At 39.2% G+C, this 72,089-nt stretch overlaps 1 protein-coding gene across 1 annotated transcript; it reads left to right on the plus strand.

Moving 5' to 3' along the window:
* Window positions 1-10,082: 10,082 nt before the first annotated feature.
* On the plus strand, window positions 10,083-48,097 carry LRFN2 (leucine rich repeat and fibronectin type III domain containing 2; the record flags this gene model as incomplete). Its single annotated transcript, XM_079550087.1, has 2 exons — window positions 10,083-11,455; window positions 47,179-48,097. 2 exons carry the CDS (start codon window positions 10,083-10,085, stop codon window positions 48,095-48,097), a joined length of 2,292 nt encoding a protein of 763 aa, XP_079406213.1.
* Between the last annotated feature and the right edge of the window lie 23,992 nt (window positions 48,098-72,089).

Raw genomic sequence — 72,089 nt, forward strand, 5'->3', positions numbered from 1 at the left:
TTTCAAGCTAGATTGTGTCTCCTCTCAGTCATCTGTAAAAACAAGGTAGGAAAGGTATCTTCTGTTAAATGCACGGAAGTATTGATATGAAAGAACAGGCACTGCTGTCAGAAGTTCAATTCTCCTTTCTCTTTCCTGTCCTGTGACATAACAATTTGGAAATATAACTATACAAGCAGATGTGACATCATTAAAGCCTATCAGTTTAAGTGCCCACCTTTCATGTGCTAGAAATAATGGGTGTAAAGACCTCCAAAGGAACAATTAATTATCCTCTTGCATAGGAATCAGTGACTAGACTAGAAAGTTTCACTGACAAATCTTGTTCCAGCCAAACCAAGTGAAAAGCAGGAAAATACAGTTAACTTTGTCAGGCTGAAGAAAGAGCCTGGAGGCCGTGCAGGATGTGTGTTGAGTCATGCAATGGGACAACAGGGATCCTGTTTTCTTCTCAGTTCTCTGCTGTTATTTTTCACCAAACCATAAGCCAACCACAGCTACAAACCAGTGGGGTGTACCTCCTGAAGCACAGGGCCTCTTACTGAATGTTCTTGCTAGCTTGTTTAGGAATCCTAACCTGGGTATTCAACAAAGAGACAAATGCAGCATCTTATGAGTGTGAACTTTTCCTGATGTGCTTCAATTGGGCTTGTCCATGCTTCATAGCATCTCTAAATCTAAAAGTAACTTTATGTACTCAATTAAATTTATGAGAAACAACAAAAAAAGGTTTTTATATGTATGTTTTGTTTTGTTTTCCCTAAGACTGACTCTGTATGTATAGTTTATACATGAAAGGAAAAATGCAACAGATATTGCAAATAGAGAATACTGTACAGAGCTTGTTTCCAGGGCTATATGTATGGTCAGGAAAAAAAAAAAGGCAACAAGCTCAGATTAAGAAGAGGATACCACTTTTAATTATCTCCCTTTTCCTTTGATGTGGAAGGAAATAAGATTATATGAAGGTTTTTATAAGAATTAGAATAAGCTAGGGATAAAGAGCCACCTGTAGAGTTGGTGTTATGAGGAGCTTGGATTCAGATGATGAGAATAAACTTTGAATATTACATCTCACATCATAGGCAATATCTCTGAGAAGGTTGCTCCTTAGTACATACATTTGCAGTTCAAAATGAATAAGAGACAGAATAAGTGATAACTTCTCTGCTGTGCTGATGAAGCAAAATGCAGGATTGCTCTAAAGAACCAGATAAATAAATGAACTAGATGGTTAAAAATAGAAAAGGGGCTCATCTTAGCTGACTCATGAGTTTGTAGATTGAATCTGATGGAGACTGACGTAAAGCACTAAAAATAGGAGGTAAAGATAAACGCCAGGGTGCATTAAATGAAAAGGAGAAAATAAATGGACCTGCAAATAGTCTGAGATAAAAATTAAATAGAAATTTCTAGTTAGTGCATTTGAAAATGGTGCTACATATTCTCTGCCCCTGTCACTGAGAAGTCACCACCCTCCACAGATGTGGATGCACTAGAAAACTAGGTAAGACCAACAGTCTGAACTGCTGTTGGTGCAATGTATCCCTATGCCCTGGGAAATGTATTATTTTATCATCTGATCTGGAGCCACCAAGTAGCTGCTGTGCTGCTTCAGGCTTCTCTTACTGCCCACCCACTGCTCCTCATCAGCTGGCTTAGGCGTTTAAGGGACAGTGTTTTGCCCTTGAAGAAAAGGGGCACTGCATATAACTGATGTACAAATAGATGCACAAGCATGTATCAAGTGGTACTAACTAAATCTCTCAAACACCTACACCCAGATTTTCTAAATAACTTCTTTCTTTGCAGTTTGTTTCTTGTATTCTTGCGTGTAACTGACTGCATATTTAAATTTTGTATGTATTAAAAAAACACTCTGGTTGCTAAGTGGTTTTTTTTGTCTCAACAAATGAGGCAGTAAAAGGCTATGATTTCCAGTCACTAAAGGCAGAATATGGCAAGTATGGTTAATTTCTCAGATAAAAACACCCTTGTCAACAAAGTCTAGCTATGATTTTTAAGGTTATAATGGGCCTTATAATGAGTTCTGCCTCAGTTGGGTAACTATTGTTTGACCAGAAGTTTTACCCATTGATATGTGTTAATCTATATTGACCAAAAGTATTTGTGTGATTGTTATGGTTTTGTGAGACTACTTTAGGAATGCTATGAAATGAATCATTTTGAATATTTGTTTCCAGTGTTTCTGAAATGTGACATTTTCATTTTGAAATCATGTGTTTTATGTGGGCATTTTATCTGCAAGTAGCATAATTTTTAATGAATGAGTAAATCAATCCTGCCTATTGGATTTACAGTATAGGACTGAGTTAATTCAGTTACTGCAATCAGCATTCAGAGACTGAACCACAAGCTTCAAGACAGATACAAATGAAACTGACCTTAGCATTGAAGGTAAACATCTTTTCAGAGTAAAAAATTCCATCTTCTGTAGCACAAAAGATTTAGGCTAATTGCTAAGTAGCATTTTGAGCCTGTACTTCTTTTATCCTGTTCTCTGTGTGCTCCCAGAATGAAATATTTTCAGACCGAGTTTCAAGTGCTGTGATACCAGATCAGTCAAGGTCTAGGGGTTAGGCATAATGGAGTGATGGTATCATTTATGTAGAAACTCTCTTATTTTGTAAATTAGATCACAAAAAATGCTGAAATATGTGCAGCGTGGCTACAGAAGCAGTAGCCACCACTATAGCAGCAGTGTAGTAATTCTTAAGAGAGTGAGGTTAAGATTGTTTAAAAAAAAATCTCAGGACTTAAGACCCACTGAAACGAATTGGAGTGGGGCATCAAGGTTCTCTGGGTGTTTTTCCATATCTGGATTGCCATCAGCAATGTCTCCCCAGGCTGCCTGGAACATACTTTTTTTGTGGAAACTAGTGGTAAATCTATCTTCCCAAGGATGTGTGTGCCTGAATAGTCTACTGTTCAACTAAGTTGTATTAGAACCATAGAATGAGATTGCTGCGTAATAGATACCGGAGAACCTATACAGTTCAGACCACCTTAAAAGCAAAAAGGCCTCTTGTCTAAAAATGATTAAATTCAGTTAAAGCCTTTTCAGTAATCAGGATTTTAAAAGCATCTCTCTTCTATGTGGCTCATGATACATTATTTCCTTTGTAAAACTCCAGTAAAGCCAGTAACGTCTCTACTCCCTTCCTGAAACTTAGCCTATATTCTTGAAATTCATGAGTAGTAAATATTTCTGAGGTTCTATACTGCAAATTTTATCAGAAGTGATGAAAATGTCCCAAATGTATTGTGGGGAAGTGCCAGACAGGTTCAGAAGTACATGGAATATATTCACTAAATTTTATTTTCTCAGGAAATGAATCTCAAAAGCTTGACTAATTTTCCACATTTTTCGAAACTAAATGTATTATAAGGATGTCTGCATTTCAGCAAGGTGCTAGTAAAAGTTAGGTAGGATCTAGCAGTCTTGCACCTGGTTTTCTCTTGGCTTATGAACCCTAGGAATTTCCTAGGAATAGGAGATGTAAGTGCTGTAGGGTCACTAAGGCTGTTTAACATACAGACTATTCAGCAACCTGTGGTCTACATATTTGGCACATAAGCTACATATTTCTCCTTGATCTGAACCACCTCAAAAGAAAAACAAAATCCTTATGTAGACACACTTTTCCAGATGCCCTTTCCAGAGTGCTGCCTGTATACTACAAGAAGGTGACTCTAGGAAGAAAATTTTTAGCATGTATTTCAAGAGCTCAGCTAAGCAGTAAAAATGGATACAAAAAGCACTGATATTTTTAACTGATTCTGAATTTTGTTTGATAACAATTGGGATTCCTGTTGTCCTTACAAATTTACAATCTGTACACCTTCATGGTCAGGCTCACAATTGTTTTTTTGGCCTAAGTAACAAAAAATGTGAAGAAATGACTTGATTGAGGAGGTTAACCATGATGAAACAAGAGCAAATGGATTTACTCTGCTCAAGTTTATGCAAAGCACTGCTTTCAGTGAAAGAAGTGCTATGCCTCAGTAAACTGGGAGTCCTGAAAAGATGAAGACTTATCTGCATTAAAGCACTGAGGCTTCTGTTCCAAATACTATCAGTGTTACTGTCTTGTACTTCAGCAGAAAAGCTGCTATGAGATTTGACCTTCCTCTACCAAATTCCTGCAGTGAATAGGGGTTTGTGGGTTAAAAAGTGCATTCCACCAAGATCATAGCCTAGTGCTGCATGGATGCTCATGTTGTAACTGAATTACATCTGGCCTGTCCCTGAACAGCCACACTGATTTTTTTGAGCTTTTGATAAATGGATAGTTGTAGTCTTGGGAAAAGTAAAGGAATGGGTAAAAATAGTGTTTAAAAGAAAGAAAAGACTGGAGGCAGGAATAGATAAGTAATTATGAAAATTGAGAACATTTTTCCAAGAAATGCAAACAAACAGACATAAGTTTTTTTCAGTGCAAGATTGAAAGAGACCAATAAATTTCTCTGTGAGACAGCTCTGCAGAAGAAAATAGTGGGTTATTTCCTTAGGAATTTTTTGAGTGGATTAAATCAGACTTCATAAAGTGAACCCTCTTGAAAATTGCTTTTTTATGGATTATCCTTATCTCTGCTCCAGTCCAGTTTTTTGATATCCAGCCATAAAAGAAATGTTCTCACATTTAAGGCCATCCTATGAGTTGATTTCATTTGGAGGCATATGGCTCTTTAGAAGAACTCTTCCTGAACATGACCAAGCCTGGCAAGGACAGAGGAGATAGGATGGACCCTGAGCAGTTTGTAAAGGACAGAAATCCAATGAAATAAAATGCATAAATGAACCTTATTGTGATAGTCTTGAAGAATATGTTGTACAAAGGGCAGTAAGTCCACTAAAATTGACCAGGGGTGTGTTACTGTGTGTTGTGGTTTGACCTGCCAGGTGGCTGAGTACCATACAGTTGTTCACTCACTCCCCCCCTTCCCAGTGGAATGGGGAAGAGAAGAAAACAAAAACAAACAAACAAACAAAAAAAATGTAATAGAACTTCTTGTTGGTTGGGATAAAACTATTTACTAAGAGAAAAGGAAAATGATAATAGTTATTACCACCCTTTGATTGATGCCCCACTAGCCTCCTGAACAGCAGGAGAGAGAGCAATTAACTCCTACCCGTACTTCAGAACTCCTTCTGCATGATGTTGTGTGGTATGGAAAATCCCTTTGCCCAGTTTAAATCAGTTGTCCTAATTCCATTCCCTCCCAGCTTCTTGGGTCCTTCACTGAGAAGCTCTTTGGCTCTGTACCACACTGCTCAGCAGCAAATAGAAACATCGGTGTGTTATCAACATTGTTTTTTCCCCTAGAATCAAAACATGACATCACACCAGGCACTGCAAAGAAAACAATTCCATCCCAGCTGAAACTAAGACACTATGGAAGCAATGTTGATCAAATTAATGCAGGTTGACCTTACTAAGGATAGCCACGAATACCTGAAATAGTGTGTGTTTGTAAATGTTTCCTCTCTGTAAAAGGTAGGATAGCTGGAGAAAGCAAGAATTTCACATGTTAATGCTACTAATTATTATAAATTATAATTATAAAGCCAGCTCCCAAAAAGGCATAGCTAAAATCTAAATGGCACTGTACATCTGTACAGCTGATGATATGCAGCTTTACCCCCAGAGGAATGCTAAAACCTAGGTGAACACAAAAGACAAAAGATAAATAAAATTAGTGTTAGTGTCCTGATTGTGAAACTGTGAGCACCTACGTACGACCAAGTTTCAACACCTAAACAGCTTCAGAGATGCTCATGAAACTAGCAGTGGCTGAACAACAAAACTGTTTCAATCTGTACAGTCCCGAGGACAGATTCTGATGCAGAGGTGTTATTCATCACTAGGTGAATCAGACATAAACAAACTGTATGTATCAGGGCATACTGAGACCTCTACCACATAGTTAATGGAAATGTAAAGGATTAAGGAATAATTTTCTCCCTGACATGACTCAATCCCCTCTTACAGGCTGTCAATTGCTTCAGAGAATACCCAGAAAACTTCATCCATCACTGCAGTCCATCAAGATCTGCAGCTACAGGGTAGACAGAGTGACAAGACATACAATGAATACAGAGATAAGAGATGAGAAGGTTAAGAGGAAAAGAGTAGCTCCTAGGAAAAAAAATAAATGCAGTTCTTCCAAGAGCACCTACAAAACTGAAAAAAGTGTAACTCATCCATACATTCCTGGGAAGCTGTATCCCTGTGTAACAGGAGATAGACTAATGAGAACCACCACCCATCCACCCTTCTTCGTATTTATTTTTTCTCCTAGCCCGCATACTGCAGTGGTACCTTTCTTGTCTGACAGCTGCCTTGTACTTGGTGCTATGGTATGCAAAGGTTATTGGAATTTATATGCAAAGCTCAATGAATACAGAATTAAAAAATGCCTCAGAGGCATTCTTGAAATGAGATGCCAAATCTCAGAAGTTGTATCTTTATGAGGAAAATTTGAATACAAAACACCAAGGTTTATGACTCTTGCACATATTAATTCATACCAATATATGTTATAAGAGGACTAAAGAGACTATTTTTCATCTTGGGCTGAGAGAGAAACCCTGCCAGATTTACTGACTTGCTGTGAGAAATCTACTTTAGCTGGCTGATGGATACCTTTTAAATGTAAATCAGAATGGTGAGTTTATCACAGGGCTATCACTAACAGCCTGTAAAATGCTTGGTGTTGCAGGTCACAGGAGATTTGGGAATAAGGTGAACAAACCTCTTGGCAAAAACAGACCCTAAACTTAACAATTCATATTCTGCTTTGTATGAATGTTACCAGAACTGAAATCAAAACAATTTTTATTATACATCCATCTTCTTGGCAGCTACCAATTACTTTGACTCTGTTGTAGAGACTAGATTTTAGAAGACAGTCATATAATAGACTCCCATATTCTTTCCATGTCTGCTGAGTTGGTGTTTTGCCTTTCTGGAGGGGAAAGAGAAAAGCAGTTGTCCTGCAAAAGCCCCAGATGTTCTCTTTAAAGAGTCCTGCCCACAACAGTTCTTTCCAATCTGCTGTTTGTAAGCACTTGGGTGTGTATCCTATTTGCTGTGTCATGATTTTGTCATGTCAGGACAGGCTCAGAAGCTTGAAGTACAGATGCTGGCAACAGATGATAAAGGCTAGAAATGTCCTCTTTGAACAAACAGTATTTACGTTAATATTTCCAAATGCATTCAACAACCAGAGAGACAATAGCAATGATATTTGCATCCTGGTACAGATGTTACTGATCTGTTCTGCTGGTAAAAGAAAATAATGTGCTTTCTGCCTCTTTTTCTTGTGCACATGCAAGCACACACAGACAGATGACGAGCTTTCAATCCATCCACAGATGGTTTCCCCATCAGGGCTTACTTTGCCGTTTAGATCTCCTGTTTCATAGTCTCCTCTCGGTGTTGCAGTCCCTATTTTCTGTAATTAAATTCTGTTCCTCCCCCCAGTTTTTCTTTTATAAATGCTTTTCATTCTGATACTTAGAGTCAACTGTCTCCCCAAAGCTCTGTGATATTTAACAGCATCCGGAAAAAATGTGGTTAGAGAATTGGGACACTTAAAGGAGATACTGCTCTCCTAAGTGTGCATTCACATTTATGAATAGATATTTAGAGGGTGGGAATGTAGATAAAGGAGAAGCTATGAAAGGGCTTATTACTAATTAACTGTATCTATTTCTCCCCCTTTTAAACTGCTTTTTTTGTTTATAATTTCAGCTGGTAGGGTAATGTGCTGAATTAAAGTTGCAGAACACAATTATAATTAAGATTCAAAAAGCCAATTGCCTGTTAGTAAACTACTAATTGATAATATAAAGGATATTTACAGCATTTTGCTAAGTATGCTGCAGATTTGCATCAGTAACTTAGTTGCTAAGCTCCAAACATTTTATTCAGAAGCCTTTTATTTACTACTGGAGGTAAAAAATTAGTCTTCCCAAGCCATCCTTTCTAAAAGTATTTTGCTGTTATCTTGTTTGCGGAGTTCAGCAAAGAGATGCTTTCTCTGCTCTGATCCTTTCCTCTCCTAAAGAACAGCGTTAGTGTTATGTAACTACTAGCACTCGCCATGTAGAAAACCTTGGCATAACTGAACTAACATGCATAGTTCAGCAAACACAGCGTCTTGCATTTCTACAGCTCTGTGTTACTCCATGTTCTAGACTGGAGAAACCAAACCATCTTACCTATGAGAGGAAGCAGCTGCTTTTGTGTGCAGGCCCAAACATAGTGCTCATGTTATCGTTTCTTTCACAGGCAGGGGGAAAAAGTGGTTTTAAGAGTTAAAAAATACTGACTGAGGTGATAGATTTTCTTCTCTGTTTGGTGTGTGCTACTACTGGATTAAAAACTGACCTTCATAACTTATTTTAATTTTACAGAACATCTGCATAACTGTCATTTCTGCAGTGGGATGAAGTATAAATAATGTCGCTGTGACTTTTTTGTGAGATGCATTTCTAGTGTCATATGTTTGTTAACATTTGAGTGGCCTCATATTAGTTAATTATTAAAGCTATTATGAGACTTTGCATGTTATCCTGTCACGTGTACAGCAGTTAACAGAACCAGCTTAGGCACAGGTGACTATCCACCACCTACGGAATGCAAAGAACAGCATGACTTTACACTTCACGTGCCCACTCACAGACCATCACGAGCTGCTCTGCAGCAGGAGGCACAGAAGGTGGATAGTTGCTATTCAGCAGAAATGGCAGTGAGTTGTGAGGCATGGAGATCAGCTCTACATGTGTACTGAGTGCAGCCCTCTGTGTCATGCCTCCATGCATCCAGCAGTGGCATCTTGGAAGGTCAACACTGGAGAGGCAACTGATAAAGCATGAGGATGCCTCACATCTTATTGTGTTGAGGGCTCCTCCCAGCCTCAGTCAGCCCTCACAGACAGGCTGTAAATCACAGAATTGCAGGGGTTGGAAGAGATCTATGGAGATCATCTAGTCTAACCTCTCTGCCGAAGGTTCTCTATAATAGGTCACACAGGAAAGTGTCCAGACAGGTCCTGAGTAACTCCAGAGAAGGAAACTCCAATACTTTTTTGTTTATTTTTCAAAGAAACATACTTTACAGTTCAAGCCAGAAAAGTGTATAAGAGCTGGGGGGGGGTGGGGAGGGAAGGGAAGGGATAATGGCACAAATGAAAAATGGGTGGGAAACAAGGCACGGCTGTAGGCATCATGAGGAGCTCTGCTGTGATTACATTAGGAAGGGCTGTAGTGTGAGAGCATGCAGGAATCAAAAAGCTTGCAAGAAGCCCAAGGTAACATGTTTTCCCTGATTTTTTTTTCTTTAAAGTTATTCAATGTCATCTTTCCTGTAGGATGGCTGAGCAAAGGGTGATTCCAGGTGATGATTATGCAAGAGATTTCTGCTTCCTAAGCTGCCTATCGTGAATTTTATTAGGGGTGGGCAAGTGAACTTGCTTGCCTCGGGACTTGCCCGATAATTATGTGGTCATTTAGAACTATATCACTAAAGGGTAAATATGTAGTTATTTTTATCCATAAAATCAGCTCTTTCAACTCTAAGATTAATTCCACATTTTTATGCATCAATATGTAATTACTATAAGACAGATTCTACCCTCGAAGAAGCAGGCGCTATTCCAAGTGAAATCTTTCATAGTTTTAAATAAACCTTGCAACATGACAGCAAGATTTGTCCTCTACCTAATGGGAATTATAAAATTGTAAAAAGAGAAAATATAGTTGTAATAATCTATTAGCTGGCAGAAGTTCCAAGAACTCCTATTCTGTTCAGTTTTGGAATCAAACATACATTTTTAAGAAACAAATGCGTGACTGGGGGAAATGCTGCTGTAGCACTTAAATTTGCTATCTCAGAGTGTTGACTGCTGTGATAGCAACTCCTGAGAGAAGGCACTGGGTAATGTCTCTAGAAGTAGATATCAGATAAAACGTGGGTGAAGGATACCTGTATTATAACTGCTGACGCTCCTTGTAACTGTTTCCATTTCTTACAGGTACTGCTACGTGATTTACCATGGAAAAATTGCTCTGTGGCATCCTGGTGTTTGGAATGGCTGTCATGGTCAATGCTTGTCCCAAATATTGTGTCTGCCAGAACCTGTCTGAGTCGCTTGGGACTTTGTGTCCCTCGAAGGGTCTACTGTTTGTACCGCTAGACATAGATCGAAGGACTGTTGAGCTTCGACTTGGGGGAAACTTTATTATTAATATCAGCCGACAGGATTTTGCCAATATGTCTGGGCTCGTTGACCTCACATTGTCCAGAAACACCATCAGTTATATACAGCCGTACTCTTTCACTGACTTGGAGAGCCTTCGGTCTTTGCATCTGGACAGCAACAGGCTGCCTGACATTGGAGAAGATATTTTGAGAGGCTTAATTAACCTTCAGCACTTGATTTTAAACAACAACCAGCTAACCAGCATCTCTGATGAAGCCTTTGAGGATTTTTTGCTGACATTGGAAGACTTAGACCTTTCCTACAATAACCTCCGAAGCATTCCCTGGGAATCTATAAGGAAGATGATAAACTTGCACCAGCTCAGTTTAGATCATAACCTGATAGACTATATTACGGAGGGGACGTTTGCAGATCTTCAGAAATTAGCCAGATTGGATCTAACATCCAACAGACTTCAGAAGCTTCCCCCTGACCCTATCTTTGCCAGATCTCAAGTAATTCCATTAGCTGTTACCCCGTTTTCTCCACCTTTGTCTCTCAGCTTTGGGGGTAACCCACTACATTGCAACTGTGAGCTGTTGTGGTTGAGGAGACTTGACAGGGATGATGATATGGAAACTTGTGCTTCTCCTCCGGGTCTAAAGGGAAGGTACTTCTGGTATGTACGGGAGGAAGAATTTGTTTGTGAGCCTCCTCTTATCACACAGCATACTCACAAGTTGCTGGTTTTAGAAGGGCAAACTGCCACACTGAAATGCAAAGCCATTGGGGATCCCACACCCATCATTCACTGGGTGGCCCCTGACGACCGCCTCATCGGAAACTCTTCAAGGACATCTGTCTATGACAATGGCACCTTAGATATTCTCATCACTACATCCAAGGATTATGGGACTTTCACTTGCATAGCAGCCAATGCTGCTGGAGAATCGACTGCAACAATAGAGCTCTCAATTGTTCAGCTCCCTCATCTCAGCAATGGCACAGGCCGAGCTGCCCCACCAAAGTCCAGGCTTTCAGACATCACCAGCTCCAGCAAGTCTAATCGAGGGGAAACAAAAGGCCCACCAGAAAGGGCAGTCCTGGTGTCAGAAGTGACCACTACCTCAGCTTTGGTGAAGTGGACGGTGAGCAAGTCAGCCCCCCGCGTAAAAATGTATCAGTTGCAGTATAACTGTTCGGATGATGAAGTCCTGATCTACAGGTAAATGCAATTGCTATTTTGTCCTTTGATGGCAGGAGGAGAAAAGCAGGATATAAAGTCTTTTACTCATTGGCCACTGATTTAAATTTGAGCTGAGATAGACATCAGTAGTACTGCTAATGGTGTCTGGTAAGTCTATGTTGCATTTGTCAATCTGTTGGATTATCTGTTGGTCTGCTCATCACTTTTATGTCTGTTTTGAACCATACGTTACAAGTCTCTATAGTATTCTCTGACTACCGTTTTCAGTAACATTTCCAATTTAGGAAAAAATAATAGTACCTCAGTTGGTATCCTCGTTACAAGTCTTAACAAAGAAAGCAAAACTTGACAGACTGGTAGTCAGAAGTTTCCCTTTCCACCTCCTGTAGGTGGAATTGAAACATACTACTGTGAGAGGAAGCAATGTGGGAGGAAGTTTGTGCTGTCTACCCATAACACAGGCTCTAATTATTCAGCAATTCAAGATTCAGGGTTGTTAACAAGAGATTTTTCACCCATTTGAAATAGCTTGTTTCTAACTTCACTAACATCCATTTTGCACAACTGTAATTGCTGACAGCTTTGGAGCATTTAATGTTTTATACCATATTAAATACAGGGAGAGAGATAATTTTGAAAGCAAGCCTCGAATTCATTAAGCTCTTCCAGTTCTGCTACTTCTTTGACTTCTGCTGATGTAAAACAAGTGTTCCTCTTGCAGTGAACCTGACTATGAAAAAGAAAGAAGTAATAAATTTTCAGGATTAAAAGTGGGTAGGAAGCAGCTTAACAGAACAGAAAAACAGTGTTACTGCTTATTCCTTCTGTCTGGGAGGAATGATTGATGTAGCATACTCGTGCTAATGACAATTCCCTAGAATCCAACCTTGTCTGCTTTTCTATTTCTCTTTCCAGCTTTTCTATTTCTGTACACACACATCACGTGCATTGAGCTAAAGTTTGTCTTTGGATATATATTAGCTACCAACAGAAGTCAGAATCAAAGGGTGAAATAGAACCAAACGCATAAATTCATATAGCTTTGAAAGATTTCTGGAGCCAGTGAAGAAAAACTGGATCTGTCATAAGAACGCTGGTGTTTGGGTTTTGATTCTAATTGAGAGCAAACTTTGTCAGAGGAGTATTTATTCAAATATTGAAAATAATATGAGGAAACTCAATTCTGTTAACTTTTATTCCTCAATTATAAAAATATGTTGAAATAATGAAATCAAATTATCAGCTAGGAATTATTCGCCTTATTAGATTTAGCTAATACACTGTGAAACTGTCAGTTTGAGACTGGCATCTATGTAGAGTTAAGTAGAATGACAGAATAAGGTAAAATTTAAGTAATATTGGAATATTTGGAATGCAATCAAAGAAAATGTGCTAGTTTTTCTCATGGCACAACTTTTGGAATGTACTTAGAAGCATTTAAGTTCCTGAGCCCAGTGCAGGTCAGCAAAAAGTACTCTGAATGATGTGTATAGTCATGTGAAAATGTATAGTCAATTTGGTGCAGTGAACAAGAATATCCCTGCAACAGAAAAAAGAAGCTTGTGGAGGTTGTCAGGCATTGGAAGTAATTGGATTTGCTGTGAAGTGGGTAGCCAGGGTAAATAAAGCAATGCAGAAGTGAAGTCATGCAGAGGTGAGAGAGTTGAAGAGGGTGATTGGATGCGATGGGCAGAAGCAGATGCCATCTTGCTTGCCAGATCTGGTGGAATAAAGGTCTGTCTCAGTGAGTTTTTCACCCTGTTGCATTACTTGGTTATAGCTCGGTTTTCCAGAAGCACAGTGAGGACATTTCTATTTTCATAAATCTCCCAAGGGGGCTTTATGAGGATTCATTGATAATGTGTAGCTCTTTTCATTCACAGCTCTCAAAAGTGCTTCAACAAAGAAAACAAATTTTATTTCCCTATATTTTGCACTCGGGGAAAATGAAGCATAGGAAGATGAAATGAATTGTCCAGCGTCTGAGAGCTAATCGGTGGCACTCATATGCATCAAAACCAGCTCTTATGACTTGCAGCCAGGGAATCACATTGTCCCTTAGCGTTAATTAACTAAAATTATTTTGCTTTAATTGGTCAGATGCATGTCACTGCAATGTGTGTGTAGAAAAACACAAGGGAAAAAGATTTCTACTGCTCTATAAAGTGTTGTGTATGTGCTAAATGGGATGTGATACTCCTTAGCTACTAAAATGATGGCATTCAATATATGTTCAAACACAGTGGTGTGCCAGGACTGAGGGCCACTGGCTGTGCTCACTTAAGAGCAATTCTGCCTTGCTAGTAAGAAATGTCTTATGCATAAGACAAAAGTTTGCTTTATTCTCCACTCAGCATTTTCATGGGTGTTGTACTCATGGGTAAGGATTGAAAATCAGTTCTTCCTACCCATTAGTATTAACCTACTTCTTGGTCATCATGTTCTCACCAGTCTCATCTCTGCTTCCGTCCCAGCTTTGGATTTCCTTTTGCAGGAGCTGCAGATGGTTCAAAGGGGACTACAATAGAATGTAGTGGCCCCATGAAAATTCAGCAGTATGGGAAATGGTGACAGTGATTTTCTGTTGGGCCCCCTGATTTCACTGCTGGACTGGTATCAGAATCTTAAGTTTAGCTCTTGAGACACCAGTGCCATCATACTGTGTATTAATGGAAGGAACACTGCTTACTTGTTTCCTCCATCTGACTGTCCTTTGTATTTGCCATCTCAGGACCGCTGCTGAATCTAGCAGCAGGATTTTTTCTGTTTCAGTGAATGCTGGATGCATGTTTCTGATACTGATCTAATGAGCACAGCACAGCACTCAATCAGTGCTTTGTTCCACGTGGCTTCCCAGTGAGAAGGATAAACACAAAGGGAAGGAAGCAGCAGCTTGTGCAAATGTCTGAAAGGCAGTTCAGTCCATATTAACTTGCAATGACAACTGCTGCCTCTAGTGTCACAAAATAAATAACTTAGGGTGCTATATATTATTTTTTCATTACCGTTGGCAAAAGGGAACGTGCCTTCTTTTATAGAACATGCACACAGCTATGTGTGGAATCTCAGTGCTTTTCTTTTGTGCTTTGATCTGTGTCTTTATGGGTAGAAATCCTACAGGAGGGGTTGCTGGGGTTGTATCTCATACACAGGTAAACACCATTGCTTTTATGATCTATATGTGGTCTCATATAGCTTTTCCTCTAACGTGTACTTGCACTGCTTCTACTAATCCTGTCATCAAGACAATTAGTTTAATCTAGAACTGAACTAAGATTCCTCTCTCTAGGAGACTGGGTGCAAAGGAAAAATATCTTGGTATTCTAGAGGGTCATGCTGCCATCCAGAGGGACCTCATCAGGATGAATATACAGGCTGACAGGAACCTCATGAAATTCAACAAAGGGAAATTCAAAGTTTTTCCCTTGAGGAGGAATCTACCCCGTGCACCAGTATGGGCTAGGGGTCACCAGGCTGGAAAGTAATTTTGCAGGAAGAGATTTGAGGGCCACGGTGGACACCAGCTGACCATAAGCCAGCAGTGTGCCCTTGCCAAAAATAAGCTAATGGTATTCTGGACTGTACTAGGGAGGGTATTGCCAGAAGGTCCAGGGAGGTGATCATTTCCCTCTGCTCGGCACCAGTGATACAATAGTTGGAGTGTTGGGTCCAGTCTCCTCAGGGCAAAAGGCAAATGGATGCAGTGGAGTGAGTCCAGCAAAAGGCCTTGTCTAAGAGAGTGGAGCACTTGACAAATAAGGACAGGTTGAGAGAGCTGGAACTGTTCAGTCTAGAGAACAGAAGGCTCAGGAATGATCTCATCAGTGTTTATAAATACCTGAAGGGAGGGTGAAAAAAAGAAAAGTCAGGCTCTTCTCCATGGTGTCCAGTGACAGGACAAGAGGCAGTAGGCACAAACTGAAACACGAGGCTCCATCTGAACATCAGGAAACGCTTCTTGCTATGAGCAAGCACTGGCACAGGTTGCCCAGAGAGTTTGAGTATCCATCCCTGAAGATATTTAAAAGCTATCTGCTTTTGTTACATGATCCTGGACAGTCTGCAGGAGATAACAGTGCCTGAGCAGTGGGTTTGGACCAAATGGCCACCAAAGGTTCCTTCCATCTCATCCATTCTCTGATCCTATGAACTGTAAGATTAGTTACATTTGTCATTATCTTCGTTTTCTCAAAACCTTTCCCCACCCATACCAGTGCCTCCTGTTAGAAATCTTAAAGACTGAAACTTGCTAGGAGATTGTGAGATGTAAACAACAGATGGTTCAGTGAACTTCCAGCCTCCTTCCCCCCCGCCCAGAGTAAAGGAAGATGTTCTCACCGCAGCCAGTGGTACAGCACAACAGGTAGAACTATCTGTTGACACTGTGAACTAATCACTGAAGAAAAGATTTCCTTCCAGAAAAGCACAATACAATTTGCAAAGCTCAGAGCCAAGTGACTATGGGTATGCTTGGAGATTTATGTGCTTTTAAATGCAGCAGCTTTTCCATTCTTTCATCATTTTTTTTGTAATGTAAATCACTCTTACGCAGGCACGACTGACAGTAAATGTGTATTGTTCTCATCCATTTTTGCCAACACCAGAAGTCTGTTCCAAAATACACTAAATCACTTCTTATTTGATGGAAACAACAAGTAACTGCCATGAATTTAGGAAGAGTAACCCATGTCCAAGAGAGAAAGGGAATGGGAAAAAACCAGATGCCTCTCCTTAGGCTTAGGCATGACACTGGGAGCCTTGCTCTACCACAGAAAGCCTCTTCTGGGAATGTTAGGAGTACAGTCTTGCTCAGTTTGGATTCCCCTCAAAAATCACTGTAGATATTTAGGAGCATCAGATTAATCATCAGTAGAACTCAGGCATGTGTATGCTTAACATATTTTAATATAGGATTGAACTAAGATATGAACATTTGGAAAACAGACTCTTTGGGCCTCAGTTTCCCATCTGTAATGGGTGACAGCGCTATCTTGACTCATAGGGATGAGCACCTTAGAAAATATTGTGCTAAAGGAGTCCACATAAATTAATAGGAAGACTTCCTTTGAAGACATTGTGTGGCAGCATCAGGGATAGGCATAAATGATTAAGACACAGCATTACATAACCATAGCAGTTGAGTTAAGTAAGGCATCTGGGAATGGAGATTGTGTCTTTTTTATGTGTGGTGTGCCCTACATGATTTGGGATTGCTTCTCAGTATTGGCCACCAGGCATTGGTGTAATTAATAAATGCACCATAATTTAAAAGATGAATAAATCCGCAAGTGTTCTGTAGAACTTCCTAGGTTGTAGTGAGCCTGCCGGCTGTGTTTTGAATTAAAGCACTGATGTAGCCACTTTAAAATGTGTATCTGAATTGTGACAGCTGTTAGATTTATAAGAGATTTAGGTTGGTTTTACTTTGTGCTATTTCATACTAAGAGTAATAAAAACATCTGCACAAATTAAGAATTACTGTAGCACTACATGCTTTCTAGCTTATAAATTCACCACTGGAAAAAAAAAATTATATATTTCTGAAAGCTTACTTTTTCCATATATATTTTATGTAGCAGGCAATTTAAGCAGTAAAATATGAATAAACATCTCTGCAGCTCGAGCCTATTTAAACAATGGTTCCATGGGTTTGATTACTTTAAACAATATAATATTGATTTACATTTACACAGTGCCTTTCACTGCAGGTGCTTTATAGACTAAGTGAACAGAGATCACTCCACTAACCACTGCTATCATGTCACCTTTCTGTTAAATATTAGCTGCAGTTTGGCAGTCAGGTGATAGTGCAACTGCATTTTATGAGCAAATAATAACTTTAGTGTTTGCACTTATGAATACTCTTACCTAGGGTAGGAAGAAACTAACTGAATTCAAATTTCCCACAGCTTAGTATAAATAATATATACATATTATATACATAAATATACATATATGTTCTTCTATTCCATTGTGTTTACTCAGAGGGCAGGGATGGTGCTGGCACAAGCTGCCCAGAGAGTCTGTGGGTATCCCATTCCTGGAGATGTCAAGGCCAGGCTGGATGGAGCCCTGGGCAGCCTGAGCTGGTGGGGGGCAGCCCTGCCCACAGCAGGAGGTTGGAAATGGGTGGGCTTTGAGGCCCCCTCCAACCTAAACTCTTCTGTGATTTTATGACTCTGAGACATGCTTAATGGCTAAGGTGCTGCAAACTTCAGAAATATCTTAGGTGTGTAAGGGAGTTATGTCCAACAGTACGACATTGAACACCACACTGCATCAGAGGATGTTCCACTGTTTAACTGCTGACAGTGAAAGCCTGCTGTGAGGAGGCCTATCAGCTAATGTCTGAAAAAAGAGGAAGTCCTGTTGCTTAGTTAGGGCAAACCTCAACAGCCTGATACCGTCGTAAAGCATGATTACATTATTTTTGCTCTGACAAAAGTTGAAAATACATAATTCTGGCAATTTTAGAGAAGACAGAGATTTAATTTCTTCTGAAAGTCCTGATTGTCTACCTTTACTCATGATTTGGACAGTGGGTTCGTAAAGATGAAGGCATATAAATGACTTTCACTCTTTACCCTCCTTTTCTGTTGCATCCCTGTCTCAAACCTGGCTAGGCATTGAACTGTCTTTCCAAGTTCGGAGATGATAAAAAGCCAACTCCTCAGCCTCAACATGTGAGCTGAGCTATTCCAGTAGCATTGTATCCAGGATACAAGCCTTTATTTGGTCAAAGTATTTATATATTTAAACACCGGATAATAAAACAACTGTTGGTATAGAGGACATCACATGAAGATATTAATCATCATGTATTAATCATTTGCATTTGACAGGCTGAGATAGCAACTATATAAAAATAAAAAAGTGAAGTCACAGTTCCAAAGGGAAGAAATCCCTCTAAGCAGAGCAAGAGAAAGTCTGGCATGGTTGCTTCAAGTGCTTCAGGTCCTTTGAGAGTGGTTTGCCGCAGTAGTGTGCATTGACTTCTAGAGGATCTGCAGCATGTACAGACTTCCTGAGTGGCTTCAAACATAAAGGAGAAGCTGTTTCACAGATGCATGTGTTCTGGCACTGTGCAGTTTTGTTGACTTCTACTGAAAAAAATCCATCTAGTTCTTTAATATCTTTTTTCTTGCTGGGTGAAATACAGTGACAGAGCTTTTTCTTTCTTTCTTTTATTCTCTCTTCGTTTTATTTTGTTTTATTTTGTAATTCTTTCCCTTGAAATATAAAATGCCTTTGAGGAACAGCAAATAAAATACAGTGAAAATGGCAAAAATTACATTTATTACCAGATTATAAAGTGAGAAATAAAAATATAAAATAAGAAATAAATATTAGTAGGATGCAAGTACAAAATATAAAATTAAACAAAAATTAAATGAAAATACATGTACATCTTAAAATTGTCCCTAAAGTTGTCCTAGATTATTGCGATGAACTGCCATCCATCTGATACTCATACAGCAAGTAATAAAAAAAAAACACTGGCCAGAAGCAATCCACTTCATCTTGAGCAGAAGCTGACCATGCAAATACTACCTAGGCCAATATTTTGCTTGATAAATGACACGTGAAGTCAAAATACTGAGTAGTCATTATCCTCGAGGGACATAAGTCCTTTTGTGTGTGCATGAGGAGTATATGAGGGCATGTGAAGAAGGAGTTTGTGACTCTAGACCACAGGGACTGGTGGGACAGCACCTTTTACTAATTTCAAAGTATTCCCGTTTCCTTTGAAGCTTAACAAGTCATATAACATTTAGTGAGGTATATGGGTAGTTTGTATTTTATACCTCTGGCCCTGAGCTCTGCATCAGGAGTTGAATACAAAGGCAAAGAGTCCAATTCTCACCTCAGCCCTGTGGCGCTGCTGGGAAGTATCCCTGCTGCAGCCAGGACTGTTGCACAGGGTGAGAGTGAATTCAGAACCCATTTTCAGCATGAGGCAGCAGTACTCTTGTTTTATCTCTGCTGCTAATTATTTATTAGAGCTCATCAAAGGCTTAGCATTTTTTCTTGAGGGGAATTCACAATGAGCTAGTGCTTGCCCATAACATCTGCCACATCCCCTCTCTTAGCTGCTCTGAACCCAAATGCCAGGAGCTGTCCCCACCCATCACTGCAATAGTGAGCTACACATTTGATGCCAAAATGAACCATAGAAAAAAAAAAATTATTAAGATTCAGGTGAGTCAACATTTTGATGTCTAAATGAAAAGTTTTAATGTATTCAAATTCATACCATTCGTGAATATTAACGAGCCAGAACACAGCTGCACAGTTACCACTATTTTTGCTATTTTAAATTTGGGACAGGTTTATAGCAGTTCATGCGCTGCTCCATGCAAAAAATAAAATAAAGTAAAAAATCCACTTATGTCCATTGCTGGTTACCTAACAGTAACAACCTCCCATGTCATTTATAGTCATACAAAGTAATAACAGCACTGATAGTTACAAACATTAACTAGTTAAATATTTGACTGAAGGCTGGAGTCAAGACCCTTAGAAATGAGTAACCATCATTCATTCTGCTGGGCTTTAGATCAGCTTGAAAAGCTTGTGTTTTAGGAATTATTGTTGTTTTCTAAAGAGATGGATGTAGAAAGAAGGAGGTTAAATATCTTGCTCAAGGTGATTCAGTAAGGTAGTGGAATAAACATGCCTCCGGAAACACAGCTGGGAGCAGTCCTGATTTAGCTTTCAGTGCATTCTCATAAAGTCCTTACTTGCATTTCAAATATGATAATTTCCCCTCCTCATGTCACGATTTGGGAAAATACAGCAATCTTAATGTTGTTACTGTAGCTAAATGTGTGTTATAAAACTGTTTGACTTGGGAAAGACATCTTCAGTAGCACCGATCTTAGATCAGAGCTCTAACAGTACAACATACAACAGAGGACTGTCCCCTCCTTAAAGGAACAGTGCAAATAATAAGGCTGTATTTTCTCCACAGTTTGTATAAGTAATGCACATTTAAGCATGCAGGATGCCCCACTTGGTGTCTAACTTCTACAGGTGGTGTCTGCAGCAGATTCACAGTGCTCCTGTCTTTCCACTGCTTCATTGACTACCAGGTGGTGCACCACTCTAACTGATTCCTCATCTTGCTGACATCTGAGTCCTTTCAGGAGATGTTAAAAAACTATCAGTGATCTCAGAGTGTGACCACTACAGCTCTCCTCTGAGGTCATCAGAAGGCTTTTTACCCATTTCAAAGCTGTCTTTGATTTAGATTTTGATACTGGAGGTATTTGGAGAGGTTACTTTCTTCTGCAGCCGGTTCCTAACATTCCTGGTCTTCCAGTCGTGAGCAGTTAAGGCCAGTATTGTTTTGGGTTTCACACAATACCTTGTGTATAGAATTTTATGTAGGACTCTTAAAATTCATGAGACAGATGTAGAGGTAACCAGGATTCATGAGGATAGCACAAGTATCTCCCTTATTCTTCTCAAGTTCTGATGTGAAAACAGGACCTAAAAACAAGAAAAGATTCAATGAAAACAGTGAAGTCTGATAACAGCATGGGGCTCCCAGACCACAAAAGGATAATGAAAATGAAATTCTGAGAGGGTTTGGACTGTAGAGCCATTCTGTAAAAAGGAAAAATGTTGCTATATCAGAAAACTCAGGAAAGAGTGAAAACAAATAGGATAAGCGGCATTTCATTGTCACTGTGACAAGGAGAAAGTTGCCCAGATGTCACTATTATGTCCTTTAATCATATTCAGAAATACTTTTTTCTAAGAATATGAAGCCTTTAGAAGAATGCAGTGTGATTGCATGACTTGCCCTGCCATCCCATTCTCATAAGTGCATCCTGAGAGGAAGACTGACCCCCCAGGACAGTCTTACAAAAAGGAATTCAGCTTTACCAATTTTGTTTCTGGCAAGTCTGTCTTTGAAAAGGATAAAAATAGGACCAGCACCTTGTTATTTGCTTTGTCTTCCCATCATTAACTGATAGAAAATGCCACTTCCAGTAAGGATAAGTTTTGCTTTGAAGAAAGGAACACAGTGAACAAATGAACAGGTTTCATGAAAAGTGAAGGTGGAAGAAAACATTTTGGGTAGACCCAGGATTCATCACACAAATCAAAACACTAAATAGTAACTGACAGCCAGCACGCAAGCTGCCTTTTAGCCAAGGGGTAGTAAGGCTTTCTTGGGTGTCATGACCCATAATTAATTACAGGATTGCGTCAAGACCAGATGCTTATGGCAATAGATATCCTATATAAGAGACATGCCTTTCCTTAGTGAGCTTGTAGCCGGCAGAAGAGAGAGGATTCCTCAGCCCATGTTCAGATATCTTCAGAGTATATACATGTAAAATATTGTGCATAGAGCAGCCCAACCTTATTTCACTGCTATATCTACTCAGCTACCTAATTCTTTGTTCTGAATTTCCTGTTATATCTTCTCTTTCTCATACCAGGCCTTCAGCTTGTGTGCCAAGGTTGTTTCAGAGAGAGTATATCTTTTTGTATGAAGATTGCACTGGTTAACTTATGATAGCAATGATTCAGCTTACTTCCATAGAGAAATTACTTCAGACTCATCTTTTGAAAAGCCTAGAACTCAAAAAGATATGGCACTGGAAAAATAAAAGAAAGTAGGAATGCACTAGATTGAATAAGCTATATAGTAACACTTCATTACCTTTAGTTCGTATGATTATAGCTATTTTTGGATTTACCTCTAGTAGGAAAATGCACTCCAGGTGAGGAAAAATCACTCCAGTCACGCAGTACAAAGTGATTTGATGTTTGTTTCTAATTTAAATAAGTTCTGAGGCTTAAATTGGGATGGTGGTGGTGAGCAACCTTTGTGCTCTGGTCAGGGAAGGATGAAAGAGGAGGATTTCAGAAAGCTGAGGATTGTAAGACTTGAGGCAGAAAGCAGGTTCATATTGCATGTAATGTTTTGAGTATGGTACTTGTAGATATTAATGAAGGCTTGTGCTACAAGGAAATTGTTTATTCCTTTTTGTTCTTAAAAGCACACAGCAAAAAGGTAGCTCAAATTTCTGGTGGTGAATAAAGAAAATGTGAGGTAATGTATGTCTTTGAAAAAGTGATATGGGCTATTTCACTGTCATATTACCCTTTTCCCCTAGTCATGTCTTGTTTCAAAGTCTGATAAGAGGGCAATACAGGCATCAACCCTGTAATCTATAATGATCTGTAACAGTGCCAAACACAACGATACTCCAGTCCTGTCTGAGGGTAACAGGCTGCTGCTGCAATCTAAAGGAACCTTCGAACTATCATGAAACTAAAATGAAATGTTCTGATTTTCATAGTCAGAGACGAAGTCCAGAGAGCAGGCTGATCTGCCCTATTGTCACAGCCCTGCTGTTGTCCCAGAGCTACAGTATGATTATGCTAGATCCCAGAGTATTTGACAATACCACAAAGCGACACTGCCTAGAAAAGAAGTTGGAATTTGCTTTAGTTTTTGGCAGATCTTGTTGCAGAATAGAAGCAAGATAAGTTCTGTGCCAGAACAACGAAGTGGACTATGTGAATGCTGGGCAAGAAGGAAAGAAGTATACCTAGCCTCGTGCCTCTGATAGGAAAATTCTTACCCACTGCTTTGCTTTGGGTAGGCTAGAAATTCCCTGTATGGTGAGGCTGTGTTATAACCTCCCTCTGCTCAGCTGCTCTTAGTTTACAGATCAGTTTATTTGCAGAGATGAACAGTTTGAGTCAGCCAGCACTAGGTGTTAACTTGTGCTGAATCCACCCACCTGCCCTCTCTCTCCTACCCTTCCTATCATTTTGAATTTGCCCAGGTTTAAATTTTGTAATGTATTTACTATGTCGTAGTTCAGTTCATGTTGACAAGAAAGTAAATAGATGAGCTGTTTATTCAGTGACAAACTTTTTTTTTTTTTTAACTCTTTATTTGTTTATTTAATTGGCTTGGGTGATGGAATTGGTTCACATGTAGACATACCCAACCATGCTCTAAATTTTTCTGAGTAGGGATTGCACAGGCAGTAGCTGTCCAATAGACATATGGATAGCTGACAGCATCAAGGCACCCCACCAGCAGCTCTGTCGTCTGGCAGATTGCCTCAGAGAGATGGGTTTGATGATTCAGTCCTTCTGCCGGTGCTGGGATGGTGGGGATGTCTGCATCTCTTCTCCAGAAGGCTGCTGCAGAATGAGAAGGATGCCTGGCAGCAATGGTTGTGCTCTGAGCCTCCCAGCATATTGTACTGAAAACAAGGTTGGGGCAGCAGCATCCAAGAGAGTTTGAGTCCTGCCAACTTATGTGGAGAAAGAATTTTAGCTTAGTTACTCCAGGGGAAGGACATATCATTACCTTCTGCCCACCCTTGTTGCTTCTGTGGGATGAAGACTGCTGTGGGGAGGAATTTGCTGCTTCTGCCAAAGTTTGGCTATAGCAGTGGGGAGGAGGAGTGAAATGGGCTCACCTCTCTGTGCCTCCTCTTTTGCATGCTCTCTTGCAGCTCTGTGGCATCCTCAGCGGCCCTAGTAAAGCTGCAATCTCCTTGCTAGAACAAAACAGTGCAGAAGCATCTCACATGCATGCTTGGCACTTGTGATTTGCTTAGGGGGACAAAGCATGCTAAGGACACAAGACTAAATGTGTATCTAGTTGTTTACATTCTTTCCCTTTCAATACTAAGACCTTTTGAGGTGAAGGACAGCTTGCAAGGGAGGGGATGGAATAAACTCTATGAGCAGGATTTGTGCCTGGGAAAAAGCAATAATAGAGATAATAAGTCCCATTTCAGGGTGAACAGCACCAGTCTGGAGTGGGGTGAAGAGAAAGCTAGAATTTGTGCTATACAAATTCTGTCTAATGGAAGCATCTAAGGTTATAGTAATGGTTTTGTTTTGCTTTGTTTTATTATGGTTTGGCTTGGTTTGTTGTTTTTTTTTACACTAAAATGCAATATTGTTTGTTTCACCTTTATGCTTTGCTTTTCTCATACACTCTCTCTAAAAATAGATAATTATACTGGCTGTGGCTTAATTAGCTAATTATGCCAAAGCTGGAGTATTTTTCAGAGTAAATATTTTTATTTGGTCATTCTTAAGCAGCTTCATTTCAGGTTTTCTCTCAGATTTTTCTTCATATTTCGTTGTGTGGCAACGCAAGTGTTGATAACAGTCAACCATTAGGTTTTATGATTATGCTGGCAATTCATGTGGAAAAAGAGGAATAGCACATTGGAGGGCAGAGGTGCCAAGCTGCTGGGAGTATCAGAGAGGCAGACAAATTCCTGCAAAAGTTGATATTTTGGCTTTAGTGTAGAAAATAACTGTGATACAGCTTTCCTCCTTCCCCAAAAAATGATTTTAATCTTTATATTAACATCTTTAAATGATACATATCTAGCAAGTATCAAGCTTATTGAATTTGGCCTTTAAATCTCAAAACTAAAAAAATATTTCACTTTTCCCTAGTAGGGTTAGTTCATCAGTAATGTTCATCAGTAAAGCATCCTGGTTCTGTTGCTAGCTGTGTTTAGACCCTTACTTAGATGCAGGGCTGGCGGTGAATGGAATCAAATCTGTATTTATATACCCTATGAAGAACACAACAAATAGCACATTGAAGTTGGTAAAAAGAGCTGCTCCTTAGCCTGATTAACATGTAGCATGCTTGTTTGTGTTACTGCAACATATGTAATTGTTACACATGTGGGGTTTGTTTTGTTTTTGTTTGTTTGTTCTCTAATGGTGCCTACCACCAGCAAATTCCTCCAGCTTCCTCTTAAAAAAACCTCATATCTCTGCAGTGGTGATGGCTGATCATACATACCTATTTCAAATTATTCTGTACCTGTCCATTTAGAGAACCTAAAAATGTTATTGTGCAAAGTCTTAGTAAGCTTTTCACTGTGCATATTTGGGATTGTGTTATAGACAATGTTCCTCTTTCCTCTTTCTTGGCAGCACCTGGATGCGACTAGTCACAGTAACAATGGCAGAGTTGTAGTAAAACTTCAGAAAATTGCATTTGCCATGGACCTAGTCAAGCTGTCAGCTGTGCCCTTATGGCTGCATGATGCTGAGGAGCTTTGATAATCATCATGGCGCCCAACCTCCTGACAGATTCCCAGCACTCAAGCTCTGCTAGCTAGGATTGGATTAAGGTGTTTGCCAAGCTTTGTGTCCATCAGTGAAACTGTATATGCCTGAGCTAGGTTACAATCTGTTTCCTACCCCTCTTTACAAGATTTCAGTTTTAAAGCTGTTTCCTCAGTTTACACAAAGCAAACTTTCACTGCCTGTATGAATCACAGTGTGGTAGATTTTTTCCTTGTGTTGGACAAGAACCAAATTTAAAAACTAATTTAGGAAAAAAAAAAAAAAAAAGAAAGAAAAGAAAAGATCCATACTAGTTAGTCTCACAGTTACTGCAGCAGTGTGCAACATCTGTCCGGCACACCCTCTAACCACCTGCCTCTGCAACGGCTATGAAGAAGTAAACCATATATCAACTCAGTTTTATTTTCTAGTCATGTTTAAAATTGAACAAGCCCTGGAATATCTGTCCCAAGGGAAATTCCAATATTGCAACATCTGTTTCTGTCAAGAATCAAGGTGAAAATTCTCCATAACAGTTGTTTTCTTTGCTTATGGGGGAAAAAAAAAAAATCTTTTAAAAATGTTTCATTCAGAAATCTGGAAATGTTGCTATCAATCTCTTTGCAGCTTTGGGATTGATATCCTCACCCAAATGTACATTATGTCAAGGGGGTTGTTGTTTTCTAAAATGGGTCATATTCACTTTGCTCCGTGGTCAGGGGCGAGAGAGCAAAGTGAATATGATCCATTTTCTTCTCCCTCCCTGCGTGTTCTCCCTCCTTTCAGCCCTTGCAGCGGTGAAGGGATGGCCAGGGTGTAGGAGGGGGAAGGACAGCTTTTTGTTGGGGACTGTGAAAGGAGGGGAAGATGCAGTGAAGGAGCAGAGCAAGGACTGGAAGCAGAGCACCCCTCACAGATACCAGGGGAAGAAGAGTACTGGGGCTCACCACAGCTATAGCTTTCATTTTAGTCTTCCCAACAGGAGACAATAAAAACCTGTATCTAGCAGAAACTTCTATTTTAATGCTAAAAATATGTTTCAATCGAGGTATTTGAGCAGCTTTGCCCTCAGGATACCAAGGTTTTGTGAGATGCTTCTAATGTTAGTGTGAGTAGGAGTTTTGAGCACACAGTCCAAGAGACATCAAACTTGTGTAAGATAGTTGTGCAGTTTTCACAAGCTCCCTGAGCGACAAGATGATTTGGTGTGAGTAATGAATCCCTCTACTGGGCAAAACCTGAACGGCTCTGCCTTAAACAGCTACAGGAGCCTATTTCCTGCTGCTATTCATGGCCGGGGAGCCTTCACATTTTCCAGCTGTTCTCCTACCAGCAGCAGATTCCTACCCCACTGCCACCACTCTCACTAAGGTTGGCCCCTCACTTTTTCATGTTTGGCTTAATTCTGAGCACACATTTTGTCTTTTTCATTTGCAAACCCAGCGTAACTTAACCAGGTGACATTCGTTGCCATTTACCAGCAGTGCTGTCTCATATGTGATGTTTTAGTGAAAGTTCAAAAATGTGGAGAGCTGCAGAACATTTACCTAAAGGCAGAGAATTTAAGATGGAAAACACAATACCAAAATGGGGGATATATGTGAGCACATGAATAGTATATGAAGGCAGAGAAGACATATTGTGGGAAACAAATCTTTATTTTTCCTCCTCTTCCCCTTCCCAGATATGAACTAAATGTAACTTTGATTAAAGCAAGGCCTGCATCTTTTCATCTTGCTCTCCTATGAACTTTGGCTACAAATCAAGAGCTGAGTAGAGCTAAGCTAATAAGTCACAACAGGCCATATGTCAGGACTGGATCATCTTTTCCGACTTGTGATTTAAACCGGGATCAGACAGATTTCTTCAGCTTTGTTTTCTGTTCAGAATTATCAATATGATTTTGTGAGACTTCTTGCTAATTAGTGTAATTATGTCAGCTATGACTTGACATTTCTGTGCAGTTTTTTTTGTTGTTGTTGTTTTTTAAAGTCTCTATTAGATAAATCATTTATGACTGTGTTTTATGACAGGCTGTTTCGTTTATTCTTCTCTATCTCACCCCATTATTTTGAGATTCACTTTATACTAATCATTATTTTACTGAGAATAGGTAGATTAGTGTATACTTAGGACATAGTTTTGTCAGCCAACATGGGAATGTCCTATGTATCACATATGTCCTATGTATCTATGATCATCTACATAAGAGTAACTACCATGAGATTATTAAGAAGTAAAGGCAACTTGCCATTAGTACTCAGATATAAGAAATGCAATACTGCTTCTCAGGGTGGTATAACACACAGTTCTCTAAGAATTCATTATTTTCTCTACTTCAGCAAGGGAATAATATGAGGTGCTTTCATTTGCTGTAGAACAGGCCAGGAATGGAAGCAGAAAAACAACTTTTTTGGTGGGTTCCAGTCCTATTTTGCATCCGCAGAAGCTATGGAAATTTCCCTGTTGTTCAATCAAATTTGAATAAGCAGCAAACCTTTGCAGAGTCTGACTGTTCAAAGCAATATTCAAGCTTTTCTTCATTAAGCTGTTGCTAATCCTAAGTACCTATAGGAAGAGCAACTAAAAAAATTGTAAATCTTTTTTAGACCAAATCGGAAGTAAAATTATACAACATGCAGGAAAAAATATGTAGGAAATAATATCATATTCTCTGAAAAATTTGAAGGTTTTCACTGCAAAACGAGTAGTTACAAAAATCTTCTTAAATTCTGCTTTTGAAAATGGAGAACTGAAAAGGCTAGTGCTCACATAAAAAATAAAAGATGTAAATAAAACTATTTAACTTTAATTACCTTCTTTTATTTTCTTTTCTGGAAATAAATCACAGCTTCTCAGAACTACAGGAGACTTTTCTGTTATGAGTTTGGAAAAGCTCCACGTTAATCTTTGAAGCAGAACTCTGTAGTGTGCAACTCATTGTTTCCACATTTAGCATTCTGGCAATTTCACGCACTTTGTGTTTTGTTTATAAAGAAGTCGAGTGCTGTTGACCACCATGCAGACACACCGTTTGGCTCCCCAGGAGAGGTTTCTGTATTACCTAGCTTCAGCATCCAGTTTAGGTGGTGATTAGAAGGGCTGCCCTCAGTTTCCATCATCAGATACAGCTGGCTGAGTGGAGTGACAGCTGTTCTGCCTTTCCTATGACTTGTGTCTCAGCAAGGCACATTGGCTGGGGTTACTATAGCCCAGGGATAGCAGGGCTGGCACCTGGTGTAGCCAGGATGGGAGCAAGATTTCTCTTAGATAAAATATATTTTGGTGGCTAAAGTCAACTGTGAATGATATGGCTGGTATACCACTTCCATGGCAGTCCTTTTGAAGGCTATTTTGTGATATTATTATACAGATGCTTCTGGGATAAGTTCCGTGCTTCAGAATTTGCTTCCTAGCACAGCAGCAAATGAAGAGACTGCAGGAGATAATTGATATTGACAGACTATGGACACTAAGTGATGTCCGCCTGCCTCACATTTTCTTCCTGCAAAGTGAACAACAATGAATGGAGTATAGAAAGTGACAATTACTAAGCCTTAAATTACTTATTTTTTTCCTACTGGTGATCTGTTTTTCCCCCTCTTGTGTTACATGCACATATTAATCTGAAAACTGCAGCCTAACTTGTGAACAAACTTCTAGAGAGTTGACATTTTTTTGTTGGATTGAAGGGATTTATGGATTTATCTGTTCCAGAGATGTTCCATCATTCTCAAATGCTGAAGCTTTGAGTGAGTTATGGCCCTGAGGAGAGTGAAATGTAACTATTAATCACTGACAGCAGTGGGATATCCCTTCCTCCATTGGCAGCTTATGCCACTGTCAGTAGATCACAGAGCTGCTGTTGACCGTGAACAGAGAAAAGTAAAACATAAAGGTCATTTTTATTTCATCTACATGAAAAAGTTTTGAAAATAGTTTATCATGAAAATATTGAAAACATACTGCACAAAACCCTTGGGGTGAATGATAATGGCATCTTCCACAGGCTATGAAAAACAAAGTGATAGAAGCGCATCAGCATTGAGTGATACTGTAGAAACTGGAATGAACACGTTGAGCTGCAAAGACAATGGTTTTATGCTGTTCTTCAGCTAAAGCTTCTAAATATTTTATTCTTTGTCACTTTTAACAGTGATGATAACATACAGAAGTACTTCACAAACACAGGGACGTTTCAAGAGTTTGGATACAAAACAAATGACCCATCTCTGGACAGTCCAGACTAGTTGCAAATACCTGGGACCACTTTCTCTTTCTTCTTACACATGGAATGTTTTAGTCTTCCTTTTACCATGATCTTTGCATTCTCTTCAATATTAACCGATCATTCTAGCTATTTTTCCATAGACAAGTTCTGCGTGCTCATCTTCATATTTATAACAACATTGGGCAGGTTGCTTATTTCTAATTGGGCTTTTGCAAGCCCAATTAAATCAGTTTATGAGGAAACACTGACTATTTAGGAGTCATCTTGGCCATTAGCAGACCATCCAATACCCATGGCATTATTCTTTCTATTCCAAATCTCAGTTAGCCCTCCCGTTTCTCCCAGGTACAGAAACCCATGCCGTCCTCTCAATCTTTCAAAAGAAAAAATCAAAAAAATTGGCTTTAAATAGGCTGACTTTGTCCCCTTCTCACTACAAAGTATACATACAAAGTATATCTATTGGTTTGGCTCTTATGCACATGAGTAAACTGCTCTTTACATTTCTTGGAAGCTAAGACCTATACATACAAACTGGAAAAGACTTCTGGCATTTTAACTTATGGTGTGAATGGAGGTGGGGTTGTCAACTACTCATCCCCTTAGAAAGCCTTAAGATAATGTGTCTATTAAAACACTGTGCTGTGGTTCAGTGAAAGAATCCCCTGATAAAATCCCCAGCCTATGCTGGACTCTGCTGTACAGAAGATCAGACTGGATATGCATAATGCTCTTAGCATTTGTGACCCAGCCACGTATAAAAGTAAGAATGTAAAAGCAGTCAAGCTGTTAATCAAAGTCTTCTGGTAAAGTTAGCAGGTTGAGTAAATCTCAGTGTCTCCATGTATATTAATGCTATAACAAATTTCAATTGCTTTAACTTTTGTGAGTGTGAATACTCATTACTTTAACTGACAGTTATGTGATAGCAGTCATATGCTGAATGGATTTTCTTAGGCCTTATCAAAAAATAGATATCACATGGTCTCTCCTTCCTTGAGAACTAAGCAGACTGTATTTAAATGACGTGGTAGAAGGATGTCAAGCTTTCAGTCAGTGAATGTCTACAAATACAAGACCTCTCCTTACAATCCTGAAAGTAAGGCTAATGAAAACAGGCCCTGATCATTTCAGGGACTCTGGTTGAGGACTTTGATAGGAATGATCCTACCAAACCTTAACAGATCCACAGGTGTAGAATGTAAATGTCAGAATCAGTCTCTCTATATATCATTTATTCACTGGCCAGGCAATTAGGTTATGATCCATTAACCTCTCCTAGTCTCTTCTTCTGTAATACTTACAATAGATTTTGTCTCTATTAGAGCCAGCTTGCATGGAATATTTGTACTTCTGAGTAAACTGAGAAAAAGCAATTATGATCCTTTGCTTTGGGCTGTAGTCGAGACGGAAAATATGAAAATGTCTCATTCTTCCTTGTGTGAATCTAGTGATGCTCTTAGCTAACTGTCCCTTGGACAAATACATCTAAAGAACTTCTGAGCACTGCACACACATTTCTCTGCCTTTCAGTTCGCCTTCTGCACTGTAAGTCATTTGTGAAAGGAACGTGGACTAGATCTGTCTGTTTTGGTGTATTGTTGCAATGGTTAGAGGTTACTCGAGTCATTCCTCAGTGTCTCTCTCTTTGCTGCTTCCGCTTGTGTTACTGACACGTCAACATCAAGGTCTCAAGTACTGGAATGTTAGCAGGGCTGCAGTTGACAGACTGCAGCATCAAGAGTTCTCTTAAGAAACAATAATAGACTCAGCCCAGTGGTATAGGTCTGGTCAGGTATAGTGAGTAGAAGCACACCTGTAAAACACTTCTGTTGATATGCACTGAAGAAAGCGGTCAAGCATTGCATGTTGCTGCTTCTGTGACTTGTCTCAGTACTCTTCTGTTTCAACTTTTATGGCCGTGCTGTCCTACTTACTTTTGATTCGCCCTTCTCTGAGTCACACTGCAAACGTGCTAAACTTTTCCTCTGTCCACCCTGAAAATGATGCATTTCTGACTCCAGCTACCACCAAGCTTGTAATTTCCACTTAGGTAAGAGATCTGCATTTCAGTCAGGTTTGATAGCTAGATCCACTTTGGTTATGCTTGAGTAAGCTTTCATGTGGGCAAATGCAATATCAATTGTTCTATCCTGAAAAGCCTGAAAATTATCAAGCCTGAAATCTATTTCAGTCAGTGCATAGAAGCATCCTAGGAGTTGAACCTACATGTCTAGGATTGTCTCATATACAAGAACAGAGGCAGGAGTTACCTCAATTCAGGATAGCTCTCTCTTGATTTTTACAGAGCTTTTCCATTACAGACTATTCTACAGACTTCTAGACTATTCTGCAGACTCTTCTGGCTAGTCACTTTTGAATAGTGGTTAAAATATTTGGAAGACCTAAAATTATGTGCTTAAAACTGTAGTGAATTCCTGTGAAATATTGATCCTTTGCTTTCTTCATGTGAAAAAACATCTTCTCTCTGAAGATGTTTATAAGTTCTTAAGGGGGAGAAACCTTTCAATCCTGAGAAGATGGGATAAAAGATCATGCTACCAACTCTTTCAAACTGAGAGCATCGTAGGAATTTGTAATGCTGAAAATCTCTCTTCTCAGGTGATTGCAGGCTGCTCCCTTCAGAGGCAAAAAATTGTAGCATAATTTCACCAAATACTCCAGAATCTGGATTTAATTCTTATGGAGAAAGAATCTAGATAAATCTATAACAATGAACTCAGAAAGAAGAAAAACTTGTGTAGGTTTCTTCTGCAGCTTATACAACTAGCTTCTGGCAGTAGAATGGATCCAAGTTTGCTGAGCAATACACAAAAGGCCAGCTGTAATGAGAGTGAGCTTTCATCTCTCGAGGAATCATGAGCATGTTGGAAAGCAGTAGGCAAAAAAAAAAAAACAACCAAAAAACTAGAGCAGTTTGAGGAGACAAAAAAAAGAACCTCCTAATTCTTCCCCAGGGGACTATGTAATAAGGGATCCATACAGATATACTCCTACAAGATAACCCTTTTTTAGGCTACACCATATGCTTGGGAGCAGCAAGCACGATTGTCTTCGTGCCAGAGGGAGGGCAGGATGATTCACTCCATAGCAAGGTTGAAAAAAGAGATTAAAAAAAAAAAAAAATCAATCCACAAATAACAGTGGATTCACAAGTATGAATGTTCTGGGACACTTAAAAGAATAAATTGGCCAGTATCTACAGGCAAACCCAGAGAGCACAAGGGAAAACAAGACCTAAGTGAAACTTGTGGCAGGCCACCGTGTATTCACATTATGGAGAAGGGAACTGTACTGGTAGTTACAAGAACACTTTCATCCATTCTCCTTTTCCATGGTGATGCAAAAAGTTGCCAGTGTGGTCATTAGAAAGGAACTAATTTTCTGAAATGCAGTTGTGAAGTTTATTCATGACAGAATAAATTCTTTTATACTGCTGAGGCACTAAAAACAATTAAGCATCTTTTAATATTTCACTAAAATTTAATCACTGTGAGTCAGAATTATACCTTCATTAGGTGCATAGCTACCAGGAATTTAGGACCAGACTCTATGTTTGTCTTGTTGCTTATACTCAGGCTAACGTGAAAAAGAGAAATACATGCATTGTGGGGAATCATTTGTCTTTCTCTGTGGTTTCCGTTGACTGTGATAAATTAATTTTAATCTGCCCATGAGACACATTAGATAGTAACTTCTTCAGGTTATATAAAAGACAGTGGCTTGCAGGCTTATTGCAGTGCCACAGCTATCTTCTTTACAGCACTTTCCAAACACCAAATCTGTGGCTGTGCCATAGTAGAGACAGCGTTTCCCAGATCAGGTCTAGGATAAACTTTCTCACTGAGTGGGGGCATAGCGCAAATACACACCTGCAAAGATAACGTGTGCGTGTCCAGGAAAGGACTGCACCATAGATCTCTCATATGAAAATAATCCTGAATTCTAAAATGGATAGAAAAGTTTTGTAGTGGTTGGACAAAAGATTTTCACACCTGTGTGATCTACCGGAACAGCATCAGGAACAAAACAGGCATATGTTCTGTTTGAGCTGTCTCCAGAGACTGCTGGAACAACAAGCAGTCTTAAAGGAGACCATTTTCATTTTACTTCTTTTGCCACACTTCCTGGGGGAAGCATGGATATTTGTTTTATAGGCACATGGAAACAGGCCACATCTTCCCCTCTTGTGTAGCCAGAGTCCAGAAGGTTTATAGCTTCACTTCTTCCACTGGGGACTTGTCATACTTCTGGAATTTAGGTGAGGTAGAGAAATAAGAAAGGAAATCAAACATTGCCAAAAGTAAATCACTACACTCCAGAGCTGCAAGAGTTTCCCAGCAAGAAAGAAGGACAGGACATCTCATTGGTCACAGTGACAGGCTCTGCTCAAGTTTAGTTTAGCCCTAGTTCCCTCACAAAGCAAAAAAGGCTTATACTGTGCCTTGCTGAATTCCTACCACAAGCTGAGGTCAGTGCCTATCCCACCTTCGCACACTATGCAGAAAGCACTATCTGGATGTGATCTAGAAAGAGGGCTCAAAAATGATATAGATAACTAAGAGCCAGGGAACTGCATATTAAGTGGTGCAGAGGCAAGCTGAAGATTTCTTCCACCCCATCCCAATGCAGGGAAGCCAAAATCAGATCTGCAATGTGAAGCACAGCTTGACAGGCCTTCACAAGAGAATGAATTTCCTGTCTACTTTATTTCCCTGTTCACACATTCTGAGCTGCACTCTGATACTTCTGGGGTGATTGTTTGTTGAGAAAAAAAAGCAAACAAACAGAAAATGCTTTAGTAAGGGCAACAGAAGGTCATTCCCTCTTGACTGCAGAGGTAATGAACCCTCTCAGCAATGGTAGCTGTTAAAGAAGGACATGTTCAATTTTACTCTGAAAGATTACATGAGCTATTAGAAATGATGAGTCAAATGCACATACTGATAACACGACAAGTGTGTGCATGGAAGTAGTATACCCTAAAACACAATGCTGGATGTGCTTTCCAAGAAGCTGTAAATCTTACATTTCTATGTAATCATTTTCTTAGAGTATTTTACCCTCCATTCTGTGAATAGTTCTGGAGGGGTCACACTGAGGTTTTGCTGCTGCTTAATGCTCTCTCTCTCTTCTTTTTTTTTAAGCTCTCAGGGTCATTTTTTGTACATCCTACTTACTTACACTATCTGTAGTTTACAGAAGGAGTTTTGCAGATTTGACAGCAACAGACCTCAGAGAACCTCTTTGGATTTTACAGAGTGAAGAAGACTTTTTTTCAAGTTTTGCAACTGAAAATCTACAGAGCAGAGAAATCTGCCAGTCTCTTCCTTCATTACTCACTGCTGTGGAAGTTTTTCAAGGAAAGATTAAAAACAAAAAAAAAAATCCATAATTTCATTTCAAATACAACAATATGTGGAGTTATTGCACATTTGATTCTGATGTATTCAAACTTATTTTTTTCAGTGAAATTATTCAAAAGCTCTTTTCTCATATCAGTACTGACTTCAAAAGGAGACCTGCAGTGTATAGAAGCTCCTTTGACTTTAATTCTAGTAGTGGATAATGAAATATCTGTGACTGCAAAAACCTTCAGATATGATGACTAATAATCAGTCACTGGAAATGAGTAATAATGATAGCAGATCTGTATATAGCCATATAAACAGACTAATGGCAAACTTAGCATTTTTTCTAGTTAGTTTTCTTGTAAAAGTTTATTTACTTGTCGAGCAGCTGTTTGCTGTCTCAGTCCAGTTGATCCTAAAACCATATTCATCAAAACTGCACAACTAAAGCTGTAAATGACTAAATCTTAGGGTTCCTGTAAAACTTTAGACAGTTAGAGAACTTGAACCATGATAAGAAATTCTAGTTTTTTCTTAATTTTACACCATCAAACCCTCCACAGATTAGTTGTTTTACTCTGTAATAAAGGGGAGATATCACATTTGACCAGTCTTCAGTTTGTAAACTTCTCTTTTAATAGATCACCTTGCTTAATATTAGGATTTAGTTCCTTTCCGAGTACTTCCAAACTCTCTGTGTACTTCCTGTGAAGGAGAAGTAACATGAGGAGGGTCAAATATATATCTGCAGAAGTATATGGCTAATATCTGGAAGAAGGTAATCCAGTAATAACTGGATAACTGCTCATGCTTACCTCTTTGTGATGGATTCACAACTGGCAACCACGACCTGGGATTTCGGACTGCCGTCATTCAGTTTTGAGTCATGCCATTACCCTATCAGATGACCCATGTTGCTTTCCTTCTGTTCTGTGCCTCTTTGTAACATGGAAGCAACACTACCGGACTACTTTTTAGTACATTCTGTTCATGTATTAAAAATCCATGACACTTACTTACCTATGACCCTTAAAGAGAGAAGTTTATTTCAAGGGGAGAATACACTGCTACTATTGGAACCTATCACTGACTTCTCCTTTTCTTTCTACTGGAATCATTCCAAATGAAAACTTGATTTCTGACTTGATGGATTTTACTTCCCATTTCAGTAATGTATTTGCCACTCTTCACACAGTTCGCTTTTGGCTCAGGCTCAGTCTTGAAAAAAGCAGCATATCTCTTCTTGCAGAGAAATGCTTTTATCTAATTTTGGCATCACAAACTCAAAGGATGCAACGGTATTCTTGTCTCTTGTGGAAAATTCCTTAACTCAATATCTCCATGTCTTCTAGCCTTCCTTTACCTTTGCTTTATATGCAATACCCAGAAACTGGCACAATATCAAACCTCTGCTTCAGGAATATTTTCATTATGTATCTATGCTTTTCTTTTTATTTTTTAATATGTTATATATATATATATTTACATAGGAGACAATACTTTTGACCATCAGTGACTTTTGTACTCTTTGTTCTCCTTTTTTGCAAAAGTCATTCTGACTTGTCTTGGTTCTTTTTACCTTATCCATTCTCGCATCTTTCATAGAGAATTTCATCACAAAAGGCTTTCCTCTAATGCAGTAACTAAAATCTTGATGGCTGATATAAAAAGTTTGTTGCTCAAACTTTCCTCTATTGTTTTTCATTAAGGTTTTTTTTTTTTTTCCTTTTTTTAAATGTACAGAAACCAAGCAATTCTACTGTTGATATTGAAAAAATATATTTCCATTGTTTGCTGAGAGATTAGATACTTGGATCCTCAGTCTTCAGTTTTCCTGCATTCTCTCCTTGCTTTTCAAGCAGCCTGTGATTATTAAAATCTCTTCAAATAACTCTTGTCATGTTTCAAAACTGTGTCTGTGTACTTCTCCAAATACAGATATACTCTGACTGTATCTTTGTGAGTAGATTTAACTAATTATAGATTAGAATATAGATTAATATAGATATAAAATATAGATAAATATAGATTAGAATTATAGATTTGCTAATAAACAAATGTAGTTCTCTCATCCTTTCAATTGGCAATTAAACTATCTTTTTTTTTTTTTTTTTTTTCCAGTGAGACTTGAGATTCTGGAAGGTGACCATTTCCAGTCTCTTGAGTTTAACTACAAGTATAGTCACAGGAATGTTAGCAGGGAATTTTATGGGAAAACTGAAATGATATATGATTAAACTGTATCTCAAACAGATGTCAAAACAAATTTTTAATATAAAACAACAGTCTGTTTATAGACTTACTATGGGTAGTGAGACCTCCAATTCACACTTTGAGACTCTTTCAGTTGACTGGAATGGTTAGAATTGGCTATGAGCTGGCACCACATTTCTCTGGCTAGAGCATGGATTTTGTGACAGAATAGCCTGAAACAGCATGTTGGTGTTTGCTTTGATCAGTCAGTTACAAAGAACACAAGAGCATGACTTTGAGCAGTATATGGCATTTTTGCCATTCCTGCATAACCTTACAGAAATAAAATTTGCTTGTGCTTTAGGGCACAGAGTCTGCAGGACACATGAGTTGCAGCCCAGCATAAGTTCTCTGCATAGTAAGCAAGAAAGAAGTCACTGAAAATTGCTCTCCTACCCTTCACCTCAGCTCACATGAACTCTTACAGACAAAGGGGATGGGCAGCTGTCCATAAAATTATTATAATTTGCACTGATTTCATTGCCTGAAAATAAGAAGGAAGACTTAGGTGTAACTCACAAGAAAGGGCAGCATATGCCTGAATCACATGGCAGTGTGCTGACAGGAAAACAGCAAAATCCCTTTAGTAAATGAATTTCCTATGAGTTTCTAAATGTACTCATTATTTAAAGTGGTGTTTCTATTCTGTGAACTTCTCCTAATATGGTAAGATGACCTTTTCTGGTATAACTATCCAGTTCTGTATTATAGATTTCTAAGTTGTTTGAGTCAGAGGGAATAAGCATGAGACCTCAGCCAAGTGGATGGGTCATTTGTTGACAAAAATCTGGGAAGAGACTATCCCAGGTCCACACTCTGCTTGAAGGCACCTTCCATGGATAACTCTTACCTCTTCTCATTAGTTGCAATGGTGTTGTGACTATCAGTAGAGCAGCCTGGTGACTTTATATATATATTTATTAATCTCTAATTTAAAGTCTGGCTTTTTGAAACATTGCTGTGAATTATGATAGCTCTGTATTAACGTGATAAAGAGTGAATTTATGGCTATACTTTGTTTCCATAAATACTTCAGCTTCACATTTACCAACAGAAATACTGTGCAGGCTTTCAATTACTCTGCTAATGAGCTTAAATATGTTTTAGTTGGATTTGAATTAGTGTGAGGATTTTTTTTTCCGAGGCAGTTAATATCCCGGACATAGTGAGGTGGAAGGTGCTTTATCTGCAACTGAGTAACTTGGGTGTGTCTGGATTTATCTTTTGTGCTCTCAAATGTTCCTGGGGTATGTCTTTAGTTTCTTAGAAATGAAGGGCACTAAATGTCTGCTCTTGTCACATCTATATGAAAGCAATGAATAGTATAGAACAAGAAGTTTAAAAGTCTCATTTTGTTCCATTATGAAACGTTAAGCAACAAGGTTTTTACAGTACACTAACTTGAACCTAGAGGATTGAACTCAGTGACCTCATTGGTTCAGGGCATAATAGGGTGATTCTGTAGAATCACAGAAGGAACCTATAAGGGTAATCAAGTCCAACCCCTGGCTTCACACAGCACCACCCAACATTCAAACCCTGTATTTGAGAGCAGTGTCCAAACGCTTCCTGAACTCTGACAGCTCAAGGCTGTGCCTCCTGCCCTGGGCAGCCTGTTCCACGTCCACTGCTCTTTGGAGCAGACCCTTTCCCTAACCCCCACCTGACTCTCCCTGACATAGCTCCTTGCTGTTGTTCCCTTGTACCTTGATGCTGTTACCAGACAGCAGAGCTCAGCACTGCCTTTCCTCTCCCTGTGAGGCACTGTAAACCATGATGTGTGGTCTTTATTCACTCTCATGAAATCTTCCTGCTTGTAGATCCCTATTATATGGAAGAAGCTGTCTGGGAATAATAATGAGAGGAACATTTTCTCCTAAAGTAATGGCTAGGGGAGGGGAGCAGAATACCTTGTACCACAGCACTCCCTTCTGAGCCTTGTGCAGTAAGTTTCCCTGTCACCTGTTAAATGATGTCTACATCCTCAGTAGACAATGTTCAGCAACATTTCAGATCTCACGAGAACTTTATATTCTCTGAGCTAGAAGTTTAATTTGTGTGTGTGTGTGTTGTTTGTTTGTTCGTTCATTTTTCTTCTTTCTTTTTTCCCCCCTCTCACTTTGCTCTCTGTAGCACCGGGAGTATATTCATTATTGGTATCTCCCTGGCTCACCATGACATGACAGACTTATCTAATGCTTTTGGCTCTGTCCTCACTTTCTCACTTTTCCAAATGAGCAGAAAAAAGCATAATGAAATTAGGAAATAATAATGAAATGATGTATACACATGTATCATTTGGCATCTCTGCCCATCTCTGATGGGCAGCTGGATGCACAAGTGATGAGGAGACAAGATTCATAAAAGCAGGTAGAGATTTGTGTTTAATAATACATGCTCCACCTGAAAGAAAAATTAAGAATGCATATCATAACCCTCCCCCCAAAAGTTAATGAAATAAAAAATGCAGGAATTTTTTTTCATGCTGGGTTGAGCTAGTGTTTACTGAATGCATGTGGCTATCTTCTAGAATTATCTGACATTTTCTTCTGTTGACATGCCTGACAGAGAAATTACATCCCTAACACTAACAACTATCGTTTTCCCAAGACACCAGGAGAAAGCAGATGCAACTGTCTTTTTTTTTTTCTAGATGCAAGTCACAGTAGGCCTTGGTCTTTCTCAAATTCTTAGACTCAAAAACCTTGATTCAGGTACCAAATGACTGTGACATTTCACACTGTAATGTGACTGGATCTCTGTATTTGCTTCCTGGTTCTTCAGGCTTTAGGAGGAAAGGCTGTTTTTAAAAAGTTTTAGTTTTGCATCTATAAAGCTTATAAATCAATTTTCAATGTTAACTTAATTAATTTTTAATAAGATTTCAGGCCCTTTATTCATTCCATAACGCCAGAAGTTGGGGCTTTCAGGTGGAAAAAAAGCACAGCAAAAATGGCAACAGTATACATATCAAACTTTCAAGAAAATCACAAAACAGTGCCAATTGTGCAATCCATATTAGTCAACTAATTGCTCCCTCTTCCAGGTAATCAATCACATGTGAAATTTCACTGCTATTTAGATCCTTCAGGTCTTCCTCTCAATATCTGCCCACTATTTGACCTCTTTCCCCTCTCCTAATTCACCTTACTATTTTTCTGATTGTTTTTGTTTTGCTGAAAGATCTTCGCTAATGAAAATTAGTCAGATTCCAATATTAACCTTTTCTGGATCAATTTATTGTTCTTAGAGTAATCAAAGCAGCATTTTGCACTTATTATGAAATTCAACTCTATGTTCAAGGAACTTTAAGTACAAAAAGTTAACTAGGGAAAGATTTTACAGGACCCAAGCTATTTCACCTTACCACCTTTCTCCCTCTGCCTACTTTCTTCTTCATTACTTGCTTACAGAGCATGGTGACAATGTTAAACACTGTAGTTACTTCGTAATTAGTGTATGGGGTCACATTTATCTTGGCAAATTAATGAGTTCATAGAAACATTCCTCATGTATGCTGACAGAGTCTTTATATGATTGCTGGAATGATTTTTACAGCATTGCTTGGGAGTTAAAATATTCCAAAAATCATTCTGAATGTGCAGCTTTCATAGAATCATAGAATCGTAGAATCACCAAGGTTGGAAAAGACCTAAAAGATCACCCAGTCCAACCGTTCACCTATTCCCAATAGCTCCCACTAAACCATGTCCCTCAACACAACATCCAGCCTTTCCTTGAACACCCCCAGGCTCGGCGACTCCACCACCTCCCTGGGCAGTCCATTCCAGTGCCCGACGACCCTTTCTGAAAAGTAATACTTCCTCATGTCCAGCCTGAATTTCCCCTGGCGTAGCTTGAAGCCATTCCCTCTGGTCCTATCACTAATGACACGAGAGAAGAGGCCGACCCCCAGCTCACTACAACCTCCCTTCAGGAAGTTATAGAGAGCAGTGAGGTCTCCCCTGAGCCTTCTCTTCTCCAGGCTGAACATTCCCAGCTCCTTCAGCCTCTCCTCATATGGCCTGTGTTCCAGACCCCTCACCAGCTTTGTTGCCCTCCTTTGAACACTTTCCAGGGCCTCAATGTCTTTCTTGCAGTGAGGGGCCCAAAACTGGACACAGTACTCGAGGTGCAGCCTCACTAGTGCTGAATATAGGGGAACAATCACCTCTCTGCTTCTGCTTGCAACGCTGTTTCTGATGCAAGCCAGGATGCCATTGGCCTTCTTGGCCACCTGGGCACACTGTCGGCTCATGTTCAGCCGAGCATCAATCAATACCCCCAGGTCCATTTCCTCTACGCAGTCCTCCAGCCACACCGCCCCAAGCCTGTAGCGTCGCCTGGAGTTGTTGTAGCCGAAGTGCAGGACCCGGCATTTGGCCTTGTTGAAACTCATCCCATTGGCTTCAGCCCAGCTCTCCAGCCTGTCCAGGTCCCTCTGTAGGGCCTCGCTACCCCCAGGCAGATCCACGCTTCCAGCCAATTTGGTGTCATCTGCGAATTTACTGAGGGTGCACTCGATGCACACTCCATGTGTGCACACTCCACTTTCTGGAGCTACTCTGAAGGCAAATAGAATGTGCCAGCAGAAACATGAACCATTCCTAAGGTATCTGTCCTGGGACACATTTCATATCAGCATGGCATGACTTGCAGAGGTAAAATCATGCAGGAAGAGGTTGTGTCAAGCAGCAAAGGCACAGCAAATACGTTTCTAAGCAAATTCACATGACATTCCGTTTCAAATGCCTACTATTCAGTTAAAACAAAAAGGATTAATTGTATTGCAGTGTAGATAATGAAAAGCCCAGGACAATACAAAAATAGGACTTCAAGAAAAGCAGTGTAGTCTAGCAGGTCAGCATAAAACTGAGTCTTGGGAGTTGCAAATGCCTCTTCAAAGGAGCTACCTTGATGTCTCTCTGCAAGGTCTGTGACTAAAGCAGTTTCAGGCTAAAACTAGATGGTATCACACCTTTCATGGATGGAGAAAAGGAATGGAATTGCCTAGCCAATTAGCCTAATCTATCTTTTCTCTACTTTCTCTGTTTTGCATAGCCACAGTATTAACCAGCAGTTCACTGCTAATCCCCAGTGCTACAAAGAAGAAAAGAATCCATTTGTGTATTACAGTGTAATCATAATATCTGCTAATTTCCTCCCATACACTATAGGCTTCTTTTGAAAGTAGATTGCTGGCATTATCCCCATTTTATAAATGAAGAGATTTACAGTACAGCAAAATGGTTTCTCAGGAACTGAAAGTTTCTGATAAAGTAGAGCCTGATATCAATGTAAGTGATAAAGTAGAGCATAAAATGCAGATCTCTTAAATTCTCAGACCAGTTCACTGCCTGCAAGCTTCAGTGCTCGCTCAGATCTGGGATTATGTATGAAGTTTGCAGCAACTCTTTTTCTCCTGCATTTCTAAGTCATTTATTTTTGGATTTTCTTAATAACACCACACAGTACAGAGAGTAATTATAAATTTCTTTTAAGGACGCAATAAGGACTTTTTAGCAAAGGTATAAAATAGGATTGAACGCAAAGAAAGTGGTAACACTATGCTTTTTTTTGTCGTGGTCTCAATTTTGTGCTTTCAGAGAGCAAGACATGAAGTCTCCATGAATTTGTAAAAGGTTCAAAAACATTCCTCTAACCTTCCTAACTCTTCATAACACATGGGTGCATGTATCTGTTGATAGTCTATTTCACACAAATGCCATGCCCCAGTGCTGGCCATATCTCCCCTCCTCTTCCAATAAGTGACAATACTGTGGCAAAAGGTGAGAGAATAGGGCTTTTTGTTCCTTACGAAGGTCAACTGTAAGACCTCCTTGCTTGTTTCATTCCTTACAGGCAAGGTTTTCTGAGAGATTGGAACCAATTTCTTACAAGAGGATTTTTAATCTTCACTGGTATGATTCAGAATCTACCTTAAAAGACAGATAACAAATTCAAGTGCTAATGTGGAACACATTTACCTGCTGTTCCCACCACAGAGAAAGTAAACTGGAGGAGAAAAACTGAAATTATTGTCTTATAAACAGTGAAATTTCATAAGGAGAAAATAAAAATTTGAAAATATTCCCAAATTTCTTCTTCTTTCACTTAGATTTTAAATGCCTTTTGTTAAGTGGATTCTCTATCCAAAGCTTGTTGGTTTTAGATCCTTTCCTGGGAACTCTTATCAGCCTACGCATATTCTGTTAACATAGTTGAGGACACTGCTTTCCCAGGCCTCGGTATTCTTGGGCTTCTTAAACTGTACACCTATCAAAACTTAGGATTAGTTTAAAATTAAGCAGGTGTTTTTCTAGTAGATTTTCTCTTGCAGTTACTCAGCAGTTATTTTTTTTTTCTTCCCTAAAGAAAGGCTAATATCAAAGTTAGATCTTTACTCCCACTCTGTGATAAGAAGTAGCTCTGCAAGATTGCACTGTCCCGCAAAGGTGGTGGACAATATCAAGCTCATTGCCTCAAGATATAAAGCTGTTTTTTTAAAATGTCCTCTGGAGACCCAGGCAATAGAATACCTGAAACCATCTTTCTGTGTTTAGTTGCCCTGAGTTGACTGAGCAAAGCCTTTCAGCAGCTCTGCCTGGCCCACAGATTTAAAGAGCCCTTTTGTTTTTGTGGCCGCTCCTGACTATTGAGTCCCAACTGCTGGGCATGATGATCCGTGACTAACAGTGCTGGATGTGTATAGCAGCCACAAAGAGAATACCCTTGTCATGCAGCAAAGCCTATACTGAAGTGACATCTTGTCTGCCTTGGACAATCGAATGGTCATTGGTATCCCAGGGTGAAAATGTGTCCCTGTGCATTTGAGGTGTGGGGAACATTAAGACATGTCATCTGTCAAAGCTGTCTAGTAGGCAAGCTGACTGAGAATGCCTAGGTAAGGCACACAAGGAATATCGAAATACTTTCTCAATTTGGCAGCTTCATGAACATGAGACCTTCCCTACAAGCTTGAAAACTGAGATTAATTACTTAACTCTTAGTAGACTTAAATTTGGTGCCTACTCCTATGCTCAGCTGTTCTCATGCAATAATGTTGATTTGAACATTTTACAAGAACATTTAAAGTTTATTTACAGAAACATCCAGAAATCTTCATTTTAGATGTACATGGAGAGTTGACTGCTTTTTCCATAACTGGGATTACAACTATGTTCTTTTATAAAGCTATTATTAGTAGCAATATTATCACAGCCGTAGCTCCCAGGACTGACTGAGCTTAGAAATGACTCCATTTCTTTCAAAGACTAAGATGAGCTTTTATGACAAGTTTCAAGGCAACTAACCTATCCATGTTTTAGGCCTGGTTTTGGCCTCACTGTTGCTCTTTTTTCACATGGACTGGCTCCATCATGGCCACTATCACCCGCTGCCACCCTTTGAAATGTTCCAAGTAGCTACATTTCCTTGAAAACTTGCATGTAATCAGATATGAAGAAAACAAGTTGTAAATGATTAAGGTTACTAGTGTTCATTCTGTATAAATTAGCATGGAGTGTTAAGCTGAAATACTATACTTCTATTCGTGTAAGATATGTGCAAGTGTATATGCTATGTAAACTCAGTTGTTTGCTGTTTGCTCAGAGAGAATAAAAAGATCTCTCTGTGTTTAATCAGTGTAAAGCAAAAGGAAGCACTCTAGCAGATGGTGCTATAACTCTGTTTCTTGTGAGTTATGATCCAAGACTGAGACTCAGTTTTACAGGGCTGTCTATTCTTTCTGCTAACAGTGCTATTTTTCTTTGCAGTGATCTTTCGTAATGAAACAATTTCTGAAGGCCTTATGCCCTGCAGATTTTTTGTAAGCATGTAGCTGACAGAGTGGAAAGTGGACTATAGCACACTAATACAGGAGAGATGAAGCAACTGGTGAAACTGCTCATGAGCTTGAAGATCTTGTAATTGAAGCTTGATTCTTTTATTCTGTGTATCATCCTTGGTTTGTGTATATGACATTCCCTTAGCAGGATTGGGACTATGAAATCTATGGAAGACAAATAAGAATGGAGCAGAGCGAAGTGTGAGATAGATGACATCCCCCTGTAGGAGAGTTTCTGAGTTTGTGGGACCTGGGAGAGATGAAGAAAAGAGCTGGTTGCAGGGTCTGCATTGACAATAAATGCAGAGGCATTTTAATCAGCAGCAGCAGACGTTCCATGAAGATTTTCAGTATGTCTCCACTTGCAGATCATCTGGAAAATGTGAGAATATGTGTCAGATAGAAATAGATGAAATAGGTGTCCTACTGTTACACTTATTCCCAGGCCTGATAATACTATGGTGAACTATAATAATAACTGAAGGTAGAAGGGAGAAATAGAGTAACACACAGGAACAATAAGTGCTGTGGTCTGTGGATTTTAGTTATGAAGATGGTACAAAACTGTTCCTTGAACAATTCAGCAGTGTGCAGGCGTGGCCCCCATGCTGTTGTGCCAGCTGTGTGTTGTTGTCAGAGCCACACAGAGAGGAGGACAATTAGAAATGACTCGAGACCAGCCACTGTGGCTATTAGTAGTCATTTTAGCTATAGTTCCCAGCAGTTTCCAAGAGGGCTGCTTTATGTCCTCTCATCTCATACTGAATAGTTCATCCGTGTTTGAGCAGAACATCTCTATTATGATGATAAATGTGTCAGCGATCTCAAATATAACATTGAGTAAATCTGCCAGGTTTATCCTCCAAGTTTTTCTCATCGATATTACTTTTACCTGCAGAATTTTTTTGTTTGTTTCTGTGTTTGCTTTTTAAAATTGAAATAGAACGTTGCCTGTGGCCAGGCAGGTGTGATTTTAAGTGCAGTCTAAGTAAGTCTAAGTGCAGGAATGCACAGATGCAGAGATGATCAGATATTCACCTTTGTAGTGCCCTGATGCTGCTTCTCTGTGCAGGTCTGTTCCCTCCCACTGCACTGAGAGGTCCCTGGAGTGTTGTAATGTATGCTGTCTGTGAAGGTTGTTTGAGGCTAGGAAATCCTGGCACTCCCAGGAGTATGCCTTTTTCCTATGGCCATGCTTTACCATCCCAGTTACACTCATGCCAGCTTGCTCTGTGTTGCACATTGTTGCCTGTGCTAAAGATCTGCATCTCTAAGTCAGAATGGACTGTTTCTAATTTCAGCTATTTTCTCTCCCTCGAGCCTGTAATTATGTGGCAGTAAAGAGAAAAAAAAGGCAAGGGGCACCTCTGGTTTTATTCTCAGCCACTGAGAATGCCAATATTTCTTTTTCTCCGAAGCAGGAGAGGCTGCCTGCCCTGCATTCTCAAGGAACGCTAAAACTAAATGTAGCCTCTTGTCTTCACAAGGTAAGCAACCTACCAGAGTTATATAGTACACGTTCAGGCACCCATGAAGCGCTGTCACGACTGCCAGGTTCAGACTTAGGAAATGCAATGGTCATTTGCACACTCAGAAAGAACTGCTCTTGGTAGGCATGTACTTTTATTCTGAATTGTTTGTTCAGGTTTAAATGTATTTAAGATCAGTACAAGAAAGGAGAGAAAAGGAGCAGACTGCTTTGCTTTGGTTTTCCTTACTCCCTTTGTTGTACATTTGAGAGTTGGCCTTCAAAACTTCTGTATTCCTGAATACTGGGTTGTTGGACCCACAAGAACCAGGAAGTTTGAATGCTTGTTTGAATTTTATGGCTCTGAGTCCTTCCTGCCAGCTCACACACTGTTCCCATGACTGTTCTCTTGTTTCCTCATTTTCCTCAGTAACATATTTTTTCTTTTATCTTTTTTTTTTTTTTTTTTTTTTCTTCTTAAAGGATGATTCCTGCTACAAACAAAGCATTTGTCGTAAACAACCTTGTTTCTGGAACAGGCTATGACCTCTGTGTTCTGGCAATGTGGGATGACACCGCCACTACTCTTACTGCCACCAATATTGTAGGGTGCGCCCAATTCTTCACCAAAGAAGACTACCCTCAGTGCCAGTCGATGCACAGCCATTTCCTGGGTGGGACCATGATTCTGATCATTGGGGGCATCATTGTGGCAACTCTGTTGGTGTTCATTGTAATACTGATGGTCCGCTACAAGGTCTGCAACAACTCCCAAGGGAAGATGTCCAACGTCAGCAACGTCTACTCACAGACAAATGGAGCACAACCGGTTCAAAATGGAGTCCTGCCCCAAGTCAACCCCAAAGTGGTGGTGAGAAACGAACTTATGGAGTTTAACTCTGGGTCTGTGCGAAGCAGCATCTCCTCTTCTTCCAGCTCTATGAATAGCCGTGACTGTGATAACTATAGCCTCCAAAGTGAACAGGGCACATTGTCCAGTAAGTGGAGGCCCCCCTCGAGGTCAAAACACAACATTGACCGTCTAATGGGAGCTTTTGCCTCCCTGGAACTGAAATGTCAGAAAAAGGAGGAGACGACAGACTCCAGAACTTCCACGGCGGCCCGCCATTCAGACAAAGAACCACTGCTGGGCCAGCCGGAGTCCAAATTTCGCAGCCTCCTCATGTTACCTCTGGAGGGCAAAACTAAACGTAGCCATTCTTTTGACATGGGGGACTTTGCTACATCTCAGTGTTGTACCTACCCAAAAAAGATAACGAACATTTGGACAAAGAGGAGCCTCTCGGTGAATGGCATGCTTTTACAGTACGATGACAATGACCTAACAGGGGCAAAAGGGACTTATGGGAGTTCAGAGTGGGTAATGGAAAGCACAGTGTAAATATCAAAGTCTCCCCCCATCTTCTCCACTCATGTGTTATATATTGTGGTTTGCTGCAGTAGCATGCTGCTGCTGCATTTGGAAAGAGAGGGGAGGAAATGTTTTCAGTTGTACTGGCAAAACGGATAGGTAAATAAATAAGTAATTGGGATGCTGAAAGAGAAAGAAGGTCTTGCAATGTGAATAGGCACATATGGTACCGTTCCTGTTGGTCCCCAGCTGAAACGTGTGAATGTTTCAAGAAATTTACTGTTGTATTTATCATTGCTTTCCAAAAGTTTTTCAAATTCTTGGTGAACTGTCAAACAAGATTAAACAGAGGATGAAAAGGGGTTTAAGAGCATAAATTTAACTTTAAAGGTTTTCTTTTTTTATATAAGGGCAACTCTTTTATCCACAGAAATGCACTTCTGTGGATGTAAGACTGGTGCTAGGATGCATCTGGTTATTATTGCGAATGACTTTCTCAGATGCACAGGCAGGGCATCTGCAGGGACAGATTAAAGCAAATTGTTTATCTTGTAGCGTTAACTGTGACATCTGGGAAAATAACAATACCTGTCGAGTGGGCTTTTGGTTTGGGATTTGCTGATTTTTTGTTTTGTTTTGCCTTGTGAGTGCTTCTGGGCTGTTTTGTTTTGATGGTTTCTGTTTTTTCTTTCCCAGCAGAAAGTCTGTTTCCATGTTTTCCATTTTTTGTTTAGTTTTCAGTCTCCCAGTAAATCCCCTGGATGGAAAGGAGGATCCGTAAAAAGGTCAAATTTCTGAAGTTCTGTATAACCCACCTCTGATACTACCACTTCATGTCCTAGAAAAATTAAAATCCAGGGCCTGATAAGTTTTTAAAAAGTCCTCCTCTTCTATCTTCTTCATATTCTCTGCTTGTCAGGGCTTAAGGCAGATTGCAGCAACTATTGGTATCTCTGGGGGTTTTGCTAACAAAGATGCAAAAAGTTGTTATCAAGACTTCATAGTAAAGGAAAAAGAAAGGGAAAACCAAAGTGTCTCCCATGAACAGTCTACATTATGAATGCCAGTTGCTTCTGGCAAAGGTCACGCTGTCACTCTCTACTCAACTGACAAAGAGAACATAGTTTTCCACCCTAATGTGACAAAAGCTCCTTCTACAGTCTCCATGACACAGCTTGACTGTACCACTAGCATCACATGAAATGTAAGTTTTTGTGTGTTTCAGGGGATTGGATATGTTCCCAATTAGCCACATAAAAAGAGTTAAATTTGAGTGTCAGGACAAGGAGTCTCCCACGTGTCCCCTGCACACAAACAGCCTTTCCTACGTACCCAAGCGCCCCTGTCCCTCACCCTAACCTATTTGTTAACTAAGAACATAAGCTCTTCAGTGCTTGTAAACTGATTCTCAGATTCCTTGTTGGGGAGCATTTCTGTGGTTTTGGAAATGCACATGGTCCATTGCCGTCGGTGACTTTATTGTCCTCGGTGACTAGACTGTGATTTCCAGCATTCTGGTGGCTACTGCAACTGTCCTCGTTTATTAATTTGTTGGCTGCCAATGATCAGCTGCTGGGAACCATTCTGAAATTGCACATAGTTCCTATGATTTTGTAAAAGATGTGGGGAAAGGGTCAGGGCACAGAGCAAATAACACATGAAAAAAACTCTATGTATATTTTTTTTAAAGGTGCAGAGATATATTGTGACATGGCTGTGTACTTGATCTTGTATTTGTCATGTTTCCTACTTGGAGTTTTAGAAATGACATCCCTGTGATCGGAATATTTTTTCCTTTTTTCTTTTTCTTTTTCTTTTTTTTTTTTTTTTTGCTACAAAATGTACAGTAAAAATATTCTTGGGGAAAAGTACCTGCTTTTCATTTATTTGCTGTTCTGCGGTCTTCTATGAAACCTAAACAAGGAGCGGTGATCATTTAAAAAAAGGTCTTAAAAATATGTTTGCTTTCTCTCTCCTGTAAACTATCTTTGACTTCAGGGTGTTACATATATAAAGTAGGAATCCCATAATACAGACTCTTTTGGAATACAATCTCCTTTTTAGAGAAAAGATCTTTTAAAAAGGCATCTCACCTTTTTTTTTTTTTTTTCCTGTGGTCACATTTGTACACATTTATATCACTAATATAGAGAACAGTGATCTCTGCCCTGATCCAAAACACGAAGAAGAGGAAACCTTTTTGATGGCTTTGCGAGCTTTTTCTCATAGCCAACTTTAATATATTCAAAAGAGATTCAGTAAAACTTTGTTTGCAACATCTTTCAAAGTCTGATTTTCTTGTGCTTTCCAAGAGGAATAGCACCTCTATTGCCAGAATCTACATTATCCAACTGTCCAGATGGCAGCTTCCTATTAACGACATTTACATTTATGTTGCACTGAAGACTCTTAAAGAGGTTCATGTATTGATTTTTCTTTTCCTTATTACGCTGTGGTGCGGTTCAACTACAGTTTATCATGATGCTGCTTCCCTTTGGGCATGATGTTTGGGTTGTTTTTAATTTAGCTGTTGAGTTCATCATCAGGATTAGTAGCATATGCAGTCATGAATTTTCAAAAGCAGTATCTTACACTCTTTATTAAAAAGCAAAGCATCTATTTCACTTTCTCACATAGGATTAGAATATGTCAACAGATGCTGCTTTAAAATAATGGATAGCTGCCAAAGAACCCAGGTAATAAAGTGCACAATCTAACAGCTGTATTTATTACTGTTAATCATGATTTCAATTCATTTAGTTTTAATGGATGAGGCTTGATCCACATCAGCATATTTGCACATTGTGAGCAAAATGAAATGAATGCCCAACAATTGTTGCCTTTGGTACTCACAACATTTGGGACAAACACGACCAAAGAAGTTGTACATGAGGCAGGGAGCCACACAACAAATCAGCAAGTGAACAGCCCTGGGAGAAGGTTGGAACCAACCTGGCGTGATGGCACCAGTGCTGAAGCACCTGATAGGGTAATAGTGTCCATGTGCAACCAGCCACGGCCCTGCTCTCACAGCCATCAAGTCCTCTCAAGTTAGCCTGCAGCTTCCCCTGTACAACTCTGAGTGTTTCAGCACTGCCAAAAACAATGCTTTTTGATTACATCCTGTAACCATGCCCTAATTGCTAGTGCAGGACTGTGACCCCCAAGTTCCTCCCCCTCACATTCTTATCAAGCTCTTTCTGCCGGTATATTTGCCTCTGTTTCCACAGGTGCATCTCATTCAGCATCTCTGGATTATTTCTCTATATTGCTGTTGCATGGTAGAGATATTTCTTGCTCCATTTCTGAGGGCAACTACACATCAGTGGCTAGTAAAATTATATATATATACACATACTCATTTTCTGAGCGCAATACATGTTTTCCATACCTGGTTGAGAAGCTGAGCTTCCTGTATCATAGTGAAAATATTATCCTAGTAAAAAAGATGACAAAACGGAAATTTCTGAAACATGATGAGATGGAGTGCACAAGACATGGCATTTGTTAGGAACCAAATGGTCAATTTGAGCATGAAATCTATGTGTGTGTATGTGTCTGTCTGTGTACATATGGAATTGTAGCAAAGCAGACCATATTATTTGTGTCCTCCTTACAAATTTCATGACTTGGACTGTATTCCTTGTTTCAAATGTCTTTTCTGACTGCCAGCTCTACAGGACAGCAACTGATATGCTTCTCCCTTTGGGGAAGATGATCTATGTTTCCAATCTCCACCCAATTCCTGGCTACAATTTTGATTAATTCATTCAAAAATCAATGCATAACAACAAAGCAATGAAAAGTATCTTGGCTTTACATGATGTAAGATTGAAAGGTTGTACCATTCCCTTAGCTAAAGCTGTTCAAATCCTACAGTATAAGATTGATTTGCTCTGGAAACAGAAGGAAATAGTGTTCCAAGAGACAGCTTGTTTCATTCACACACTACACCCAGCAAAGGGTTGCAAAGACATATGACCAAAAAGAGCCCTTGGAGGTATCTGAATAAGTGCAGTAAATGCAGCAGTGATTTAAACACTTTTGAACCTGGAAGCCAATGAATAATTCCATCTGATAAGGAAGAAAACGTTTTAGCCTTTGAATAGCTCAAATGTCACATCTGTTTCCAGCACTCTGTAACCATTAACCCATGGGTAACACATAGCATACCATATGGTTCATGCAGCACACATCTTCTTGCAGTTTATTTCCAGAGAAATAAACTCAATGATTCTCTCTGCACTGTTTTCAGTGTTTACAGTTAACTACCTGGGCAATTGTGGAGTTGTAATAATAATGTAGATGCAAAATTAACAAGTAACATTATTAACATATTTTATGGTTCGCTTTTAACAAAAATTGCCCTAAACACAGTCAGGGCATCCCGCCAAAAAGCATTAAATCTGATGTTAGGCTGTACGCCAGATGAAAAATAAATCTAAGAGTACCTTGACATTCTTGCTTTCAGTATAGGAATTTTGTGTTCTGCAGTATGTTTACCTACTCCTAATTAATTATTTGGTAATCCCCAAAGGTACAGCATTCCCTAGCATCAGCTGTCAAAAGGCCCTACTATATGAAACAGTGCCAGATGCTTATTTCCAGTATTACACTGCTAACAGATGGCAAATGCCACAGATATAAATATATAGAGAGATATAGATATAACAGCATGTTTTTGCATTTGTATTCATGCATACATGTTTATGTAAACACAAGCACACATGTCTATGTTTTGCTCTTTAACTTTATGGTTAGTTATACACAGATTTTCCTGTTTGGTAATGATGGAATTTCTTTTTTTTTTTTTTTTCTTTTAATGAAATACTAATTAGATGAAAAAGAGACCAAAAGCCTCCTATTTTAGGAAAATTAACTGATAATCTACATCTCATCCCAGCTGGTGGAGTTCGGTGCTTCAAAAGAACTTAACTCAAGGTGAGGGGTTTCATGTGACTGCAGCAGAGACTCCTATGTTAGGGCACTTATTCACCCAATTCTTCCAACACATGCTATAAAAAGTGAGAATTTTTGTTTTGCAGGGAGACATAGGCAGCAACTGTTTTGTACTGTTCCTGGTTATGCTGACAAACTGATTCTTTTGTTGGCTGGCTTGGATTTTAGGAGGATCAGTCAGCTGCATCAGATGTTAAACTCAGTCATAAAAGGAGCCTGAACACAGAAACAGTGATATTCCACACCCTCCACTAGGAGAAAGTGCATTCTGGATTTACAATCCATGAACTTCAGTCTGCAAACACAAGAGGAGTGCTCCATTAATTACTTGTCAGATTGCAGGGTTGGTCATCACAGTTTGATTCTTGATGCTGTGCAGATCAGTAAAATAGGAGTCAGCCCCTGGCCGTGCCAGTACAGAAACAGGCATCAGACAATCTGCAGGGAAGGACAAGACCTGCAGCAGATGAGGATTTGTGCAAAAGTACATTTAACCTTAGGAGTAGAGACTTCCTGCACACTTGCCCACAAGATTCACATTACACGTGGAATTTACTGAATGGTCAGCCTTTGTAACACTGATTTAAAAAAAAACTTTTTTTCCACATTTGTGTGGGCAATTTTGATGGGAGAATGTATGAGAACTGCTGAATCATGGCCTGAACCTCTGATTGATCACCTGGGGCAAGCAATGAGTCAGCCAGAGGAGCACAGGTGAAGGCAATTCACCTGTACTGCCGGAAGGGGTGGAGCCTGGCTCCACCTCTCTTAGACCCATTTAAGAGCTGACTATCAGGGGGAAAGGATCTCATCTGGAGATCCCTCCTCTGGAGTTTTGCAGCAAGCCCAGGATGCAGGTAAGCTTTCTATCTATTCTCTTTTTGTTATTAGTATCTGCTTTGCTAAACTCTTTGGTTTATTTCATAGTTATAGCATCTATATATTCATTTACTATACGGGGGGGGGAGAGGGGGGGAAAAAAAACCCATCATCACTGATAATGCCACCAAAGATTAGGAAAGACTCATTTAGTCTTTCCAAGCAAGTGCGTTTCAGTACTCCTCATCTTTATTGCTTGAAACCTCTTAGTCTCACAAACCCCAAGAATGCATCTAATTTTTATTACCTAGAGTTTTATCACATTCTTGGTTTTAGTCTAATCTCTTTTTCTACTGCCATATCCTTTTTTTTTCCCACTCCTTCCATGGTTCCTGGTAGTTGTCCATGTAGAGCACACAAGAGAGGTAAGCCCTCAGCTCCAGTGCTATTGTAGTATCAAGCTACCATGGGCAGGGGAAACCCACAGCTCTTAACTGTAGGCAGTTCAGTTGCTCTGTTACAAGGGTGATACATGTGTACTGAAAACACATGCAGGAGCTGTGAGGAGATGAAGAATGCATAATCTCCATTAATTTTTACTAACAAATTTAATGAGGTCTTTGTGGTGCATGTTTTCTGCAGGCTTTTGGCTAGAGCAGGTCTCTGTAATGTTCTTGAAGAATAACACAAGGCACATCCAAGAGAGTGTCCCACCACTTGCAAATTATCTAGGTTGAACTTCAAAGCACAAACACCACAAAAACATTTCATGAAGTGTCTTATGCTTGCTCTCTCTGGTTTTGTTTTCTTAATATAAGAAAAAGGAACATTTTTTTTTCCCCCCTTCTTTTTCTCTTACAAACAGCAGAATCACTTTGGCTGAAATTTTCCAAATAAAAGTTTGGCTATAGAAAGACAGAGCTCCAAGGGAATGTGCCAGACAATTCTAACAATGTTATACTGCCATGTTTGCCAATAATATTTGTCAAGCAATGATAAATTGAATGGATGCCTCTCATGATACATCTCAGGTTTCTTTCAATGGAACTAATTTATTTTTAAAGTGCTAATACTCCTATCCTCTTCTCAGCAATTAACAATTCAGAAATATTTTAATAACAAGCTGTTAATCACAAGATACTTGTCTGCACAGATTTAAAAAATAGACTCTGTTGTTTCAAGGTTGTTGGCTGTCTTTGCCAATGTTATTGGTACACTGGTATGAAATGTAGAATTTGATAAGACATAGGCAAGGCTGCATGCTGTGAAACATCTACTTTTTACCCTATGGTAATGAGGATGAAACAAATCCAGAGAGAGGATGTGTTAATCTTGCTTCCTTTGAACATGACTCAGAGATGTGAAACTTCAAATAACTAGGCCCACGTATCTGATATAAAATGGCAGTCAGTGGGCTGACATGATCCAGATGTCATTGCAGCATACAGATGCATGCTGGTCACTGCTGGAATAGGTGTCATACACAAAGGCTGGCCTAGATGAAGTGGGATCTCCAGAAAGGGACCACTGCACAGATCACAGCGTGAACAGGAGACATGGTCATGTAAGAACACATTATACCTCACTAGTGTAATAGATTTCTCTATTTGAGTATCCTGTGATAGAATTTGGCACTGGTCACTTCAGGAAAACTCCCTAAATCTTTGCCTCAGAGCCTGAGAGACTAAGCCTTTATCCTAATCTCCATAAGGAAGCAAAGAACTTCTTCTGAAATTCATACCCTGACAATCAAAACTGGAACAAAAGCGATTTTTGAATTACTCTTCTTGTTTCAGAGCTTCTGCCTCTGAGCCTGTCAAACCTGACTTTGAGGAAAAATCTCTTGTTAACTGGGAGGGCATTGTAGGGGAGTGTGGAAATGCACAGGCGTGTGTTTGTGGAGATGATGGCAGAAGTCCTCATCTGCAAGAAGGCCAAAGTGCACCTCCTGTCTGTCTTAATATTTCACTGGAGACCAAATATACAGCAACAACAGAATCAGTAGCAACTATATCAAAGCAGAAACTGTGCCATAAAACAGAAACAAATTAAAACCAAAGAAACAAAAGAAACCAACAAAAACCACCATCACCTCAAGAAGTACCTTTCTCATTTGATTTTGAGAAACAAAAGACCAACCATTCTCTCTTCCATTCAAATACTGCTCTGGATATAATGCGAAATTTGAATAGAAGAACAATTTCATCTTCCAGGATACTTCATTGCATTGTGCCAGATTGTATTGTGATATCTGGAGAAGACACACAGAAAACACTCAGTATAGTACTGATTCTGTCCAGATAAGCTGCTGTCCCTAGAAGACTGTCTTCTTGTTAATAGAGGATATAAGATGACAGATTTCTGTCAAAGAAAGCTCAATGGGATTGTGGATCTTTACAGCTGGGTTGCAAGGCCAGTGCAAAGCTCAGTAGGCACATGAAAATGTGGTCTGTCTGGGAGTCGTTAGTACAAATGCTTTCAACAGCTGCCAGAGAGCCTCAGCTTGCTATTTGGTTGGGTTGCTACACAAACAGATCCAAAATGACTACACAGATTCAAATGATTGAAATGTAACTGTCTGCGATATGCTGAGTGTTGGCTAATGGTTAGCATTGGTTAGAAGTCATGAATACAGATGAGAGCAAGGCAGCTTTGGCTGCAGCTCATGGGCTACAGCTGTCTGCAACCTGCTGGGCACCCAGATCAGTGTGTTGCTGGCAGCCAAAGGCTGGCTAGAGTCTGCGGGTCAGAGCCACCTCAGCTGGACTTCCTCCAGGAAAGACCACCAAGCATAAGGTTGAATGGGATTGAGGAACTTATCCTTCCTTGCTAAGAGTAATTTACAGAAGCTGGAGGACCCTGCTTCTGCTATGTACACTTGGTCTTCTGGGAATCAGAACCTCCTCCTCACCATGCTCCTTACCTCCTCCATTCCCTGTCTTCACTAATTTATCACTTGATTTCAGGAGAGAGGATATTTTTTTATTTGCTATACACCTAAGCCCAACTGACAATTGGCTGATAATTAACAAATAATTAGCTAATTTGATTAAAAAAACAAATAATTAGCTAATTTGATTAAAAAAACAAATAATTAGCCAATTTGATTAAAAAAACAAATAATTAGCTGAATGGAGCTCCTTCATAGTTCACAAACTGAGGACCCAAGTTTTCTGAGAAGCATTTGTTACCACTCAGTGCTCTTCCAAGAGATGGGATGAATGTATTTCAATACTTAGGGCCTTGCTAGCTCTTCACTCTTGATTAGTTCAGCAGTGGCTCTTTCTGGACAATTTTAGAAAAAAAAAAAAAAAAAACCAAAAAACCAAAACAACACCAAAGCTTAAAACAAACAGTGAAAACACTGACCCATTGTTTTGTTATTGTTTCATATAGAAAACAAGCTATAGCCTTTTTTGTTCTCCCTTGGGAACATCAAATTGGTGACCTAGATTTCAAACAGCTGAAAGGTATTACTATGTCAGGTATGTTAGATTTACTGTTAATGACACTACGGTTAAATTGCATATGGCATTAATATGGATTACACCTAGTGATGAGCTTCACAATTAATCTCCAGGACAGGTGACCTGGATCTCATTTTAGTCAGGAGAGGTTCCCATACCCTTTTGGCTATTTTTTGAGACTAGTTCTAATGAGCTAATCATTATATATCCAGTTCATATATGTATACATAAATTCATTTCTGTAAATACAAAGCAGTGTGAAGTGTTCCCCTTATCCATATTACTTGTGGTGATTACAAGCAACTATACTTCTTGTTTGGCATGAAATCCTGTTTGGCCAAATCCTCTCCAGAATGCACCAAGAAAAATCTACAATTTGCATTGGGATAATTTTTGAAGTGCTTTTAGAGGAGGGCCACAAAAATGATCCAAGGGAGGGAATATCTCCCCTACAAAGCCAAGGTGGGAGTTGTGAGGCTTTTCTGCCTGGAGAGAAGGCGGCTCCAGGGAGACCTGAGAGCAGCCTTTCAATATCTAAAGGGAGGCTATAAGAAAGAATGGGACAGATTGTTTAGCTGGGTATGCTGTGATTGGACATGAGGAAGTGTTTTCAAACTAAAGGAGAAGAGATTTACATTGGATATTTAAAAAAAAAAAAAAAAAGTTTATGACAAGAAGTCAAGAACTGGAACAGGTTACCCAGAAAGGTAGTAGATATCCCTCATCCCTGGAGACATTCAAGGCCAGGTTGGACTGGGCTTTGAGCAACGTGATCTAGCTGTATGTGTCCCTTTCATTGCAGAGAAGTTAGACCAGATGACTTTCAAAGCTCCTTTCCAACTCAAGCAATTCTATGGTTCTATTTATTAAAGCTAAATATGAAATAACCCTTCACAGAAATATTAATATGTGCTTTCTGCACAAAATTTCAGCCCCAAATGTGCTGAACAGAGATAGAGCTGCATTTTTCTGACCTTAGCCAGCCTCATAACCTCCCAAGTAATATAATCAATGCTAGAGACCTATATAGATTGCAGCAGCTTTACAGGTTGCAACAGTGCTTCCTTAGGTCCACATTTTTGTCTCCTTTTCTGTCATCCTGTCATCTTAAGCACAGTCAATAAGATTTGTTGAGTAGACCTCCCCAAAACAGTTGGGGTATGGTCTTTTCCTGTGCTGGTAGAAGTCTGTTTTTAACTATTTTTATCCCTGATACTTTTTACTTGTTGAAAAGTAGATGATGAGGAAATCGGGCTCTCTTTACCACCTGCAATGGTGAAAACCCAGCCAGACTCATAATGTGTTTGGTTCCAGCACGGCTTGCCCATCCTGTGTTGTCTCCAATTAATGTATGTTCATGTCACTTATTTTTCATTCATATGATTATGTGGGGAATGGTCCTTTTACCACTGCCTGTATTAGCATATAGAACTCCCACATGAGTACAAGTACTCTCCATTCATTATTTGCTGTTCATCATGTCTTCATTACTTGGCCACATAAAAAGTTATTCCCATCCAGCAAGGGAGTAGCAGTAATAACACAGTAATAGCATTTGATCTATCACAAATGGCTACATGGGGAATGTAATAGCTGAAATTAGCAATATAAGCATAAATCCTAGAATAACATCTTTTCTTCCAAAACAATGTGCAAATTAGACAAATATTTGCTAAAATTAGGGTAGTTCAGAAGTAATCCATGAATGAAAACAAAACAAGAACAGAACAAATCAAGTTCATTGAATGATTTACTTGGAAAATGTAATTCTAAGAGCTTTAATGGTCAGTTAAAATGAAAATAATGTTTCCTGAACTGCACAACATCTGCTGCATGCATAGGGAAAGAAAATCAACTGTGAGGGTAGCATATATTGCAAACATGCAGTTTGTAGCCTAATAGCATATAATTTCCAAAAGGGCATTCACGAAGGAATGCAATTACTAGAATTGAGATTAATAATAATTAATGTAATTTGAATGTTAATTGGAAAGGTACTTCCTTAATGTCCCTTGTTGAAGAGAAAGGGACTATATTTAAAAGACTTTTGAAATTTAAAAAAAAAAAAAAAAAAAAAAGTAAGAAAGTGGATTTACAATCCAGGCCTAGTGCTGAGTTTGTTCCTAGACTTCAGATTATAGGAGATTATCACAGATCAACTCTTTTCACAGAAAAGAACCTTTTAAATCCATCTCAGCATTGTCCTTATTAGGAACGAAGGAGAAAGGCTCCTTCCACGGGGACAAGAGAAGCTCTTAATTCATAGCTTGTCAGAGGAAAGGCGTTTGCTTCAGCACTGAAACAGGTTAGTTATGGCTCTAATTTACACAGCAGTGTGTCATCCTGGTGCAAGGGACAACACCTTTAAGTAATAATGAACAAGTGTGCATTGACAGAATAATAATCAGGGACTGAAAAGGTTACAGTACAGTGCACGGTAAAGCTAAGTGCCTACTTTCATCCCATTGGGTGCCATAATATCAGGAGTTAGGAACTGCAGTTACTATATAAAATAACATTAGTGAGGCAATTAGGACCTAATGGTTTGTGGAGAGAAGTCTACAAGACTTTATAAAAACACCTGAACTAGACTGTATTCAAGTTTTACCTCACTACTATTTTTTTATTGTTTTTAGACCATATTGCCTTCTCAAGGGTAGAATCCTCTTAAAATATAGTGAAGAAATACCAGAGACATCAGAGAAACTTCTCAGTATATATGGGTAAAATCTCATGGAAACTTCTGCCAATTAATCCCAAATCCATAATCTGATCTCGGGTACCTAATGATGAAATTACTGACTGCAAAGGAAATGCTACGTCATGGCTTGAACCAGTGATTGAGCACCTGATGGCAAGGCAGGGCCAATCCAGGGGAACTCAGGTGTGTGCAATGTACCTGAGTGACCAGAAGGGGTGGAGCCAGGATCCACCCCATCCCAGGCCTCACTTAAGGGTTGGCAATGGAGGCAAGGGTATCTTACTGGAGAGCTCTGCTTACCTGAGGCCTTCTAAAGGTAAGCAGCTTTTTTTTTTTTCCCCTTCATTTCTCTATCTGCAGCTGCTGCAAACCTGTGGTCAGCAGCTACCTCCAGGGCACAGCCAAGATGTTGAAGGGATGGAGGAGAGAGTTCTACTGTTTTCAGCAAAAAAGGAGTGAAGTTTTTGCAGCGTTTCATTGACCAGGAGCCATAAGAATGATGGCTGTGTTTTAGGGCAAATGCTGTATAATAACTCTTCTCCTATGAAACCATGAAGAATCTACCTTGGTTATGTACTTTTTAGCTTTGAGAACATTTTACAGAGGCATCAGTTACAGGTCTGATTGTGCATCAAGTTTGGTTCACATGGATTTTTCATGACTTTCTTCTCTTCCTTAGTTTGCAGCAGAAGAGTGCAAGTCAAGAGCAATGAACACGTGACCAGAGTTGGGTCTCTCTAAGTTCATCCCAAACTGGTGCATGGGAATTTGAGTCTTTAACTGCCAAGTTGAAGATCTCCCTCAGATTCACCTTTCAAGAGGTTATTCTGCTCTTCATTATGATTGCTTTTTGGGAAATTTCATCTTTTAAATAGATATTCACTTTCACATATATATTACCACTCTTTTAAGTGGATGCCTCTGAAGCAGAAGGGATTTATATATTAAAATGTACAAGGAATTGTACTCCCAACTTTGATCTTGATATCAAGAGAAACAAAATAGGTTTGTCCAGCACAATATCTTGTAGATTACTTCACAGTGGAGCTCTGGGGGTTGTCTCCCTAAGAGGAGGAATGTGTATTTGCTGAGTCTCAGGGGAATTTTAATTTTTTTCTTGTTTAGACTTCCTTTGCCATTTCTAGGACAACAGTTGAATGCAGTGGTATTTGAATATCCCTATACAGAAGGGAACCTGACAGAGGGGGCAGAAGATGCAATTAATCTTCCTGCTTCAGTCCATAAAATCGCAAGTTAGTTTAGTTAGATTAGCTAATTGAGAAAAGCTAAAGAAGTTTGGTGGCCAGAACTGCAATATGCTAGTGGTGGAGGATATAAATTTACAGCTTCCATTTGTGCAGAAATACAAAACTTTTTTTTTGCCCAGAATATCTGATTACCTGGAGAACTATCCCCAGTCCTTTGGTTACATAGTACTGAATCCAGTATATTTATATTATCCTGAAAAGCAAGATCTGGTTCATGAATCAAGAAGCCCATGCTAACAAGAGGGACTCTGAAATCATGTTATTCACATGGTTTTCTTACTTAACATTGTGGTTATAATCTTGTCAGGATAAATAGGATGTTTACAGAGCTATCTATGCCTCCTAACTGAAGACAAACAAATAAGATTTACAAAAGTATCCAGAGTATTGATTTCACTTTTCAAATCCAGTAGATGATCCATGTAGTCTCTCTGTAACGCTTTAAAGAGTGTCTCCTGGACTCATTTTTCATGTCCTCAATGCTGTGGATATAGAAGACCCTGAACAACCTATACTGTACCTATACAGTAGTCTTTGACTGCTGTTTACATTATTATTCTGTTGGAGCAAAAGATGTTGTTTTCCTCCGAGACAGAAATCATAAACAATCTTAAATTATGTATAATGTCTGATTTTGCTCTGAACAACTAATGATCAAAATGACAAACCAGCCTGATCTCAGGTTCAAACGTTATCTCTTTGAAGGCGGTCATCCCATGAGTGACAGACTAAGAAGTATAAAATCATATGTAAAACAGAATAGTCTGCTCTTCATGGAAAGGAGAGGGTACTTAAGACAAATAGGTGGTCACCTTGAAATTCTTTAGTTTTACAGGCTACTCAGATACCAGATTGATAAGAATTGTATAAGTACGCAAGCAGAATTCACTACATTATTAGGGCTGACGTCTAGCTAAAAAAGATTCAGTAAAAGCATAATTCATTTCATTTGGGTAAATAATGATAGCCTCTTGCTGGCTTAAAAATTCTAAGGGTTGTCACTCAACAAGCTTCAGGGCAAGAAATGGGTTCAATGTCAGTAATTCACATCATGAGTTTGCTGTATTTGCTGTCTTTTATAAAGGTCCTATACTTATATTGATATAACAGATTGTCAGCTTCCATTAAAAAAAAAAAAAAAAAGTTCTTACCCCTCCTGGCTGAGGCAAAAAAAAAAACCCACCAAAAAACAACTAAATTTGAACTAAATTTGAAAATCTGAAGGTAATTCAAATGCTGACTTTATCATCTTAGTATCACAACATCTTGTGATTAGATTGAAGAAAGTGGAGCTCACAAATTTCAAAAACTTGATACTGTTCATCCTTATCAACCATAAGGACACCACCACATCCTCCCTCCCTCCCTCCCTCAGAATAAAGCCCAGCTAGCTACAGCCTGTTGCCTTTGTCTTTTACAGCATCTGGCAGAGCTGAGATCCAGCTACAGGACTCTGAAAACACAAGAAGCCCTCTAGGACAATCAGTCCTTCTCAGTGCTGGTAGAGAAGCCCATCACTGCATATTTTCCAAAGGTATATTTAACCCAATTCTGAAAGAGGAGAACAGTAAACCAGCCCATCATTCCTTGCTGTCAATTAATTGACTATCAGCCAACTGTCACAGGCTGCACCTGCATCTCCTCACCTCAGTGAAGGCTCACTCATCGTAAAACCACTAACTGGATCACATTCCTTCTCCACAATGAGGTCACAGGATTTTAGAAGACAGAGGAAGGTTTAAGGTTAACCAAGCTCTTTCAGAAGTTTACAAATAATGAGGCAGGCCAGTGAAAAGACACTCTGGCCTCCTATAAGTGGGGAACATTGAAGATCAGGCTCCTGCGTGGGTAGCTGGGAATACCCCACTGAAGATGTGCAGACCCCAGTGTGGGGATGAACAGGCTCAAGCTGCGGGTTGTCTCCTGTACAGCTCTCAGAGCCATCTGCTCTGAATTAGATGGGATTAAAGGCACAGCGTGGGCAAATCCCTTCTGTCTGTTTGTGCAACACAGGTTTATCCCATGTGAAATAAGGCTTAGAGGCAAGGACTGCCTTTCTCACATGCAAGGGAAGGTAGTTAACAACCAGAGCTTCTAAAGCTAGATAAAAGAACACAACCCTGTAAGTGAGATATGGCACTTCGGCGGGTCTTTGTTTTGATAGCCTCAGCACAGAACAAAACAAGACAAAGCAGGCAGCAAAGGCTCTGTGTGAGATTCTCTGCAGGCAAAGAAAGTCACAGGCAGGAAAAATACAATCCATATAAATAGCACTGGATTCACAATCACTTTGTGGAGTGAAAAGGTACATAAGGAGAACAGGGAAATCTGAAGATCACCACATCTCTAAAGAACACAAATACCCATTTCCTTCTTCTCTAGGTGCTTGTCTTGCAAGTATGCAACAAAAAATAAAAACTGTAGAACCAGCCTATTATTAAGACAGTTTCAGGACCCTGTACTTTTTGTTCTGCCGTATTTCTGCCCACAAACTGCCCTATTAGATGCTGTCCCGATCCCAGCTATGCTTAACCACCATCAGCCAAGTCTGAGAGGGCAGCTGGTAGCAGTAGGTGTGCTCACTTATGATTTCCATGCCTATAAAATTCCCCTTTGGTGGAGGTAGTCTCCCCTTCTCCTAATCAAAACAGCTGCTAGTTCTGTGTTAAAGATGCCCACTTCAGTGAACGAAACACAATGGAATGCATAAGGGAAAGATCAAGTAAGATACATTTTACACAGACATGCTGAACTCATATTTTACAAAAATACATTCTCAAGTGAAGACAAGCCTCATACCTACTTCTTCAAATAATATACAGAAGTGAAAGCACTTTTCCATGGTATTTCCACCTGCCTTGGTTTTATCGGTATTCCATGTCATGACATCATGCAACAAGCTGTCCTGACAGGGGAATGGGAGGGTGAAAGGGGCCATCCCCCAACTGCCTTCTCCTCTTGTGCATGAAACCATGACACCACTCACAGTTCAATTATTTAAAAATGAATAGAGCAAAGGAAGGGGAAATGTGACCCCAGTGTCATGGAAGAGAATGGAGTAAGGTTGGAACAAATGGAAATTAAAAAGGGGAGAATGGGAAAACTAGTGAGAAAGAAGGAAAAATGCCTTCTCTTATCACATTCTGGACAAAAAGAAACATTTATCAGTGAAAATATATCATTGTAATACCAGCAAGGTTAAGTGACAGGCACAGCTTCAAGGAAATTTCAAGCAACATGATATTGGCCTCTTTTACAAGAGTGAAAATTACAAGCAACTACAGACAGTGAAATTATTCCAGGTGTAGTCTTGGAGATATTATATTGACTAGAACAAGAAGAACTTTTTTGACATTTCTTTTCAGAAAATACTAATCAATAAAATAACATAAATTATATAAGCAGGCCATTCTGTTTGAGCTTTTTTTACACAATTTTTTAGGAAAATATTGCAGAACTGTCAAAACAGAGCATTTTATCTTCTTTTCAGAAATAGAACATATAGTTTTCTTTTTTTTTTTTGTGAAATGGAATACAATTCAAGAACTAAGCATAAATTAAAGAACAGCTTTACGCGGCACCTCAGTTGGAAAGGAATGGTATTTTTTTCAGTATCTAATTTTCATAGAAGAAGAAATTCCCTTCCTACCCATTATTAATAAAAAAATCTGTATAGCTAATCAAACTTTTTTTTTCAACATCATTGACATAAAAAAAAATGCCTTTTTTTGAAAAGCTCTAGTTTTATATGTCCTTTTGTCAGCTACATAGCATCTTTTGGCAGACAAGGTGCCGTGCTATTTAGTTTGTTTATGCTGCAAAGCTTAGTAGAAACAATATATTTAATGTGTTTTGGCTGGTCCACACATCGAGCTTTTCTGTATGTAATATAATTATGCCACTGCAAAGCTGTGCAGGCAAATACTTTAACTATGATATTCAGATTTTATGATTCTTGTGGCAGACATTGTCTTATTTTATTTCTATATGGGCTCCAGTGGTGGTACTACACAGGTTTTCCTGCACACTACTGCAATACAAGTTAAGTGCATTACCTTATAGAACATGGAGACAATTCTGTTGTCATATTCCAGCCAAATTCTTAGAATGCTCCTGGAAATGATCATCAAAACATTTCTGATTCTATTCACATTCTGGATCTCTACTTGTAAATCAAGCAAGTATATTTTTGAAAATATTTCTTATATTTCTGTTAAAAAGGAATGAATGATTTGCCCAAGATATTTTAATAGCATACATGGCATTGAGATCATCTGTAAGTAGGACAGATAAGGTCAAATGATATTGCTTACAGAATAAAGCAGACTTCATACTGGATCAGAGCAATGTCTGTCTAGCCTTGCTATATCATCTCTGACAATTTTAACAGCAGTTTCACAGTGGCTCTGTCATTATAAGCTAAATATAGCCCTCTTCTTCAGTTTCACAATAAACTCTATCCATCAAGGTCTCTCAAGGCCTAGCTGAAATCACCAGTAAGCAACTTACTGGAGTTTATTTACAGGATAAAAAACAAAACAAAACACATGCAAGATCTTCTGGCTAATAGACAGAAGAAAAATAAAGGGAAGATTGGCTTGTCTTTTCTACTGAGCTCTACTTGTGGCCAAGATTGAAAGTTTCCGTGGTCTGCTACTAATTCCATTACCTGGCAGTTCATAATGATACAGTCAGTCATCCGTTACTTAAGACAGATGACTGTTCTCAACACCTCTTAATAAAATTAAGACACTCCTTTCTGGAGGTCTTACTTAATTACTAATCTCATGATATCTTTGTAATCTTCTGATTTACCTTCTCCTGCTTGTTTCTCTGATCTGGCTACTCTTCTGAATGCTGACTGGTAGGTGGCAAAATGATACTGTTGTCACTACCAATTACTCCTGGTAGGGAGTCCAGCCAAAGGCTGTCGTGGAGCTAATGAAGTGTACCCAATCAGGAGAAAAATGCAGCTCCATTTCCATCCCCTGGTGGTAACTTAGTTTGTAAAAGTGATCAATTCTTGGTTAGGTTAAGAAGAGGAAAGAAAGAAACCTGCATAATTACCGTGTGATCTTCTGCACAGCTGAGTGGGAAGGGAAGCTGGCAGCCAAGAGAAGTACAGAAAGATCCACAGGCTGAGAGTCCTTAAACATGCTCTGCCTCTGAGGTAGAAGCATCTGTCTTTCCTATTTAATACGTTATCCCAAACAACAGGGGCATTAGACTTGATTCTAAACTTACGAAAAGCAATGAAAAAATCCTACTGCTTTCAGGAAGAGCAGAAGGAAATGCTTTCACAGGATACAGTGCTGCTACATGCTCTTTAGATGAAGACAGAGAAGGAGTAATGTTAAGGAAAAGTATAAGATATAGAGAAGCAGAGAACTTAGATTGGGATCCATCTTACCTACTTTTAGCCATCTAAAACTTAAGTGTCTAATGCACATCAGTCATTTAAGCTACCTCTGTAGCCATTGTGCAGAGAGACAGAGGCACTTCAGACAGCTGATTAATCCTTCCCACTCTACCAGCAGCATATAAGAGTGTTACTCATACAATTAAATATGATGCAGACTCCCATAAATAGGTCATATAATCTCTCTGGGTGGCCACCTGCAACAAGAATGGTGAAATTCTTTCTGGCACTCCCCAAAATCTGTCTCACTAATAATCACTGTACTCTTTCCAACACGTTTTGCTGGTTATATATTAGTCCTTATTATTTGGGGAATATATTAACACTGTCAAAGGACCTTTGACAGTGGATTACTTTATGCAAAAGATGTTTAAACGTGAAAGTAATGCAGAAACATATGGGAAGAAGCAGGCAGATATGGGTAGAAGGTAAGAAACAGCTTGCTTTTTTGGCTCTACATGTCAGCTTTGATCTATCCTGGCAAACTACCTCTTGGCACTTGAAGCTTTGACTGTGCAGGTTTGCCCAGTTCTCCTCTCAAGCTGAAATTCACTATGTAGGGAGAAAACAACAAGAATGCGTGTCACAACCCACATACAGAGACATACATTCTTGACTTCCATTATCTCCTGCAGGAAGAAAAGTCGGGAGGAATTTGACAGAGGTGTGTTTGTCTTATTCAAAGTAAAAAACTTGCTTTGCAGTAAATCACGTTTAGTATAAGTTAGCCTTTACTGACTAGTACAGTTGCTCAAAAAAATATTGCATATAGGATATTGAGATAGGATTATTAATAAATAATGATTTTTAGTGGGTTCAGAAGGTGAAGGCATGTACCAACTTCAAAGTTCCAAAAGGCATTAAAAATAAAAGACATAGAGGAAAAGCAAGACAAGACAAAGCTGTCTCTGTGGATAGCTGGGAATCATCACCAAGACAGCATTCCCCTCTGTGATCTCTCTAGCATAGCAGATTGTGACAGTGATAGTGACAAACCACTGCCATTCTTGTCTGTGAGCACTGTACTTTCCATCAAGATGTGCTCAAGATCCTGTGGGTTGTTCCCATTCATGGTGAATTTTGTGCCAACAAGACCATGTTTAGATGGGCATAAGCATTACATCTGGACTGGTGCTAATGTTTTGTGATTGAATTTCACTAGAACAGGTGTCTAGATGACCTCTGCTGTGCTCTAAGTTTTGAGTTCTGTTAATGTAAACTAAAAGATAGAAGATGGGGTATAGGAAAGGGGCAAGAAAGGGTGACTCCCAATGTCCCTGGCGAATGCATCCCATGAGAACCATCCATACAGTCAGTATAAGGGCTTGCAGGTGCAAGGCTGTGAGGAAAACCATGAGAAACCAACAGCAGGAAACAAGGGAAAAAATATTGCCCTGACAGCTCTAGAAAGCCCTGCCACAAGAGCCTGAGTGAACAGCTGCAGCGAAGCTGCAAAGTCAGAGAGCAAAGCAGCAAATGGAAGTGCTTCACAGTGATTACAAGGCACTGTGCAAGAACAGAATGTGTTTTGGCTAGATATTTCTCTATTCCAGAATCTAGAAAAACAAAAACAACAAAAAAAAGCCCTACCAAATACACTGTTTACAGCTTTGAAAACACTGCTATTTGGCTTCCAAAGTTTCCAAACAACAAATGTTTGTATTTTCAATTAAATTGAATTGACAAAAGTGTCATCTTTTCTTTCCCCTGGAATTAATTTCAAGTGTATTTTACAACTCTTTTATTTGTTTAAAACAAAATGAAAACTGGAAAAAAATATTTGCCATTTTCATTTCCATGCTTAAAATCAAATCGTTGAGCTGAAATCAGCTCTAATGGAACAGCATTTCTGAAGAGAATATTGTTACAATATGACAATATTGAATCATCTCTTTGAAGTTTATTCTCTGTAAACTTTTTTTTCCCCATTTACCTGTTTTTCCCTTTTTACTTCATCTCAACCATCTGCACAAGACCTTCAAATATGAACTTATCTCTTTATAAGCAGACATCCTGCTCTTTGCTAGGTTATTCCTTTTCTTCTACTAATGTTCTCACACCATCCATCTTGTCAAATTGCCTTTACTTTGAAGCTCGCTTATCTTCTTCTCTTCTTCAATATGTCCAAGGCAAACCAACTGGCATACATAATAGAGAAAAACCTGCCTACATGTGTCACTGAGACAGAGGTTCTCTAATTCTCATGGGAAATCTAAGATTGCCTTCTCACCTTGAGGAATACTCTGCTTTATGCAGTCCTTTTCCTCATCCTCATTGGGATGGGCTTCTTCACCCAGTGCAGAGCTCAGCTCACCACATCTACTATCTTTCTTTGTAAGCTAAGTGGCAAAGGTTTGCTATTCTGAGCCATTCAGATTTTTCCCCATCATATCACTAGAGAGGTGACCATTACTTAGTAAGTCAGGACATCACAGTTGAATTAAATTATTTTGACCTCAATAAATAATTAAATTTTCAAGCACTTCATGGAATGCAAAATTCCGCTTTGCTCAGAAGGAGAACAAAAATTCAAGGCTCAGGCAAGTCCTCTGATGTCTGTGTATTGTATATTGTATATTGTACTCTGTCAGTGGAATCCTGTTCATAGAGAGCTGAAAACAATCCCACGATTGAGACCTAAGATCATGCATTTCTAGAACAGCTTTTCTTCCATGTTACTTCACAAACATTCCAACTCTTCAAATGTATTTTCCCGAATTTCTTTTGCTAGACTCAGAGAGTAAGGAGAAGACATAATAGTGTTTCTACTCCTATCAAAAACACTCAGTCATCATCAATCACGAGTCAGCTAAACTGACCATAATCCATTATGAAGGTGTAATTAAGTAAAATCCACCTCTCAGCTCCTAGAAGTGTGCTTGTTTTTTAAAGAACATGTTGCAAAAAACAAACAAACAAAAAAAAACCACACAAAACAAACAAAAACCAAAGAGCCCTGGAGATTTCCAATTATCAGACACTGCATTCCTCTGTGCTCAAAGTTTTAAATGTTTGTTGGGATTATAAACTATGCACAACACTGCTGATGCTGACCTTGCAAAACACAGCTCTGTGCTTTATGAATCAATCATCACAGCCTGGAGCAGAGAGAAAATAAGCCTGCAGAGAAACCATTGGGAGAGAAAGTGAATGAGAAGTATTTGCTGTATATGAGGACAGTGATTCCAAATTAAGCAGAATTTATGGTTTTCCCATAAAGCAAAACACCGAAGGCAGGAGAAGCTCAGACATAGAAATAATCACTTTATCTAGAAGATATTAGGAATTAGAACATCATAAAGCATCAGATGACCTCAAGAACTGAAGGGAAGAAGGAAAATTTTTAATCCAATTCATTTAGACCAGTGAAAAGGGTATACATGAGCTGGTCCCCAGGTTCACCTCTGAGCAGCACAGCAAGAGGGTCCCGTGAGCCCCCTGCTCAGTCACCATAATATTGCAAAAAATGCAAGTAACCCTTCTGCAATTTTGAAGCTGCCTGATTTACCCCTCCCAATCATAATGTAGAAAATGCTTCCACATTTTTATGCTTGCACATTTTCCTATTCTAGCTAGTGTTCAATGGCCTCGCAAGAGCAGCCTTAAATGAATTAGCAGGAAAACCGTTCTGCATGCTTGGAAGATCAGAAAGAAAATGCAGAAGAGAAAGATGCACATTAATACTGTGTTTGGTATAAACAGAAAACTGCCATTTTCTTTTCATATCCTCAGTGACTCTTATGGGGTAAGATAAAAGAAATTTATAAATAACAGGAAAACAGGCATAATATTCTTGTGAAAAGGAACAGCATGTATATTTCCCGTGTAAAAATATTATATCTGAAATGAACATAAAACGCCCTTACCTCTTATAGATAGGAAGCTCCTACAAATATGAAGATGCACATCACAGGAAAGTGTTAGCAGCTGTGTGGTCAAATATGCAACATCACAACACCTGGGATTTATTTACATCACAGTTGTGGAACCAGCACCACTGATAGAACATTCACTTGCTCCCATGTGTTTAGGAAGTTTAGAGGCAATCAAAACTGGAAGAGATAAACAGGAACAGGTTGTTTAAAACTGAAGAATGCATACACAATATGTAATGATAATAATAACACAAACTTTGCAGGTTGAAGTGTCTTAACTAACAAATTTCAGAACGGTCTTGAAACATTAATGTGTGCTTAATTTTCCCAATATTCTTGTGACATAGTTAAGTTCTGCTTAACCTTATTTTTCAGGTAGAGAAAAACAGGTATAACTGATTTGCTGAGTATTGCCAAGAATGAATCCATCTCAGTTCATAATTTATTTCCATAGCAATCTGTAGGTTCTTTAGTCTTGTCAGCTGCCGAACAGTCAATCTTTCTGATGAAGGTTTTAAAATATGAACGCAAGAAGACCGATAGTAAAAAGCAGCAGAATACATACTTATTTCTTTGTGAAATAATTTAAGCATGAATTCAATCAAATTTAATTAAAAACCTAATTATATCAGTGGTCCAGTTCTCCTTTCTGCAGAAAAGTGATAAACAAAATATCCTTGATTTCTGCCCAAAGGGAATTTTCAGATTATCTAAACTGTCACATAAGCAAGGGTTCTATCAGGCAGCCTAACAAGTAGATAACATACATTGTACTTCATATGTATTATCTTGCACGGTAAAGAAAAGGCTCTAAATTTTTATGTAGTCTTTGTTCCAGAAGTAAAAATGTTATTATGCAATCACAATATCTGACACGTTGAGAACACATGATCACATCAGTGTATTTTAATGTATTCACACTCCCAGATAGTTAAGATCTTCCTCCTTCATTTTAACTAATTCTTGGTGCAGCTCTTGGGCTGGGGATTCAAATAATCTTTCTCTAAGAAGTTCCCTTCAATGCACACCTCAGCAACTCATAAAATCAGACAGCAAATATCATGGACAAAGCACCATTTCAAGTGAATTGACATCAATTCTGTGAGGTTTGTGCGCCATGCAATACTTCAATTTGTTTCACTCAAATATTAATATCTGTTTTATTTTAACATCCATTTACAGAAGTTTACATTCTGGGAAAGCATTGAAGTGTCAATCAACAGTTCACACAACCTCTCTAGTAGACAAGCAACATCCAAAAGAAATGTGTAAATTGGAGCATCTAGTCACTTACTCTGACAGGTATTCTTCTCATTGCTTTGTTACTAATGAATGTAAGAGTCCTGCAGAAGCAAGTGCTGGCAAGGTCACTGTCATTTTTGAAGAGTTGTGGCAGTTGAAAAAGGTCTCTAATTACTGGGGAGAAAAAAAAAAAAAAAAAAAAAAAAAAAAGCAAATACTACAGCTATCATCCAAAAAGACAGGAAGGAAGAAACATCAACGTTTATCTGTTC

This window comes from Tetrao urogallus (assembly GCF_951394365.1).
Source record: "Tetrao urogallus genome assembly, chromosome: 2".
Taxonomy (NCBI): Eukaryota; Metazoa; Chordata; class Aves; order Galliformes; family Phasianidae; genus Tetrao; species Tetrao urogallus.